The 72,089-nt window shown below is 44.6% G+C and overlaps 1 long non-coding RNA gene and 1 pseudogene across 1 annotated transcript; one reads left to right on the forward strand and one right to left on the reverse strand.

Annotated features, from left to right (window-relative positions):
* Positions 1–17,192: 17,192 nt before the first annotated feature.
* Positions 17,193–47,623, forward strand: LOC128893375 (uncharacterized; annotated as a pseudogene).
* Positions 39,372–42,781, reverse strand: LOC128893376 (uncharacterized). The gene is made up of 3 exons (XR_008461314.1): positions 42,243–42,781; positions 41,831–41,942; positions 39,372–41,431 (listed from the first exon to the last, which is right to left on the reverse strand). It is a non-coding gene; the product is annotated as an uncharacterized LOC128893376 (long non-coding RNA).
* Positions 47,624–72,089: the final 24,466 nt, after the last annotated feature.

Below are 72,089 nucleotides of genomic sequence, written 5' to 3' on the forward strand. Positions count from 1 at the left end.
GTCGCGCGGGACCGTGGAAATGTAAAACATAACGTGTTCGAGCCTAAAACAGAGGAACCGAGGCGGACGGCCGTAAAACGCGATAAAGAATCCAATGTTATCTCGCGGATTGCCGTTGTCCGTGCTTTTTACAGACTGGTTACGTCGTGGGGGCGACTTTAAACGCGAATCCTGCGCTTGAGCGAACGGATCCCTGGCGAAAAGAAGTTTTAAAAATACTCTCGCAAACCTTCCAGACATAATACGTCTATAATTGCGGTTTCTGTTAGGCGCGAAACCGAAGGGAAAAAGAATATTTTCACCGCGTTGGAAATCCCCGTAAAATTTCGTAACTCGCCTTTGTCGCGCGCGATTACCTCGTAAACGTCAGCGAAGCTCTGGTGGGATATGTCGGTACTTGTTAGGCGTCGCTTTTACGAGCTTCTCTAGAACGCTTTTTTGAAAACCGGATCACCCTGCTTGATGGTGCTTGACGGTCGTGAAAAGAATTTTGTTTGCATCGTAGACCTTTGACGAAGAGTTTTTATTATAGTATACGTCTGAGAATGATAAGGATCCTTATAGAGACCAGAGAATTAAGAATGTACCATAGAAGAGAATTATTTTCAATTAACATTGATCATTAAGGTAGACACGTCCATACGCGTTGCCGGTATAATTAACAATTCTGTTTGATTATACGAGTATACGTGCATCAGATGGAAAATATGGAAACCTCTCGCTGGATTTCTACAAAGCTGATGTAATTATTAACGACTTTGTACGGTAAAAGATCCACGGAGAAAGTAAGATTAAGCCCACAAATCACCTTTCCCTTGCCGGCTCATCCACCAATAAAAATGAATAAGAAGTTGAATTTGTAAGTAACGTTTAGCGGTAATCATGCTATTAGAGTCTCATCAGTCGGATTAAAACTAATGACGTTGCAACAGCATCTTGATAATGAGATTTGTTACAGCGGTGTACACGTTAGCATTTCCGCACTTTCCTCGATTAATATGGTATTATACACTGCGCGCATGGAGGAAGCGATGCCTGAACATTTTTATCGCAAGCAAACCTTTGTATTATCTCGTAATGACACCATCTGTGTATGTACGGTATAGTCTTCATTGTTCGTGTTAGTAAGGAGAAGAAGTACATCGTATAAAGTACGAAAGAAATAGAAAAAAAAAGTGGAAATAATTATTATCGAAAGTATTTTATTGTTACGGGGCCAGATTCACACTTATGGACTTTATTTTGACAAAGTTCCAAATTGACCGAAGTATAGCACTTGCCGTAGACGTCTAGCGAATCGGAAACGCAATACAGAGTTAAGTAGAAAATTAATTTCTCAATTTCGAGATTTTGTGCGACAGAGCAGAATCATTACTTCTCGCAACGACATTCGGAAAACCTCTTGCCGCGCGTGGAAATATTATAAAATGTAGGAGCATGGGCGGAGGGGGTCGCGAAAAGAAAATTGACTGAAGAAAAGCGGCGCTCGGAAGGCAGTCAGCCCCGAGACTCGTGCGTAAACTTTTCTGAATTTCTTCAGGTAAATATTGGCTCGCCGCGGCGCGCAGGGGCGTAAAAGTCGGTGGTTCTTAGGGGAACCTTTAGGTCGAGGAAAATGAGATTTTTCTCCGAAAGCCGGGGCTTCGTCGCACGACTTCGTCAGAAGGAACGAATTTGAAATTAACTCGCATCTCTCGTCCCAGACGATGCTATAAGATAAGGGGTTAATTTATATTGATAAGGAATGATGCAACAGTTTCCTTAGATAAATGTACAAATAAAAAGATGTCGAAATTTTTAGATTCCCCATGACATAATCGCTCCCCAAGTTTCAAGCAGAGTTCTCTAATCCCCAGCGACTGCGTCCAAAGGTATTCTTTCATTATTGAAGGTCAACATAGCGAAGATACTTGGACAATAATCCGTAGGCGAATTTCTGCGGACCCCGAGGGGTAGGGAGGTCTAGATGACAGACAGGGAATAGCGTAGCGGTCGTGGTGGCTCCCGTGGGTGAGGGTTGTTGGTAGCTCGCCGTCAGAGTGGAGGGAACGGCAATCATCCCTACTTGATGAGTTTTTCTTATTTTCCCGACGGAGTTTTAAAAATGGCCGTTTGGCATGCAAGCCCGCACTCACCCTGGTCTCTTGGATTTATTTCGATTACTTTTTTCTAACCCCTGTCACTTCTCCCTCGCCGAGGGCCCGATCGAGAATGAAAGTCTTCTGTCCGATCGGTCGAGGATCTATCTATTCTTTCGCAGTTCAATCTCCCTGTGTGTATGTGTATCCCTGTGTGTATGTGTGTGTGTTTGTGTGTGTGTGACAATAAGTGAGCTTTAGCATTTCAATTTTTTCCCAATTCTAAAATCGAGGTCAAAGATTGACTGTGTCATGATATGTCGATAGAAACTCTTGCCTACTGGTAATATTAATCGACATTTCTTGATCCAGACGTTAAAATATTTCACTGTATTCATCATAAGCTCAAATCATATTTAAATTACCAGAGAACGATACTGCTCGCGTTGATATCAGCAAAACAAAGATCTTAACAGGCAAAATTCAATCGAACCGCGCATGCCATAGAAGGGGTTGATAAGTGATTCCATGGCACCTGTGCAAACATAAAAAGACGGTTCATCGATCATACATCCAGCGTCGAAGAGCAGTGCCCACGGGCGGTGGTCCTGTCTGGCAATCATCGAGCATTGAACGAAAAATTACATTAGTAATAAGGCATTGATATTTCATAGGGTTGGATCGTGGTAACGCGGCCCACATGTACGTACCACCGTCTCACCGAACCTGCTCCCAGGAGATCTCAATCAAGGCGAAAAATAATTTTTATCCCAACCCACGTGAGGCAGCCTAATAATCTTCAGTGGGTCTGATCGAATTTCGTTGCGCGTTCAATGAAGCTTTACCGCCTGTTCGGAGAGGATATTTTATTCCCTTTTCTTTTTTTCTCGCTCCAAGACGCTTTATTTACAGCAACCGACCTCTCACGCACGATATCCGTGCCGCTGTAAACATCTTCATCTCGAAAGCATCGAGAGCCAACAAAGATGGAGAAATTTCACCGAGAAAAGAAGTAACTCTTGTCAAATTTTATTCAATGACTCTATTTTATAATACACGTATTTAACAAAAAATCAACGAGACCACTCGCTTTTATCTATAATATTGTTGATAATTTAATCAACGTTCGGCTTCCAGGAGATATAGTTCCCACGATAACACCTATCTAGGTCTATTTCAGGTGATGGGTGACGTTCTTGAAGTGGTATTCGATACTCTGGAGTGTACTTCTAATATCAAAGTCTATAAAATCCAGGCAAATAGATCGAGCAATAAACTGGATTTTTTCTTTCCGTTATTTGAAGTTAATATGAGCAGCTATTGCTGCGAACGATGAGTTGGAGATATTTTATGTAATCGTGACTCCATTTCTCGAATATACGTCTCGGAAGCCTCTTTCATATTCTCGAACTTTGACGATTCTGCCAGGCCCTGTTCTATTCAATCAAGCACGTCGCGAGGCTACGAAATTAGTCGAAGGAAAAAGGATCTGGGGCCCCGGAGAGGAAACAAAAATTCGCAGGAACAAAAAAAGAGCGAATTTTTGAAGGAGCATTCTGCGTAGCGTCGGAAAAAGTGAGATACGCCAGAAGAAGGCGGACGGTTCCGATGAGCCCTCTTCCTCCGTTCCCTCTTCAGGCTTTCGTCACACCTCCACACCTCCTTTGTTTTAGCCGCTTCGCTTCGGTTTCGGCGTGGTTTTTCATCCGGCTTTTTGTCCGCGCGTTTCGCCACTTAACTCCGGTAGTGTCACGTCATCGCCGTGGCTGTCCAACAGCTACTAAGGACTCTGTGTGGAGATATTAAAGGTATGCGGACAGCGGCTGCTCCATCTCCTCCTCGAATTCATCCTGTCTTCCCTTCTTCATCTTCTTTCTCCCCGCCTCCACCCCCGACCCCCTCGGCGACCCACTCGAACGATCCTAATTCCACAAAACAATGCCGATCCCCGACTCGTCCCTGCCGATTAAACGCGATCGAGGAGTCCTTCGTCCTCCTTTCCGCTCCACGGATTGAACGCATTCGTCGAACAGTTGGGAGAAGCTTTAATTTGACTACGAAACGATGGGCGATTGGGTCCGGGGAACTTTTTGCTCGGCTCTGGTCGGTTTCCTACGCGTTCTTGGACTCGTTCGGGGTTAATTTATCGGAGACACGGAGTTTTAGCGTTTCGTCTTACCATCTTAGCTTATTAATTTTCGTTTATTCAGTCCTGCGGGAATTTCTACCGAAGGTGAGGAGGTGATTAACGAGGTTGTACGAGCATTAAAAGTTTATCGAGAAGTTTGGTTTCGGGTTGAGGACTTTTTGGAGCTGTGAAGGGCTCATTGCTAACCGAGTATCATTCTAATATTGTTTGTATTAGGTTGTCCCGAAAGTTTCTATCGCGAGTTGCACTCAATTATTTGATGTGGTCGTATTTATACAAATAGACAATCTAATTTCATAGATATTCATGTTGTAACAGTAACGGAGCAAAATGAATCGTGCACAATTCAGTAATGTAACATAAAACATAGAATATCGTGCATGTATTACTTATTAATAAAGCGAAAGAAACTTTTGGGACAACCTAATATTAAGTTAGATACGCGATTGTATGACGACTGAACAATGTATCAAATTCAATTAAAAGTTAAAAGTTAACCGAGAGTAGGCACACGCGAGGTACATGTGAATTCGATGTTTATTCTGTTCAAAAAAGAACAAAGGAGTCTCGACTGCATACCAAAAGTTCAGGATAGTTAGCTCAAAGAACTATTGGCCTGATCGAGAAAAGGCTCGTTCGGGCGTCCGTCTGTCTGTTTGTGGGCATGCCTGACAACGTCGAGCATGGCCGTCTGAATGGGCCTTGGAATGTGGCACCCACATCACCGATGTATTCCCTTTATATGCAAACACGTACGTCTAGCCGCTCACCCACGGGTCTTCAGCGATGGATATAAACAAATCTCAACCTAACTTTCATATTTTTCAATTTAATTTATCTGCTAGTAAGCGTTTCACTTTCGATAAAAGGAGAATTAAGTCATCAGACCCAGTAACTCGATAATTGCATAATGAAGGCTCATACGCGTTCGCTGGGTGATTTTCGGAAGAAATCCCATACATTGGCAGCGTAACAACCATAGGATTAATGCGTAGCTCTATCCGACTTGAAAGTATAAATGCAGCAATTTGGGGCTGAACAGACTAACTTGTCATGTGGAAGGATAATTGTCCTTCGCCAAATGACATGCCATCGCATATGGCGATAAACGATCGAAAACAGTTCTGCGAATGGAACTGGACTATTTTTAGACAGAAAAATGCAGAAAATATTGCGAAGTCGTTCGATGGAAATACAACGATGCAATCTATATTAACTCATTGCATTCTGAATTATATTTTATCCTCGCTTTTGTTGTATTTTGTAATTTGCAAGTGTATGATATCTCTTGAAAAATGCCTTCGCAATGCCGTACACAAGGTCAAATTCACGTTTTCGTGAAGGAACTCCAAATCGTAGGACACAAATCCGTGTTAAACTCGGCAGCAAAGCAAAACGGGAACCTATGCAAATAGCAAAGTAGTCACAGTCGATACCGCGAAGCACTGTTCCGCCTCCTTTAGCATACTCCCACTGCGAGAAGAGCAATTTTCCACGCGTACATCCTGGGAAAGAAGGAAACTGCGCTCGTGACGAGCACCAGAACAATTTTAGCAATGATCCTCGACTCACGGGGAATGGTTTCGCATTCATCGACGGAGATCGGCCGTGGTCCGTTCTCGTAAAGCTGGGGAACTACGGAATGCCGGCAGTCCTTTATAATAGGCTCCGGTGGCGCCCTGCGTGCCCAGCAGTCTAGAGTCCTCGTTGCGGCTTACCTTCGGGGTCCAGGAGGAAGCCCACGGGGCCCAACTCGTAACGCAGCAACGGGCACAAGGTTATGGTAGCCGAGCGCTCTTGTTTTATCGTTTTCGGCGCACCGGGCTCGACCTGCGACTCGTTAGACATTTTTTTAGTTTTTGCATTTGAAAAGAAATTCGAGGCGAAAGTAGTTCTAAATGGTAGACATTTTAAGCCAGAGAGAAGAGTGGAGTCCAGTGGAGTGACATAAACATATCGAATTTGCAAAAATACTTTATATAGAGAAGAGGAAAAGCTAGGAAAGAACGAAAGGTAAACATTTTTCGCGAGGCGTTGTTCCGAAGTATCGGAAGATCGCGGCGAGCTCTGTTGAAAATCAGCGTCACAGGATTACGCATTCCTGGTTCCAGAACGTCTGGCCTCTTCCAATTATCCCAAAACTTTTGTCCTTCCACCTCGAAGAGCCCTTGGTCTCGGTCAATACCTTTCCCCGCTCGGTTCCCCGCGAAAGGAGCACAAAGGAGCGGGTTCGTTCACGGTGGACCTACGATGCACTGATTAAAAATTATCACCCAACGGCTACAAAAGGGGCACTTGCTTGCTTTACGCTCGCTCTCCTTCTCGCTCCTCCGTTCGCTCGCCGTCCCTCTTCGCCTACCCCTCTTCCAACTTTCTTCTTTTTTTTCTCACCGTGACTTCTCCTTATTTATATCCGCGTAGTCCCCCGAAAGCTAAACACACTGTAGTCGAGTTAGCCTGCGGAGAAACTTACCGAACGAAGTAAAAGTTACCGCGGTGAACGAGAGCCCTCGAGGAGGGGTTGAAAGCCCGTCGGAGAGGGAGGCCTTGGGTAAATTAATGGGTTCGGCTATCGATGAATCGCGTAGCGCAATCAGGGTTGAGACTGGCGTTTGTACTAATGTATATTAATTAAAGGTAGCCGTTCGGGGAATACAAAAATTCGGAGTGCTTGCTACCGATGGAACAATCTTCTGAAGAATCTTTAGAAATTGAGGATTTTAGATCAAGGATCGAAAGTACCATTTATCAGCAGGGATGGATACACTTTAGGGTCACGAATTAACCCATTGATCCGTTTTCGATATGGAATATGTGAGAATTCAAAAAAAAAAAAAAAAACGTGACAGTGACGAGATGTAAGGTTTCCTCGACGGATCCTCGTTAATAACGAGGTTCTGATTTATTATTCACGCATCGTTCACGCCCCTTTCAATCGCATCCGCGGCAATCGAAGGACAACGGTAAGCTCCGAGACTTCAATGTTGGGACGGGAAAGTGTAACGTGATTCAGAACTTTTACGGGCCCCTCTTTGAATGCAGCGTCGCGTAAGTTCGTGCGCGAGTGGTTTAAGCAGACGGTAACAGGGATTGCCGAAGGCGGGACCGTAACATTGTAATCATCTCTCGGTGAGCGTAAAAGTCAGACGGTCGAGAGCGTACTTTGAAATTTCGAATCACGTCGCGGAAGGTAGTCGTGTGCGTTCGCGAATCGAGCGGTCAACCGTTCACGTAACAACGCGTTGGGAAAATACCGACGTAACTTGCGCGTGCAATTTAAATATTCCTTGTTTCAAACGTTGCAATTAACTCGAGTGAAAGTAAGGAGGGGGCTTAGCAGTTCTTAGCAAAGGGTTCGAGCTTTGATTTCGGTTTCGTTGCAACAGTTGTGGATGAATTTATATAAATCTATGGAAGTTTAAAGTTTGACAATCCAACAGTGTATTTTACGTAACCCCAGCCTTACCTCTGACGATGTGATCGATGTCTCCATCGAAACCGTGCGATCAAAATTTCGTCGAGGATCGTTTCCCTGGAATCCCCCGATCGGAGTTCGCCTGAAAACGAGCCGTAACCGTCTGTTAATCAATAAGAGAGGGGGGATTCGCTACCACTGCCTCCGTACGGACACTCGAGTCGATCTTTTCAAGATCGATTCTTCCTTTCGGACGTATACACGAATACGCCCATCGGCATTCACGAGCGCCGGTCACGAAAGGGGCCGTGACTCGCGACGTGATTCGCACGTATCGTTGCCCTCACGATAATCCCAATGCCAGTGAACTTTCAATCCCGAAGGAGCTTCGGGCTAATCTACGCTGAATTCTCGCGTCCCGGCCGATAGGTTCCCCTGTATGCCTCCTAAGTGGTATGATCCTCACGGCTGGCTCGGATAGGCACGATTGAATCGCGAGGATTATTCAAAGTGACCGTCCGCTTTGATTCCGCTAGCCAATTTTAAACTTTCATCTCCGTCATTCTTCGCCGGGACGTGGCGTTTCGTGTCGAGGAAGAGGACGCTTGGATCGACTTTGTCAATCGTATGGTGTACCTCGATTATCGTAGACACCGAGGGCCGAAAATTCCTGCAATAATCGAGGTAACGCCACTTAACTCCCTGTTGTATAACGCGTCAGTTTGAGAACTCGATGGAGATCATTCTCGCGGAGTTCATTGAGGATTCCTGCAGGATTCCCCGCGCGATACCCTATTTTAAAATACAATCAAATTCCTGTATCAAAAGGTTAAACAAACAAGCAATCTCTAAGGATATCTCCCAAAGACTATCCCAAATGATTTCCACGTGATATTTTCTTACGCATAGATACCTCCGCTGGAATAATTCCTCCTTCCTCGAAAGATAAAATAAGACCCAAGAACCCAAAGAGTCAACTTACATCCGATCCTCCAATTATAATTAAAAGCAGCACGTCCACTCGCCAATTACCAGAAATTAGGTAACCAGAGACCGAACATTCCCAACGTAGATTAAACAAATGCCTCCTCCCCGCGAAGCTTAATCCTGTGGAAGGTTCGCGAGGAGCGTTATTCATTTCGTCGAATAAGATTGGGGAAGTTGGCAGCCGAGAGATTTATTTTAAGAATCTCTGGCTGGTGACGCGGAAGGACTCACTGACCGTCGGAATGTCTTCGGCGTGGAATTATCCTCCGGGATTGAAATGAGTTCTGGGAATCGGGGTACGAGAGTTGGCTGGCTACGGTACCGTTGTAGAGCCTAGAAAATTGATGGCTTCTATAGTACTCCGGCACTATTGTTCAACCTGCTAATTTTAGACGAACGATTTGCTAGCAACATTTTTTTCACGATCAGAGCGTCCCTTGCCTCGCGGGCCACGGGATTCCATGAGACGCGGATTATTTTTCGACGGAAAATATGGAAAAATGCATTCCAACGCTGGACGATTAGGGTTGCTTTTTATAAAGAGAAGGGTTCAAGAGAAAAAGTTCTTTAAGAACAGAAGATTTCTTTATGGAGTTAAAATATAAAAGGCTCGTAGGACATTGTTTATATCAGATACGTATAGAAGACGAAATTCAATCGGGTTTCCGGCATTTTTAAACTCGAAGAACCTGTACACGGAAAGGAGGGATCAAATTTTCACTCGTAACAAACTTCCTCGGTGTTAATAACAGCAAAGAAAGTAAAATCCTGAGATGGAGAACCTTAACGCGATTTGGCAATGCACGAGTCCGCCGCCACCTGGTCGCACTATAAAAATCTTATCGGAGATCTTCGTAGCGGCTCGGGTGGGGACGTTTAATATTAATGTCTCCTCTCGCGCGGTGGTATCCTCGCATCCTTGCACACCGGGTGTCTGGAAAACGCCTTAAATATCGAGACGAGCTGAAACAAATGGAACGAAAATGAACGTTATGAAACTTACACAGTCTTCTTTTTTATCGTCGATTTGGAGAGGACCTACAACGAAATATATATTAAAATAGTCAATGCACCAGTAGAAATACAATTTTACGATAACATACCATTAAGCTTATGAATTAGACTAATTTTGTTCGTCAAAATTCATCGACCACGTCCATCGAACCCTCTTCGTACATGTATCGAGTTGTCCAGAATGACAATGGCATTTGTGGCAATTTTTAAAAAAAATTCAAAGGTCCATTTGAATTTTGATATATCAGCTGTTGTATTTGAAAATTGAATAAGTCCACGTAACCAACAGGATCTAGGCCTGCCGCGATCATTTATTGCTTCACGAGTGCTAGCGATATGGGAAACAGAGCGAAATCATTATCGATCCCCCGTAGCTTCGCTCCTCGAACTCCTCGCTCTGTCCGTTTAGTCCGCATGACTTTTGCCTATAATTGCGAGTCATCTCGTCCAGGGAGTTTTCACAAGAGGGATCGTTGCACGCAAAGGTCGCCGTGCAATTTGCGAAGGAGGAAACATTCCTTCCAACCGGGATAATGAACTGGAAGTGACGCATGAGACACGTATCGGGGACGCGAGGAATCGACGCTAGAGCTGCGATCTATGAGAAATTTAGAGGTCTAGTTTCGCACCCTTAATTCGGAAAGTATTATGTACGGGAAGACCAATTTTCTAAAATTCAAAACTCCTATGATTAATAAAAAAATTAATGCGTCCAAGTATGTTACGTTTTGATACAATTAACAGTGAAGATAGTTTGAATTTGTACAAATAAAAAAAAAAACAAAAAGTGACATTGCACGCAAGAAATGAGTGTATCGTTTAAAAATGAAGTTTGTTATTGGTCATGAACGAGACCTAAGCCAGCCTTCGGACACCCGTTAGAAAATGTTAAAGACGCTCATGTAGGAGATCCGTGCACCAGGTACCAACGTCCCACATCCCCCAAGTATAAAGTATGAACACCACGAACTCGAGGTGGTATAGGAGTTTAATTGGTGGTAATATGAATCCGCGTAATATAAACCGCCATCAGTCTCTCGCCGGGAGAGTAAGCGAGCGAGAGACCCGGCGGAGGCGAAAAGAAATGACGGAGATGAGAAATGACGGGGATCGAGGACGGAAACGATGTCTCCACCTTCGTAATACCGACGACTCTTTTTGTCACCGTCGCGAAACACGGTGCCCTTTGAGCGGCCCCGAGTGCCGGGGGACCCCTCGAAAAGCGAAAGTAACGGGGGCAATTTAGATCGAATCGATCGCTTCGGGTCCACTCGAGAATTAGGCGTTCTTGTAGAAACGGGACGCCCGGCTAGAGAGGGGCTAACAAGCTTTTTAAACGATTGCAAATCGATTCGCGAGCGGAATCGGCGAGATCTCTTCAAAGGTAATTCCAGCCTTTCGAGTTCGAGTGTTCCTGAAAGCACTGGTCGAATTGTTTCGTTGATGAATTCCATTTGCACTTCTAGATTGGTAAATACTGTTTCGAACCGATCGGCGACTCGAACCAATTTTATCCTCTATATCATCGGAGAAAATTAGAATCTTCATTATTTGCATTTCATTCATTCGTTTCTTAATTCATTTTCTTTTTTATCGCGAATAAAACTTGAATTTATCGGGCTAAAACAGTTCTACTTTGGCTGCTAACATCGCTTAGCACGACTTGTATTTAACAAATATTCAGTTCTCCTCTCGTGCCTCGCCCTGTATACTCTCCTCTAGTAAACCATGTCGTACAAGCTATTTTAATTAAATATAAGATAAATGAATAACTACAAAGCACCGAATCGAATCAATCTCAGGCGAACTCCACTCTGTGTGTGCTCGAAAGTTGGCCGACATCCCTCAGCCGTGGCTTCCGCGATCGCAAGATAAATACCTTGAACAGAAAAAGATTCGAGAAGCGTTTTCCTAAGGGAACCGATCCTCCCATCTCTCAAAGTCCATCTTTCCGCCCCCTTACATCCAGGAGCCACCCCTCTTCGCATTTTCTCTAATGTATTCACAAATCTTCGTTCTAGCGCGACGTTATCAGTCTCCAGGCAGCCCCGAGCGTCGTTTCGTGGACGGCGATGTATCCGTGCATACGTGTGCGCGATAGAACGTAGGCGCGAGTGTACGCGAGAGGGTGCCTCCTTTCTCCTCCCTTACGGGGAAGGGTGGAATTCATTTCGCGGCCCAACGCCCTCGTCGCCAGCCAGCATCGTCGTTCGATTGCTTCGATTATCCTTACCTTATTCCACGAAGCTCACGGCCCAAGGACCCCCTCCACCTTCCACCTAACTGCCATCAACCACCTTGACCCGACAATCCTCTTTTTCCTCCTCGATCCTCGATTCTCCATTCTCGTTTCCAGAACGCCGACGAGCGACTCTATCGCTCGCGACTCCTCGCCGTGGCAGCCAACCCTCCCTCCAGGCCTCCCCCCTTCACCGCCGAAACCCTCTTAGAAATCTATTCTTCGGGGGTGCAGGTACCCCAAAACCCTGGATGGCTCTCACCTACGTCGACGGACTGATTCTCGGGCTCGTGAATGCCGCGCAGACGGCGCGATACGGAATGGGGTTGAAATAGAAATCGAGGAACGAGCGGCGTTCGATATAGGGAAGCAGAAATTAGGGTGCTCGCGTCGATTGAGACTCCGGAATGGATGCTGGAATGCCTTTGGAATTCCTCGTAATCTCTAAATTGGAAGGGCTGGGTTGTTCGTTATTTTCTTGCGATGCTTTATCGTAATTGAGAGGGTTGCGTAAATTTGGGTTTGTAAATTGTAACGTTTCTAGGAAACAAATCGGAAATGTTTGTATTTTGATTATTCTGAATAGGTTACTGAATTCACTTCGCTACCGAATTTCGGTCAAACTTATGTGCTACATTAATATCGTACGGCATCGTCGAGGGTGGTTAAAGTAAATTGGCGCAAACGATCGACAACGAAATGCTCGGAAGGACATTACGGTTTAATAGCTATCGAGAGATATCCTCGCAGCTATTTTAACCGACCATGCCTCACTCGTCGACGTTTATTGGCTGCTTTGCAAATGCGGGATACATTTAAATGCAATCTTGGTCATTTGTTGTCTCGCACGAAAGCGGTACGTTACGAGAACGTTTCTGCAATTGGGACGGAGATGATGATAATTTCATTTGAATTTTTGCTGTTTCGCGTTTTACTTTGAAATGGTTGGCTTCGTACCATGGCCGTCCGCCGTGACAAATATGCCAGCGAAGTATCGCTGCGGGGAAAGGAGTTTCTTTGGATGATCTATCGCGCACCGATTGTTTGAAATTGTAGAAAAACGGTGATTTGCTGGCAATTTTCTTTCCACGCTTTAACGACTACGGTTGGTGTATCGGGAACGAGGAAAGAAACGAATACTTTCAATTCTTAAAGAGAAGTACAGGTTCGCTTCCCTTGAAAAACTGCCTTCGAACTTAACAATCGGAGCTCATTTGCTAGAAACTGGAAGTCGGTAGTTCCCTCTGTATTATTCTTCTACGCGAAGGTGTGTTTATTCAAATATTTCAACTTGTATTTATTGTTTCGTATTAGTTTGTAGTGGATACTCTAGAAATTCAAGTAGAAATCATAAAGAGTGACTATTACAAAGAAGGAAAAATAAATTTAAGCAGATAACAAGTAATAATACCTTGAATTTAATTTTCTTTCCAAATTGATAGATCTTTCGATCCTTTCGAACATTGTACAAGGTTAACAACAAGAGATACGCGGACATCTATTACGATGAATCTTCAAATTTCCACGTGTCGTTCGAGTCCGAGAAACGGGGTTGAAATTTATTCATAATCAACTGGCGAACATCGTCTGGATCCCCGAATATTTCGACGTTGGAAAGAATATCCCTCGTAAGAGTGGCGAGGGAAAGGTCGAGGGGTGGAAGTCGCGTCGTCATTCCAGAATATGAGATTTTCAGGAGCCTTACCAGGGGATGGTTGTAGGTAAAAGCTCGGGGTGGAGGACGAAGGGAGACGATTCTAGCGACAATTCGCGAGTATATGTATCTGTTCTATGCCAGAGGTGGGCAGAATTTTATTCGAGTAATAGACGGCGAACAAAAACTCTGTACAGCAATTTGTTTCCAAGCTATGGAGGATAATTCGACCAACTCTTAGTCTGCCCAGTTTTAGTCTGTACGACGCAGAGGTGGGTGAGACAGAGCACCGAGGGAGTAAGGGTTCTTTTGCACACATGTGGACGAATTCGGTGACTCGTGCAGGAGAAAAATCGCGTACTTGTACGAAGAAAGCCGCTCGGGGACATTATTGGATTCTGAGCATTCCCTGAGTTATTAAAATTCGAAGCGAACCGCGAGGCAAAGGACGGGGATACGTTGCCAGAACGAAAAATCCCTCGTTGGGAAGAGGGGTGGAGGCGTCTGTCGAAGAATATTAAAGTCTCGATACCCTACCCGACGTCCTTCCAGGAAAAGACGATGGTTTTCCTGTAAACCTTACCCCGCTGCTTTCCTTGCGCGGTTTGTTAGCCACGAGGAGGGAGGCACGAAGAAATTTTTCTGCTTCGAAAATTTCCATCAGAGGGGACGGTGGTGGTGTGGTGTCCATGTTTCGGTAAAAATTCTCGTCTGGATAAAAAACCTCGAATAACGAATGAAAGGTAAACAACTGGAATTTTAATGACGAGTCGTTAGTCTTATTTTCTTCACAAAAATCGCTTCCAATACAAAAAGGATGAACTTTGGTATCTACTTTGGCTAAGAAACTCTTCTCTCGACACACTGTATATCAAGTAGAAACTTACAGTGTGCTAATTTCTCGAGGTGCGCCCGTAAATATCGCAATCTCTTTATCGGCCGTCTCCGCCTATCCTTTGTCGATGCTATCGGGCTCTATTATCAAATCAAAATGATCAATCATCAGGGTCAATAACAAATACACAGGGAAAAGTGGCTTTTTCGCCGATGCGGCAAACACAAAAGGCGGCAGCCAGTTTTCAAGAGGGTCCGGTGAAAGGCGATAGAAGTCACCGGGGGTGGATTTAGAGAGGGAAAGGTGGTGGGCTTGTTCTCAAACTCGGCCAGGGGTGCCGGTCGTACGTGAGCAAATACAGGGATCGACTGCGTAATCTGTATAATCGTTCGACGACCATCGATCACATCTCAACAATAAACTTAATATGATTTTACGTCAAACTCCCTCGAAAGGTGAACGCACCCGAACGCGAACGGTCGAGGCGGTCCCTTGTTACGCGCGTGACTGTTGCAAAGAAACAGACAATTGTGGGAATTTTCATTTTCAGTTCGAATAAAGAGACGACCCGTGACGGAACTAGATGCTTAGTTTATTCAATGACAAGAGTAAATACAAGTAATACAAGAGTTGATAGTACCATTAAATTTATAATAGCGTATTTCTCGTACATTTTATATTTACTAAAAAATAATTCTCCTCTGAAAAATGACGCCAGGCCCATTACCGTTAAATCGCACAAAAAGTCAATATCGTTCTCGTCCCTACCGAACGGAGCGCGCCAGAAATCAAATAGCCGGTTTCCCGCGCTAACGAACAAATAAGAAAAATCTATTCCGCGTGTTACGTTTTCCGGCGCATTGGTCGCGCACAATACTTCTGGAAAAGGTAGCTCGCTAATGGCGCGCTGCCGTAACGAGGCCCAAGAAAAAAGGCAAACAATTTTCCCTGGCGCGGCGGAACATAAATAAATTAAACGCGAGCCGCGTTTGCTCGCAAACAGGAGGCTGGCTCGCAAATAAAACGTACGGATTAAAGACGCAGGGGGGGGGGGGGGCGGGGCGGAACCGGGGTGTTCGCGCTGGGAAACAAGGAACACGTGGCAGGGGAGGGGAATGGAAAAAAAAGATAGCAGGTCTCTCGATTCTGTTTGATTTTTGGTTTGCATTGCTGCTCGTCGGCCCGGAAGGAAAGCCTTTAGAGAGTTTTTCCAGCTGGGAAAGCTGGTCGAATATTACGCGTCCTCGAGCTGGGAGGGCGACTCTATTCAATCCTGCTCTTTCATTTCCGTGATTGCTGTTTTAAATAATTGCATCTCTATACCACCCACACCCTCCCCGTCACCGTGTTTCCAGACTCGACTCGTTTGCGCAAAATATTTCAAATCGGCCACGCCCTTCCCCCCCCCCCCCCCCCCGCCCCCTCCTCTGTTCGACCCTCTGCGGATACCCCGGTAGCGATGTTTTTCATCGAACACGGATGGACTTCGGGAACTCGCGATTTTTAATTAAATGCTACCACGGCATGGCCGTATCGATGGAAGAGAAAATTTTGGCATCGCGTCTCGCGCCACGACACGTTGCCAAACGGGGGGCGACGGGGAGTTGGATATTCATAAAATTGGCTATCGGCCTGACGTGTGCACGCGAATAAGGAAAAAGTCAGAAATGGTTAGTCAGATTTTTTGGCGAATTAAAGTTGGTGTCTAATGTAAGACGAAATGGGTTTTAGAGAGGATAACAAATAACCTTATAGATCCTAGCTTATGTAACATAAAGAGCTGATGAAGTTATGGAGCGTAGGTTAAAAGGGGTGTATGGGGTCATCGATAAAGGTATCGAGAGTTAAAACGACTGCTAGATGAAAGTTGGACGAAGACTCGGCAACCCTGGGAAGTTAGGCGCTTTGGAGGGACCTTTCGGGTTTGAGGGCGTCGAGCCCTCGTCATTGGATATTTTTTAACAAGCTACTACGGGGGGAAAATATCATATTTCTGTAAAGGCTCCCCTCCTTCGTTAATTCCCCTTGAATTTCAGTCACCATCTCGGGGTAGTAAACGATCGATCGCCTTGGTACCGTCTCCCTTCTATTGTCTTCGCCACCCCGAGGATAAAGTGGCCGAAAACTGTTGGAAAAACTTGCATGCCTCCTTAGTGAGATTCGAGCATACTCATCTGACATAAAACAAGTCGCAACCGCCGAATAACATTGCGACATGGTTGTCGGAGTCCGAAATAGCAGTCTGGGATGCAAATCGACGTCGTAGGCGTCGTTCTTTACCAAATCTTCGCCAGCAACCGTGTCCCCGTGTTACGGTACAGATTACGACCAGTCACGGTGTTACAAACGATAAGGGAGAAGCACAGCGGCGCCGAAGCGAGAGCCAATCCCTGTTCGATTTTCTGTTAAAATCACCAACCACTCCTGGTGTCTCCCGAAACGCGATCGACGTTACGGAACCTTTCTGGTATCGATTTAGAACCTACTCAGTCGGTTGGGGAATAAATTAACTAGATTCTATATATGACTCCAAAGTTGAATTTTAAATGTAGCGTAGGACGATGCATAAAAGCTCGACATTAACCTCAAAAGGCCGCACGTGGTTTGTTGCTGGTATTGGAATTGCAGGAAACGTAAGGTCAACAAAGTCGCGTTGATTATCTGCTAGTGATCGATAACACAGAAACTATTGCAGTAATTTATAAGTTTTTCGCACCAGGTACAAAATGGACTTGGTGTACATATATAATTTATTCAATATTTACAACTCCTATCTCATTCAAGATCTCGAACGCAGCGAATCGTACTTGCAACCATGTTGGAGACACTTTCGCTCGGTCGATTTCATCCCTTCACCTGGCCGAGGAAAACCTAATGAAAAGCGGGTCTTTCGCGAAAGAGGGTCTCGATCTCGCGAGGGGTGGACGTCGAGAAGCTCACTAAAACGCGAAAATCACCCTCGTTGAGGGTGGTTGGTGTTCGATGAGGAGAAGGGATCGGCTCGTCATGTATCACGCAGTGGCGGCTGTCGTGTTTCGTGCGAACCGACCCTTATGATTCGAAATCGTTTGGTGGAAGCGGCGACGAGAGACAACGGCTAACGCGAAAAGAAGAAAAGGAGAAAGACGGAGATGAAGGAGAAAAGCGAGAAAGGGGGGCAATGGAAAGAGGAGAGAACCAAAGGGGTTGGGGAACAGAGAAGGGGGTTTCAGAAAGAGAGAGAAAGGAAAAGAAGCCTGGAGTGCTAAGCCCGATGCGAGAGTGGCCAGGCTAAGCCCAAGGCAGAAAGAAAGGTTTTATCTGCTCGCAGTTATTTATCGCTTTCCGTTGTAGCGCTGTCGTCGGGGCACGACCAATCAGAAGTCAGTATCCCCGGGTACCAGTCCGCGCCATCCGCATACATTATCGTGCGGAGCCTCGGCCATTGTCTTTCCACCGTTGTAAATCACATTTTATTCCCTCGCTTACGGTTTCGTTTTATTTATTTGTCGGAGAAACGTATCGCTACCGTACTCGTGGCCGAGGGGGCGCTCTCTCTCTCGCGCGCGCGCGCGCGGTCTCGCGTTCCCCGCTTGTGAACGCTATAAACGCGCGCACACACGGGCCTGGTTCTTTCCGCGCGGAGAACATCACGCGTGCGTGAGTGTAGATGCGCCAATATACACATATGGTCCCGTGAAATCCGTGCAGGAGGGAACACATACGCGAACGAAAGAGGGTTACACCGTCACGGGGCTCTTCGGTTCGCCTTCTCTCGGCCGCAGAACGTGTGAGAGGGGTTGGGGGCAGCAACGAACGACTTCGATTTTTATTAAGCACCCGGACCGACCGACGACGAGGACGAGGACGTCGGGGGACGACGACGACTGTTTAACTAAATTCCATCGCGGGATCACCCTGCTGCTTCGTGATCTCTCCAGACCCCCGCTTACTTTTTTCGTCTCCCCCCCCCCTCCCCACTCCCCCTTCCCCCACCCCCTCCCGCCTGCTTCCCTCCTTTCTTTCGAACCTTTTTCTGCACGCTTCGGGGAATAAAAGTGAAAGGACGGCTCGCATGATTTACGGAAACGACGCTGATGAAACTGCTTTTAGATTCGTTTTCTTCTGTTTTTTTTTTTTCTTCTTTTTTTATTTTGATATCGAGGGCGGACTCCGAGGGGAGGGGGGCAGATCGTTGCTCGACGCGCGGGTAATTTCGCGGCGTCGTTGCGCCGATCGGTAGGTGAGTCCCCTATTGTTTGCGCTTGGACGGGATTGACGGTATGGAAAACGCGAAATTGAATCGCGTTACGTTACGAACAGGTTCAACTTCATGTTTAAGCGGATACACGACGATATCTACAACTTCTACTATTTGTAACGTGGAAATTGCTGATGCGCACTTTATCTTCTCGTTAGCAAATCTGATAAATGGTGTATATCAACCAATTACAATGTCAAGGAGAAATTGACAATTTGATTTCCCGAAACCTTGTTCTTATTATTTGGAATGACTTTGCAATGAGGGAACACTTGGATTTTGGTTTTCTTTTTTAATTTCACTTGTTCTGTTCATTCACTTTTCTTTTAACAAACTTGACTTGTTCACTAATTGCTCGCTAAATTTCACTGGAATCACCGAACTGGCACAGAACTGCATGACTTCTGAGAGGACCGACGTCTTCCAATGAAACGCTGAGATTTTGCTCGAAACGATACAAGCGTAGAACACTTTACTTAACATCCTTTATCGACCAGCGATTTTATATGCGCACTCTACGTTGCATGTTAATTATGGGTTACGTTGTACCTTACGCCGATACTTAAACACAGCGTTGCCATTCGACCAAGGTGGAACACTTTGCTCGTGGAGAGTTCAGGTTCGCGAAATGTTCAACGAGAAAACTGAGGTTTGAATTTCGAAAAGAAGACTACTGTCAACTTAGAACCTTATTTACCTTGGCAAATATTTATCATTAAAATTAGAAGATACTATCGACGAACAAAAATTATTATCGACGTGCCAAAACAATGGCGTAGTATCAGAGATGGCCAAAATTGTCTCGTTGAAGGATAGTTGGATCGAACAAACATTGCCAATCGATTGGTGTACCGTGTCTTTATTCGAATAAAATTTTATCTATCTCTGTATGACACGTGGTTATCGCGCACGGACGGGATCAACACATAAACCACTCGAATTCCAAACTGTGGCATAAATTTCGCTTCAATTGCTGAATGTTTAACAAACTACACCTACGTACCGCTATCGACGCGTTTATTACGTACTCCCTTACCATCGAAATACGTATAAATCACGTAACACGAAAGTCGTCCGCGTTCGCAATAAACTGTGCCCTGCGTGCCAAGAATGAAACAACAATCGACCATAATATGAAAACCACGAGTAGAATTATCGATCCGTACTACTTGAACGATTCAGCGTTCGATGTTTATCGTCGGAGCGACACGTCGATGCGCGCCAAAAGCGCGACTTTAAGTTTCGTATCGAACGGAATGAAACGGCTGTAAAAAGAAATTCAACACGTTGACAACGGAGGCGTCGGTTCGAGGCAGGAGAGAGTCTGGCCTGCTCTGTAGTTTCTCCAAATCGGTTGAAAACAGAAATATGTATGTACATATTATTATTTCGCGAGCCTGTACCGTAACGGGTTTCCCGAACAACTTTTTTTCATTAGAGTCCCTCAGCCTTAGCAGTTACGCGCTTTCGTAGACGTTGACCACCACTGCTCTTCTTTGTTCGGTATTTTTTTGTGTGTGAACAATCGAGTAATATTAAAGAAAGAAAGAGAAAAAAAAAAGATTAATAAAAATAATAAACTTCTATCACGACCGAATAAAATACCAAATGCTTGTGATAGTTTCAGCGGTGCAAGTAGACCATGCAGGCCAGGTTCTCTCCCAGCCTCAGTCGCGTCCTGGCCATCAACAGGTCAGTAACAACGATGAATATTATTGCAATTTGTACGTAGAGTCCCGTAGAGCTACGCTGAAATGTGTTAGTTAGGCTGCATTTTCGTATCTGCTGCTTCTCGATGTGCTACTAACGCATTACGGATAAGATAGTTGATGTCGATGATAATTAAGTTCATTTACAGATTCCAGAGATGGGCAAAATTGCATTTTATGGACTAGAGGATAAAAAGGTGTTCGTTTGTCGTTGGTTTACTTGAGAGTATTATCTAAATAAAAATTTTACCCATCTCTTGCATGCCACACGTATCCATTCATTTAAGTAGTATCAGGCCATTGTCATTCTCACAGTGGTATTAGCATTTCTACGTAAACTCTCCGAGCTAAATTCAATAAAATATGCATTGAATCAGTTACCAAAAACTTGCTAAATACAGCTTCTACTTGTTAATACTTTTTCCAAATTTCTCCCGTACTCGATCTCGTTAAGTAATTAATCGCAGTTGAAATCACTGGGCTTAGCTCGCGTTAAAAAAATTCAGAGATCAACCGCAATGCGTTAAAATTGATAGGATCGTGCAGGAATCTCGTAATCACGTTTCGCAAGCGCGATAGAAAATCGCGACGAGCAATTACAATTGCGCGAGCGCAATTGTTTATTTAATCGGTGCCAGTAAAAGAGAAAGTTGGAGAACACGTTCGTGCCAGTTCTGATGCGTTACGTGTCGTGGCTTTATCGGATATCCCCCTGTAAAATAGTCTCTCGCTGTTTAGTTGCTTTAACTTTGTTTCACGGAATGTCGCGCGTTTCACGCGGAAACGTCTAGTGACCGGTGAAGAACTCGATAACAAAGAAAACATTTAATCGTTGAGCGGCGAAGGAAACTTCGGAAAGTACGCCGCAACTTTGTACAAACCAACTTACCACCCGATGTGTGCGCTCGGACGGGGAGCATATTTAAAACTTGGACGAGTTTACTTATGCGCTAAATTCGATGGAAAGGGAAGAAAGGGTGGAAACGAGAGTTAAGGGTGGTTGGAAAATACAGAGTTGTTCGAAATTATTAAAAGTTTGAGATATTTGAATCATCGTTAGTAGCAATGAAGTTTGCCTCTGAATAAACCTGTAGAAATATACAATTTTTAATACACACTCTCTGTGGGCTAATGCTTTCGAACACCCCGGTAGACGTATCTTTAATTCACTGTGCGTAATTCATTTTCACGGACGTCCACGTGACCCCCTATGCAAAAACATCCGTTACAATTACTTCTTAACCCCCGCACACGCAACTACCGCATTTTTTCCCCCGCTCGATCTCGACCTGCGACATTTTTTATCGCGTGCAAAATTAGTCCAACCTCAAATTAGCTCCCCGCCTACCTTCGAGTTCTCCCTTGGGTCCTCCCTTTTTTTTTTTTAACGAAACTCGAAACCTGTACGGTAAGTTTGTTTTGAATTGCGTCGCGCGACCAGAAGTTTTTTTCCTTCGCCTCCCTTCGAGCGATGCTCGAGGGTTGCTCCGTTCTCCATGCAAATGAGCGTATCGCGGAGCTTCCGCGCCCCGTGCCAAGGGCGTGTTCGTACACGGGCCTCGTTTAGAAGGGAAATTGTACTCGAGGCGAACAGTCGAAACGTCTCTCTTTGGGGGCTTGTTGATGTCTGTCGCGTGCCACCAGAGCTGGCCACTTTTCATATGGCGTTGCTTCGAATATTAGCTTGGGACTCTTTATTAATATAACAGGGTACATTCGTACGTTGTCGGTTGGTTTGTATAAGGAGGTCCGCTAGATTTATTTGCGTATTGATTTACGTATACTAAATGTCACTAAAACCAAGCGCCCCGAAACAATTCGTGTTAGTTTCACGAACAGAGTTTAAATCGAATTAATATAAAAAAGTGAAAAGTGAAAATTATTGTTAAAAATAACCTTCTGTTCCATACTGTTTCCCTTTCTTGCCTCGAGCCATGGCGTTGCAACGAAGAAAAAAAGGATTAAACGCATTAGAATAAACGCAACGTGAGGTCTGGGTGAGATTCGCAACTTCGCTCGCGTGAAAATCGTCTCGAGCGTCACCTCGACCCTTAACACGACCCAAAAACCGTCAAGTCTCTTCGTTGTCATGTAAATTCGTAATCTTCCGCATTGTGCCAAACAATGCCGGTATCGAGACCCGAGAATAGCGTGAATGCTTATTAAAGTCACGCTGGCATTCACCGCGTTTAGCCTCTGCCGAAACCTTTGCTCGCAATCGACAAAAAATAAAGAACGCATTAACGAAAACAGTCCAATTGCCTGCAGCGTTAGTATCGCAGAACAACTAACCGTTTGGTGAATTTATTAATCGGCATTCGACTGAATTTCTTCCATCTGTTGTGTGCACATGTCGATTGCTAAGATTTTTTTGCGGAAATATTTTCGCGCTAGTACGAATACCGCGAAGCCAAGCGAATGATACGTACGATTATTTTGTCGCTCGGAGAAGATAAACTATCTGATCGATATCTATAACCCCTTAGTGCCTGTGAATGCAGCAACAATGCTGCACTGCTCGACTACTCAATGATTTATAACCCCACTTATGAACCAAATCGATTTCCCTCGAAGGCACTATATAGTCTGATCCCTATACGCTCTCTCGACACGTATACATTCAAATATCCTGATTTTTCCGGTTATTTTCTACCTCCGTTGTCTGCGGAACACGTGACTTCAATCCTAATCAATTAAGAAACAGGATACAATTAAGAAACTCGCGGGATAATAATTTTGCAGGGTCGAGCAAGCTGTTTGTTATAGAATCATCTTCCGGAGCCTAAAATCTTTGCAACTGAATTTTCTAAATTAATACGTAAGAAGAAGAATAAAATTCCGTGAATACGGACCTCAATTATAGTGAGTACCTCATGACGAACCTACGACTCTCCCGATAAACCTTTCGCGAACGATTCAAAGATTGGAGGTTTACCCAATCGTCGCCTAGTCGCGACATTCGATCGGGCTGAAGTCGCAAAAATAAATTCCGTTACGGAACTAGGGGTTGGAGGACGTCGCGGGAGGGTTGGTAGTGTCAAGAAAGCGGAAAGTCCAATAATAAGACGTCCTCGCTTTGAACCTCGAGACGATTGTTGCTGTCGACGTTCGATCCGCGAGAAATGAGGCGCCGCGCCCGATGAAGAAGGGGAATAAAAAGAATGGAGCGAAAGTGGCGGAGGGTAAAGATACTGTCCGTTAGGCGTTGGGAATTATTCTTTCTGGAAAATCTCGTGCTCCCCAAAGCCCCGGGTACACGGGGATCGTACTGACATATCGACTAAACAGCGAATCACGTACGAGAATAAACGGGTCAGAGCGTGAAAACGACTTTCCGATCGAAACACTTCCATCTTCCTCCTCCGGCAAATGGTCTCCTCGCAATAGTTCCTCGGGGGTGGGTATCTCGTGACTGCTGAAACCGTGTCTAGGTGGGCCAATTCCGACTCGTATCAAAATGTCACGGCAAGACACGACGGGTCGTCGTCCGGATTTAAAACGTCTTAAACGGAAACGATAGTAATTGCTCGCAACCAAGCCCCCAGCCTTCGAGCAATTTTTGCGGAACGATACATCATTGTCGATGAAACGAACCTCTCGCAGGGCTGCCCCGTGCACGTAGACGAGTTGCGCTGTTTCAAAACCGATTTATCGATTATATCAATAGAAAATAATATCATGGATGCTCTGGAAATGAATGTCTTATAAACGACGTATCACGCATATTAAAAATCAAAGTGAAACAACTGATATTTACACCAAATAAACAAAGATTTATTAAAATTAATTTCATTTTATCTAGCAAGTTACGTGTACGTATTAGGTGGACTGGAAAGTAATGCAGTTTTTGCCATCTTAAATACTTGCTTAAAAGGCTGCTGACAATGAAGGCGATTATATTAGGTTGTCCCAAAAGTTTCTTTCGCTTGATTAATAAGTAATACATGCACAATATTTTACGTTTTATGTTACACTACTGAATTGTGCACGATTCATTTTGCTCCATTACTGTTACAACATGAATATCTATGAAATTAGATTGTCTATTTATAGAAACACGACCACCTAATATAACGAGATAGAAATTTATTGGAAAGTTTGAATTTAATGCAAAAGAAACGACATTACTTTTCGGTCTACCTAATATTTTACAAGAGCTTTGAAATCTACCTTGCAAGCGTTTGCAACTCACCGATCTCTCTGATGAATCATGAGAGTCCTCTGACGTCAAACGGTAGCTGGAAGAATACATGCATGATTATTTTATTCCGTAATGGTCGGTACCTGCAACATGCGCGATATTCAGGGAATAGGTGCGTTTGCGTGTCTTGTTCAAGGTCGTTCCTGACCCTTCTTTAAAAAAAAAGTTGCTAATGATCGTTCGTGACATGAAGCTATTTTTTTTTCGACGCCTCCCACCATAAGGACCCGCGACAAACGTATCCTCGCGACGCAGGAAAGTATAAAGGAGACGTATAATCGGAATACATTTGTAAGAATCACTGGGGTGAATACGCATTCCCCTACGTTACATTTTCAATAACGGAGGGCATGCGTCGGGGCACTAATTTACCTCCTGTATAAACGGGTAACCAGTTGAAACGGATTAATATATATCACGTATCTTTAAGGGGACGCGACGAATTCTTTATTGCGCGGAGCCCTTGTTATTCGCGTAGCTAGGGAACTTTCTCGTAGGGAACTATGTATCAAATGACAGAAAAAGTATTTTCAAGCACGAGAAATACCGGTGAACGGTAAATTTCGTATTATTGTAACAGCTTTTTTTCAATTCATGGGGAGGTAACGTCGCTGATGAACAAAAAGTGATTGATATTGTTGCGCCGGGGGGTTGAAGCACGAGAATTCATTTGAATTGAATATAAAGTTTATTAACAAACTATAACTTTTAAACAATTTAACGATAATACAACGATAATCTTGGAGACTTGTAACGAAACGTCTTTTCTCTTTGAGTTCTCGAATCGCTCTCTACTATTTTAAAAGTTTGCCGCTTCCTGGCAACCGGAAGCGCGAGAACTCGTTTCCGCAACTTCACATCGTCGCAACATCTTCACACCGTTGCGACGATGTAACTCGGAACTGTAGAGCGGCATCTTCGTACCGTCGCAACAATATATTTGTTTGTACTTTGAATTTAATTTCGTAGGTTAACAAACTCCTGTTATTAGTCGATATTTTCTTATTTTGTTGATATTTATGCGCATCCTCACGTTTCTGTAGCAACCGCTATACCTGAGAAGACAATCGATAACAGTTAACTTGTAGAGGCATGAATAATCGAAGACGAAACGAAACATACTGATTTTGAAATATAAAATATTATCTACTTGCGAAAAAAAAAAGTAGCGCTGAACTTTTTTCACTGTTATTCTAAGCCCCTTTCTCGAGGGTATGCGACCTATCATTGACCTACCCTTGCCAGTACGGTAGCAACCCCTAGCTGTACCTCGTCATTACACCTAACTGGCTTAAGTTTATTCGTGCATGACATTGAGTAGGAGAAAATATTTCGTTTCTGCAAAGATAGTCCCTGGTGAATTAGTACCCTTCCTACGGTCGCATATGTTTTGTTGGTGCACGTAAAATATCGTTCCTTTCTTCTCGTGCCATTACTCACGATCAACTGACATCATCGTTCGAACTTACAATAACAACTTAATCTCGTTCCGTTATTTTCACAAATATATTAAGCTGGTTAGAAATAACGAGAATTCTTAAATTAAACGATCAATTCGATGTTCCTAAATAAATGTTTCATTGGAAATATGTATATGCATTAACTTGTCACGTATATGTGACTGTACATAGATAATAGATACTCGATATTTCTTAAATTTAACTGTAATACGTTTAGATTTGAAAGACAATCGAAAGCCGAATAGAATAATAACGTTAAATGTTAACCCCCGTTAAATTGAAAGTGTCGATGGTTATCGTCGGAACTAATGCTCCAGAATAATATTTATTCCTTATTATAAGAAACCGCTCTTTCGAGTCCTGGAGCCGCGGGGTTCGCGACAAAGTCTTCGAATGCACGACGCGGAGAATAATCGAATGGCGTCAAGTCTGGTGAACGTAATGGCCATAGAAATACTCCGTGGCGATCAATCCAACGGTTATAGAACTGTCTAGAGAGACAGTTGTTACTCTTGACTGTCGTGCATAATGCGCAAGGCAACCGTCGTGTTGGTACCACATCACTACACGGTTATTTACAACAGCGGCGCGTAGTCCCCGGCAAAACTGGCAATGGCTGCACCAGGAAAATTGAGCACTTTCAGCCTGTCAAATGTTCATAAATAAAATGCGCTTCAATTATTTGATTACCGAGTGTACTCCACCGTGTACCATATGCACCTAAACACTCTGTTGCCGTGGACGTTCAATTTCTCGAAACCAACGAGGACACACTTGGCGTCCGACAGCGCATGCTATTTGAATTAACTTGCCGTGGTTAATAAATCGATTGCATCATCGGTACGTAAAGCGCAGCGATGATATTTGCTTGTTTTTCGAATAATAAATAAGAGAACGAACAACCAAATCGACCGTAGTTTATTCTAGGTTAAATCCTTGGTACTGCTGTCTGATTTAAATGCCACGGATAAATTAGTATGTCTTCCGAAGTCCGCGTACCTCCTGATGAAACGATACGTGATAAGGATGAAGTTTCTCTACCCGTAGAATTCGAACCACAGTTCGTTGACTAATAACGGAATTCGATGCAATTTCCAGTCCAGTTATATGCAGACGTTGTATTACCATTGCTAAAACGTCAACAATGTTGTTTTCATTCCCGACACGTTTCGAACGTTCCCGTAAAACCATCAGTTTCGTGGAATATTTCAGTCATTGCATTCTTATCGTACGCCCCGTAAATAAAGAGCATGCTCGTCTTTACAATTTCTTCATACTTTCTAGTTCGATAATTGCTTGCAAATAATAGATAGTGAGAATAATAAATTAACATTTTTTTACGTTGAGTTGAGCATGATTTTACGTAGCTTATTTCTAAGATACTTTCTGGATTGTTATTTTAAGAATAAATTACATGAGAGACACGGCAGATTCTAAAAAAATAGTACCACCCTGTGCAGTCTGTGGACAGACCCTCGAAATAGGTTTTTTTATCCCACGAAGTATCCTCGCCCACCCCATAATTCGACTCTTCTCGCTCTGCGTGACTATCGCGTATGGTTATTACCAAAAAAAAAAAGGGAGATGGGCATTAGTGCCACCCTCCCTCCCCTTCTCGACGCCATAAATATAAAAATATCCCTTACCCCTGGGATAAGTTCCTATTATACGTGCGGGAAACTGGGCCGCGTGGAAAATACGATTCGAAACCCACATATGGAACTTCCTTTGCTCACTTCTGCGGAAAAAATTATCAAACTGTTCCTTTCAAAATTCAAACAACGTTTAACGAAATTTGTGTTCAGGAAAATTTTCATTTTTTTTTTCTTTTAATTACTTTTGGTAGATAGTTTACACTCTACCTATGTGACTTAATCGCATAAAGTTCTGTAATATTGATATTAACATTAACTGTAATGCAAATAAATCTCTCTTTTGAGATTTGAAATCTTCAATAAAAAAAAAAAAAAAAGGAATCGTATAAATTTCTAATTACGGGCCCCAACGTAGTTTTATTAAATAACAAAACTTTGAAGTTCCCCTGTAAATCAGTTCAAAGGCCTTGAGATAGTCGATATCCGACTGTCCCTTTCCGTACCCTGTAATGGGGTCTGGCGAAGGGTGAGGAAACCACCCTTTTCACGTGTTTCTATGTGCTGCCAGAGGCGATAGTAAAAAATAACCAAGATATACCGCATAGCCAGCAGTGCCTCCGGGAGCATAACTCCGCTAATGTATCCCACTGAAACTTATTGTATGCCACCACTCTTTCCCTCTCGTCTCGCTCTTCCCCTTTTGTCCGACTCTCCGCAACCCCTGAATCCACCTCTCGGTTAACGCACGAGAGAACCCCCTGTATTACGATATACGGTCATTAAGATACAAAGTCTGTAAATTTTCTGACTAGAATTTTTATTGTCGTGCCTGGAATAGCTTTGACACCAAGTGCGAGGTAACTAGAGCGAGCATTACTGTCTGTCTTAATTACTCACTCCCCCAGAATGTGATTTCTCTGTCTATGATGTTTCTAGTAGGACATTGGTACATACAAATAAATACTACTAGCTTCCTGCCTCCTAAGGATCGCACGATACATAAATCACAAACCCAAGAGTCTCGACGACCTTATCGGACGAACTCTCGAATTAGCCGTCGCAATCGCGCGCAACATCAAATATGAAACGTCGGATATTGTCGCGAAACCGCAAACGATCCCAGGCGAATGTTTCCCCAGCGATTTGGGCATTAATTGCCGCGGTGTAACGGGTGCGCGAAAAGAAAAAGGGGCGACGGTCTGACAAAGGCTGCTGGGAAGAAGCGGCCGCCACGGAGTCATAAACGTGAGTTATGTTAGCCGTTAGATAGTTGAATCTCAGTATTCTGTGGCACGCTTTCCGTCCGTTAATATCTTCATTACTAAATCATCCCCGCCTTCGGCGAGCGTTCACGGTTCCTCGTGCAGAAGCTGAGATAGACAATCACGTGGACGGGGAATTTCTGGATTCTACCCCAAGTACGGCCATTTCCATCCACGGCACATCTCCCGCTTATACTCCAGCCACATCCGATGGCGGAAAACCGTGATCCTTCCTACCAAATTTCGCGAGAACGACCAAAGAACGAAAAGCTTGGCCAGCTTCGACGTGAAACGTTAACACGCCGGAGCGGCAGCTGAACTATCAATGGAGAATAGAATCAGATTAGCGTTGTTTGAACGTTTCGAGTATTTCATTTAAAGCTTTGGTTTCTAAGGAAGGCCACTTTGTACAAGAAACGCACATTACATTATAGTAATTTACGCGTTCTCTTACTTCTATATTATATTTCTCCTATTTTACTAGATCTCTGTACAGCAAAAATACAAAATATCATCTGGAACACCCTTCGAGATCTGTTAAAACAGAAGCTCTCTCGGCGTCGATCCGAAGAGGTTTGATACACCTGTCACGAGCTCGTCTCAATCTGTCGCCCTGTCGCCGTCACGTCGTAAGAAATAGCAGAAATCCGCTTGTTCATTCTCCGCGTCGAGGGGGATTATTACACAGTAAATTCTGCTTGCGTATGCGCGCATTTGTCCTAGGGAGACACGCGGAAAAGAATCTCCGTAGCCGTTTTACTGTCCCCGCGTGGAACAAACGGCTGAGTTTAAAGTGGTCTCGATCGAGCAGTATACTGAAAAATCGTGCGAAAAGTACGTGTCCGGCCGACGAACGAGTCGAAAGTAACGGAGCATTCGTGTCCAGAAAAGCATTCTTCCTATTTTCCCCGTGCCCCTGCGTCCGAGCTACTCCTCGCGAGCGCGCTTTCTACCAGGAATAAAACTGCCGACCTTAAATTAAACCGTTCATACGAACCGTAAAGCCTGACACTCGCGATAATTCACGTCGTCCTGCCCTGACAGCGCCACCGTGTCGCATACAAATGGCGAAAATTGGTATAGTCGTGACCTCCCCGTGAATTGGAGAAAAAACGTTCGCCGAGGATCAGCGGATAGACGAGGCGAGAAACGCTTCCTGTTCGCGATAGTTTCGATTTCATGAGAATGAGTTAAACTGCATGCCGAATAGTAAAATAGTACAAATTTCATGTGAAATAGAGAAACTCAAGTACAATAGAAACAAAGATTCTAGTTTAATCGAAACACATCACAAGTATCGTATAAATAAATCGGTATTGAAATTAGAGGCACTTGCCATTTGTCAGAATAACCGTCCCGCCAACGGAGCACGTGATAACGGACGGGCAAGAAGCGACCGGGCGGATGCCAGCGAGCGTTTGAAGCTCATTAAAAACCAGAGTACTTTCGCCGACCGGATAAAAGGGCAGAAAAGATCGCGTTAACGACGTGCTCGACAATTAACCGCGGCGGAAGGGAGAAAGAGGTCTTCCTGTCGGGACGACAGCCAGGCTGGGACAATTAATTAACGCCAGTTTGGGGGCGCAAAACGAGTTGAATCCTGGCTTAACCGAGAGCAGCCTATACAAACGTCTCCTGTTGCAACCTGTTGCTAGGGAACACGAGAGAGGTGGCAGAAGTCGAGTAAAAGGACGGGGTTAGGTTGATGACCGTGGTGGCCTGTGATAGGGTGGCAGTGATGCTGCGACCCGGCAATTAAGCCATCAACCCTTAATGAATGAACTCCGTTCACAGACACCGACTCCCGGGTAAACCCATTAGCTAACTAACCCCGGAGTTATTTGCATATCTGTCGGCGAGGGTGAGTCGCTCAGATTCACCGAGACAATTACCAGTGACTTTATGGTCAGGTGCTTAAAGGCTTAAAGCTGAGGCACCCTTAAAGAACCCATTGGCATTCGCGGCTGGAATGCCCATGAATCGGTGGGATAATGAATCGAACGCCAACGAAACCCTTCGGCCATAATTAATTCGCTGTCGATGCTCTTTGAAAGCACAGCTATCTCTGCGCATTGATTTTGTTATCTGTATTCAACGAATGTACTCGATTACGATTAACACACTCGCGACAGCTGACGTGAATTCGAATTCTACTTCTGGTTATGGAAACATTATGAAAATCTTTTTATTTTATACACTACGTATCTACAACAGCGATATTTTAAAACATATCTTGTAATTATTATTTTCGCCCTAACGTATACAAATTTGCGATGTCTTGCTTCAGAATTTCATTACTTTCGTCAGTACTCGAAAATATCTGACGGTCGCGAATGCGCTAGGCCGATCGCACACGGGCGCAACCGATCAGTTTCGAACCACTCTGAAACTAGTTGGATGCGACCGTAGATCTAGGTAAAAGAAAGATAGTGAGGTAGATAAAAGAAAGAGCGCAAACGGTTTGCAACACTAATTTCAAATCGGTTGCGCCGTGTGCGATCGGCCTTAACATTTGAACTTGACGTTTTGTACCGTCATATATGTAGAACGTCAACAAAAAATAGAACGAAACAAACAGAAACAGATAAATAAATTCCAAAGACAATGCAATAAAATAAATTTCGCGTGATCATATAAAATTCTTCGATTTCCAAAAAATTAATTGAAAAGTAAACCAGCGGTAATATAATTGCAACGATCCTTCTGCATTCTGATACAGAGTAAGCAATGATCAAATGTAAACCAGACTTTCATTATACGCGCGCATCAGCCCGTATTACAGCATGGGTGGCAAAAGTGATGAACTACCTTCTTCCGGTCGGAGTTAAGGAGCAGTTAATTGGTACAAGTTAACACACTCCTCTATCGGCCTGCTCAATTTCACACGCAAAGGTACCCCTTACGGGCACGGAATGAAAGATTCTGTCTTGGGGCGTGAAAAACACGATGAGATAGTTCGGCTCTTTTACCACGTGGGTCGGTTTATCTTCGAGGATGATCGCAGGACACAGTTCCAGCAAATTCTTTTCACGAGGGTTCCCTCGCGAGGGTAAGAAATCGTCTTCGCGTGTGTGTACAGTTCTGCGCCATTAACTTTTATTTCCACTTTTTTCGCGACATTGTATAACTTTCGTTAGATGAAATATATTGATTACGTCATCTTTCATCCAGATTCGGCTTTCGACGATTTTTGGATATGCTTGTGAACTTGACATTCATCGATAGACCGAGGATTTTATACAATTACTCCAATATAGAAGACTTACAAAAAATATACATAATGTATGCCGAATATATTCTACAATTAATAATATTATTATTGCATTTTGTATACGTGCACACGCCACTTGTGTATGTTCAGTTTCTATGTATCATAATTACACATACATATCATATATCATATTTATTAAAGAACTCACAGACCTTTAATTTGTAAATATGATAAAAGTGGAGATAGGAGAAACCTACGTGTCACATTTGATTTTTTCAATTAGTTCGACGTCCATTAAGTCGTTCCAATCATTTTTGCCGAACGCTACGAATCCTTTTACTCGGAATTCCCGCTAGCAACGATACTCGCGAGGATAAAAAGTATAAATCGAGCAGGACGGTGTCGGATTGATCGAGAGGGGGATCACCGAGGGATGAGTGTGCATCGTATCTGCATCATTCCTGGGCATCGCGTGTCGAGACGCACTTTGTCCCGCTAACTCCCTATACCTTATCCAGTCCTTAGCGCGGGAACGCTAATTCGTTGATTATCCTAATGACTGTCAGGGAGCCAGCAGGAAAGAGGAAAACCACGTACCGTGACCCCTTTCCTTAATTTATTCCGAGTAGCCCCTTTGAACTCGCCGATAACGTTTGCATATTCTGCGGATTTCGAGACCCCCGCTGCGTCTCCCCCTTCTTTCGTCGATATGACTACGCTGCCCCAGGTTTTTTTTGTTTAATTCTCAGTTAATTAGCCGTCGAATCAATATCGACGTGGCGAGCGCTGCACTTTACCCTGGAAATCTTCATTCCTTATTACGGCATCGTGGCATCTAATAGTTACATGCGCGCAGTCTTGATCACGATAGGGCTTCTTAATCTTTCCAGACAAATCTGACGTCCTAGTTTCTTACTTCCTGTCGTCTACTCTTTATTCCGTTGCGCGTCATACGCGAGAAATTACGAGGTGTAAATTATCTTGATCCCCCGATGCCTCGAATACGCGTTCCTCGACCATAGGGGGACTTCTGGGGTCTCCGTTGACCCCAAGTATTTTTCCTATTATCGATACATTGCGTCGCGTTAAAGAACACGTAGTATTCCAGAGCACCAACAGTTCGGATTAAATGACAGAAAAGTACGTAATAAATTTCATTACCGATACAAATGGTATTCAAAGGGCGCGAACGTGCGATTATAAAATATTAAACGGTTTGAAGAGATTGAAGAACTTATTCATATCCTGCGGGAGAGCCAATCACGCGTGGCGACTCGATGGAAATACGTGAAAGTTGTTCGAGAACCCTTAATTCGTGTCCAGCCGTTGAGAGCACGGTGTATAAATGCGAATTTAAATTATACGGGTACCGGTCGCCATCTCGATAGGGTTTCTTAATCCCCTCTGGAAAACACTAACGCCCTATTTCTACATAGTCTCTCCATCCATCCCCCGACTTAATTACTTTAATCACGTGTCGGTGTCGCGGGAATCGACCAATCGGCGGACAGATTTAATGCTCGGTTACGACGGAATTTTTTTTAAAGCGAACTCGAAAGGAGGAAGACCCTGGTATGCGCGAGGGCAAACTCCGTTTCTCGTGTAAGTACCATCGTTCATCCAATTAACGCCTCGAAGCACTTTGATTACGGAACGTAACTGCCGTTTTATTTCTTAATTTCGGTTCAGAAATTCATCCCTCTCGAGTTAACGCGATCGAGTATTAAATGAAACTCTCAGCCCTAAGAGATGAAGGAATGAAACTATATATTTGTATCATGGTTTCCCTGAAATTCTATTCTTCCAATGCTTCGACATTTACTCGTGGCGTTAATACGTATTTACAAGCGATATTACTTACAAGCTTGAATACTCGTACGTAAAATTGCTGTTATGGTACCCGACCACGTCTAACCTCGGTTAAACAGTTACAAATACGAAAAGAAATTTTCCTCGAGGAGTACGTTGCGTGTTTTTCATACTAAATCGTCGAATGCTAATTTCCCTCGTGCTCCGCGACAGCCAACTCTTCCACTTTGCATCCGCGTGTCTATTCGTATCTAGATTTTTATGGGGAGTCTATTTACGTCTAACGCGACTACGAAAGCAAATATGTATGTAATTACAGCTCGAGTTCCTGTTGCATACGTATATTTGTCGTAAAATTACGTTTATCTTATTTTACACCGTGCCTGGTAATTAAAGTCCGCGTATCGATTACACGCTCAACAAGTTCCGCGAGACTTCCTTATTGATGCATAATTTAAAGTTCGTTAGGAGGTACAAGAGAACGGGTACTCCGCGACGGAAACTTAAAGAATATTCTCACATGTGTCAGAGAAAGGAATTAATTATTAATATATACTGTAATAATTTGTATCGTATTCATATATAATATAATGCTTAATAGTTTGCCGCTCTGAACATTCATTCATATAACGATCAAATTTCGTCGCAGTCTTGACTTGTTCGAGCAAAACAAACAACGTAATTTTTAAATCGATGTTATACCAAGGAAGAACTCGAAGGATGGTTTTATTGAAACGTCCAAGTTTTATACGCCGAGAAACTTTTAACGAATAGTCGCTAATTGCGGATTGTTTTCTTGCTCTAAATGACCGTAAATTACGGGATCGGAATTCCTCCAGCCGTCGCTGGTTGTTTTCCTTTGCGACGGTAATAAGGGAGTGATAATAACGGTTCGGAGCCTTGGATATTAAAATCTTTCTCCTCGGGAGGCTTCGAGTGTCTCCCGAAGACGAGGAAGCGCTGCTTCTAGTATTGTTTGCGGGGCAGACTCGAATCCTCCTAATTAGAAAATTCTCGTAGCGACCCCGTCTTCGCGTGCGTCTTCTTCCATCCGCGAACCTTTCTTATTATACGGGGGCGTAACAAGGGCCGAGGGGTGCCTCGGTAATTATTATTCAAATATTTTTCTTTGCCCGAGCTCGCCGCATTAATATTTACAATGCTACCCCTAGCAATCGTCCCTTCGCCGCGAGGGGTTTACGCAACCAACCCACCGCGAAGACGATCGCGTTTCTTTTCCGTTCTGAATCTCGTCGAACGTGTCAAATTTTTATCTGACGTCTCTTCGTACTGATTCTCTGTAAGCTTGGGAATTGTTTTATTTTAGCTAATCGAATTAAAAACGATCGAAAAACGTATAAACTCGCGAGGTCGTTTGACTATCGCGGCATTAAAGGGTTACGTCACCTGACCGGTGCTCTTATAAGGTTTAGTTTAGGCAGATTTATACCAGATGGACTATACGGTATGGTTTTTTCCCACTAATCGTGAAGTACTAGGTTAAGTTCGTTTTTATTAATTTTCTCACTGTTCAGACTACGAATACTCTAATAAAAATCTTCGGCCTGCAAGTCCGAAGGCAATTCCAGTTCTAATTTTGTATAGAATTTTAGAGGCTTCTATAAACGTATCTGAAAATAAAAAGTACACTAGACAGACGTGAATACAAACAACGGGGGTGTTCCTTCGCTGAAAATTCAATTCCAAGCGCGTCCGATCTGCGTAACAAGCGATGCGTGCCCGTTAGTCGAACCGAGCCTCGGGAATCCACCTTCCAATGCCTTCACCCTCCCTCGACCGAAAAAAAAAAAAAGAAAAGAGACGCGCACCCCCTTTCCAGGCTAACGATGTGCTAACAAAATACGGACCGCGGATAAAGAGCCGCTCGAGGAGGAACGTAAGCAGATTGACGAGACGGAGACCGTTGTGCGCGAAGATTGAATAAAAAAGAAGGGAACGAAAGACGAAGACAAATATAAGAGGCTCGGAGAGTTAGGTCTAAGAAGCAGACTCGTGGAAATCGTTCTCCTTCGCCGGAGTAAGGTATATCCTCTCGGAAGGGGTGGAAGCCACCCCTTAATTATCCGACTGACAATTATTTTTAACGACTCCGCGATATCCTAACGAGACCTAATCGGCCGACGTGGCGTCTGTTAAAAAAGCGACCTCTCCGTGGAATGGTAAACGAGATGTCGCAAAAGGGTGACCCTTCTTATCGCGTCGCTTTAATTCCTCGTTCCCGAAATCTCCACTCATTCTCGCGTCGCGATCCTCTCCCCTTTCGACGATAGATCGTTTTAGATTTAATTATGGAAATATTTTCATCGAGACGATTTCGTTCGCGTGTTAACAGCGTGAACGTCTGAGAGATTTAAAATTAATAACAGGAATATCTCCCGACAACGTTGTCGGCTCGTATCCATTACATTTAACTCAAGAAGAGCGATCGACATTTACCTACTTAGTTGTTGGGAGTAATAATAGCCGATGTCGCTCGGGAACACGTGCACACGTGTCATTAGATGAATCGCTGAACACTGCAATCGCTTTAGCACCTCCGATGCCTGGGAAATGCGTGTTTAGAGCCGATACATTTCTATCGAAAATTGTTTAATGGACATAAGGGTTACCGTCGAGCTCGTTCGTTTTTGTTCCCACGTTGCCAACCGGCGTCAGCCATCGTTGCGATTTCGTAAAACGATCTCGTTGTCGCGTACTCGAACGCAAAGTGGCGTAGCGATCAACAACGCCACGATCACATGGCGGTAGTCCACTCCTGTTCTCGATCCCTATTACAACACAATAATTACCGCACGATAGACGACTTCCCACGTCCGGCACGCCTCGCTCATTAAATCCCAGCTTAATGATAGTTACGATCGTTCTACACCCGTTATGGGCACGGTGACGTACGCGGTCGTAACAATCGCGTATAGTTAATCTTATTTCATTAATTATCGATCGAGCGAGCAACATTTACCGTCTAATGCCTAGCAATACTGTTGCACGATTTATCCAGGCTTCCGTTACTTGCAGCAGCTCGTTGCGATAGTTTCCTGAAGAGATATACTTCGGAACATTTATATTAGGGGGGCCGAAGTGTAATCAAAATGTCTTCGATTTCTGGATGACAATTAGTTCGCGAAACGAGTCGAAATAAAACAGCCCACTCGAGAAAGGCCATACGAGGCTGAGCTTCGATCCATACCTTAATCGACTGTTTAAAGTGCAGATGTTCCCGAAAACATTCCATTTCGCGGGCAAGAAAGAAGCTCCATTATCGTCATCGCGGCGTAAAAGGCTCTCTGGCAAAGTCGAAACGACATGCTTCGAAAGGAGTTAAACACGAGTCCCCGGTCGAAGGTAGAATAACGAGAGAAATCTGCATGAACGAGGTCCGCCCCTGACTTTGGAAGCTCCGTGTTGCTCTGCATTTAAATAATTAAAGATCCGACGGGACGGATGGACGCATGGACCCGTCGTATTAATGGGATAATCGAGCGTTCAACATCGAGCGAGAAGCGACACGAGAGGAGGAGAGGGAAGGTTGGTGGTTGGTGACGGTGGTGGTGGACGGGTGATAATGATTTTATAGTCAGCTGAACTGCCCGGGGGAGGAGGGTGAGAGACAATTGACTCGATAATACGGGTCTTCCTGCCTGGCACCCGTTGATACCGACGGCGAATCAAGTGCGAACACCCGACCAAGAGAAAGAGAAGAAGCGACAAAAGAGGGACAAGGATAAATGTTCCGTTCGCTAATGACCCTGGTGCCTCTTTAGGGACTGCTTCTCGACTTAGGCTACCGGTCGAAGACCTCTACCTCTTCGTTACGGGCCGAGGTATCAGAGTACCTGACAGCAAACTCCACCTTCTTCGCTTCTGCGGCACCCTCGCGTCATCCGGGCTCAATACGGGTACAACTTTCGGTGAATCACGCCGAGGATCGCGTGGAGGACGGATAAAAGTGTCTTCGACGATGTTGATCGTAGAAAATCCTTGGCGAAGTAATCGCTTGGTGAACATTTGAATCTATCTTTGAACGAATAGCACATCGAAGGACGATGAAGATGGCGTTGCAATTGGAACTGGAGTTGAAACTGTGACGTCCAAGTTGTGCTCGCGAAACACCGAATTACCATACCGATAGGGACAGTAGACTCGCAAGTAGCCTCTTGGTGAGGCTAGAAATACGATTCTACTATTAGCAAAAGGAAACAGTGTTACAGTTGGAGTGGAGTGGCAGGACAACGTGATAAACATAGTTTCAGATTACCATAATAAAATTCTTGTGGGAACGTCTGTTCTAACCCTCGCAAAATCAGCTATTAATTATCCAGGGTGTGAACCAATTAACGAACGCGCGAAAACCCCACAAATAATTTCCTGTTTGGAAGGATAAAATAAAATGTCTCACTCCTTGCACCTAAGTTACATCGGAGCACTAAAAAGACAGCAGAAATTTATACGGCAACCCGGCACAATGAGGTCTGCCACTGTTATCTACGCGACAGGCTCTAAATCACTCGACCACCGTTCGGAGATATCAATCAGTTGTTAAGCAGGAATTCGTTAATGAGTGACACGGGCGTACAGGTGGCGAGGTGTTCTTAAATTTCAGGACAACAGGCGTGCACACGCTTGACAACCAGTTCTTTTTGTAGTCGAGCTATGCAACGGGGCGTAATTCAACGATAAGGCGTCCGACCATCCATACACGAATTAATATTGCCTCGCGTAAAACATTTAACGAATGGGACACTCGCGTATCCTTCGCTGCTCGTAAAAAATGTTCGCTTAATCCCACCCCTCCTCCGTGTCCTCTGCGACATGGCGTATACAGATGTCGAAGACAACACCTGCCTGGAAATCGCTCGCGACTCGATACATTTGCACACAACAATATCCGAGATTCAATTCCACGAGGCGATCGAATGGTCGCTTTCCATTAACGGTATCCATTGCGTTACACTTGTAAAGGTTAAGACGAACTTTCACGCCGCGATTACGTCTAATGAATGGGCCGACCGCGTCTCCCAAACGCGTAAAAGCATGTCCTTTCAAAAATGTGAGAAACGGACCACTTTTAATAAAAGTCGAACGATAAATCGTTCGGTGGAACGCATCGATAAGGTTTATGTATTTGGTACACTATAATCGCATTGTGCAACGTTTCCTGAAACAAAAATTCCTCGACCTAAAATGAATAATAAGAAAAAAAGCATCTGCAATTATCCTACATTTTTATAGATTACAAGTATTCTTTTCTCGTCCTCCTTGTATCGTAAGACACGTGTACTGAGACACTGCTTCTAGGTGTTGTCCCCTACTACAGAAAACACTGGATTAAATCATAACTGCAACAATAAATACTTTCAAGTGCGATGATCTATGGTCTTCTGTCACCGTTCTGAAAGCAATTGCATTTCGCTCGCAATACCACGCTGGTTCTCCGGATGCAAAAACTTTGCCCATCCACTTTTGACGTCGTCATCATTGTTAAATCACCACCATTACACGACAGACGCGATAGACGGACCGAGGGAGTCCTCGATGAATTATAGTTTCGGTTATTGAGTTTCAATAATGGCATCAGGACCGCGAGTCTGTAAAGTAAATTAGGAAATTAATTTAAAAAAAAAAAAAAAAAAAAAAAAAAATTGAAAGGAATACAAGTTACAGGTACTTTCCCAATTAGCACAAAAATAGGGTGTTGGAATTGCCGCTACGATTACGATTGCGGTTAAAGTTAAAGTACGCCAGTTGTAAAAGAATCCACTCGATATAGATTGTAAAAATATCCTTCCTGGAATAATTTTGATTGTATCTGGGGATGGCTTAAAGTAGGTCGATTCGCGCGTATAAATGTGGACCGAAATAGATAAAAGATCACCATATCGAATTATTCGCGCCGCCCACCGAGGAGAAAAACACGATTCGGTTCGAATGAGAATCGAATAAAAGAAGAAAGATAGGAAGAAAAGGACCCGTCTGCCTTCGCATGCGGCGGACGCGAAAATAGCCCCGGGACACGTCAATAATTAATTAACGGAATTTATCGATACGCCCCGCCGGCGTCGTTATCTTGTCTGATACGCGTACGAAACGATTTTGTAGCCGTGCAGGGGGATAAGCCATCGTCAATTCATTCGGCTTGCCTCGTTCTCGTAGAAATTACGACTTCCTCGTGATCCTCGACATCCAACATGTCCTGAGGGATGCGCGGAGAGCCCTTACAACGAACGTCGTTCACGGTATCGACGTCAAATTGGTGGGCAGGTGACTCTCGAACCATCCAACCCAAATTTGTGACCCTACGAACGTCGCCCGTCTAGCGACACAAATAACTATTCCGGAATTTACGCGTAATCTCGTGAAACGCTTATTCCCCGTTCCAATAAAAACGGTTCGAGTGGCAAATTGTAACGTTTGCTCCTAGGCAAGGTAACACGTGGTTGCGATCAGGTTAAGGGTCATTCACGGCGCAACACCTCGCGCGTTGCGAACGAAAATCGTATAATTTGATCCAGCCGGTGATCCGCGGAGACGGTATTAATTTTCGCGCAATCTTCGAATCGCCGATCGGCCGGCCGGAGGATCGCCGTTGCGGCTGTGAAGTCAATGCCACGGCCGGGGATCGATGCATTCGCGCATCCATAACTATGGTACGCGAAGTATGCAACAACTGTGCATTCCACATATGCTCGCCAGGCGTGTTCTCACGTGGTGACCACCGACACACCGACGTAGGAAAACACGGTGCGAACGTGGGCGTGCATTCCTGCCTTCGCATTATCTTCTCTTCACTCTCTTTCATTATTCCTCTCTCTCTCCGGATCGTTCGGGACCCGGTGTTCCCGTCCTCGTCTCGTCTTTCCCTCTCTTACCACCGGATCGCCTTCCTACGAGAGAAACCCTTCCACCTCCTTTTTATTCCACATCCTGGCCCGTTATCGTGGATACCACGGTCCAGAACGGCTGTTTCACACCTCCGCTCCCGCGAGAATTAGGAAATAAATTAGCGACCGGGCTAATTTCGTTATCTCGCCCGATGCGAGACCCTCCCGCTTGAGACGTCAAGGGACCGATGTCCAAGTCTTCGAACTGCTGCCCGGACACGATTTCAGCCGTGTCCCAACCCGCCAGGATCAATGGCTCCTCGCCTCGTTCCAACGGCTGTTCGTCGCCTTCCCTCCACGCTCTTCTTTTCGCTGAACGTATCTCCGGATCAGCGAATGGTACTTCGTTAGAAACGGTCCGGTTCTGATTGAGATGGCAGCAGATGGGCCCGTGGAATGGTCGCCTCGCGGGAACAACAAAAAAATACACCTCTCTGGCCCACGATTGCCCACCTGTACGCGCACTTTTCCCGTCGTTGCTTCAGCGAAAACCGCGGCTCATGCGACAGCTTTGCGATCGATTAAGCTCGTCGATCGCGATCCCGCTGGCTCGTTGTTCGGTGAGAAATTAGTTGAAGCGGCATACAGATCTTCTAGATATTTTTTATTGGCGAAACCTTGAGGTTGTCGTCTTGTTATTTAAATTTGTGTCTTGTTTCCTCGTGGCTGGAAAACTAATCGATATAGTTAAGTCTAAAACTTGAACTAATTTAAAGGCTAGGTTACTTTTTTTGGTATAGTTCGATCAGTTTGACAACATTATTTAACTGAATATCAAAACTGAAATGTATTAAAGTAAGTTTATATTGACTGCGAATATTCAAGTCAAGGTCCCAAGTCGCACCTGTATAAAATTCTAGAATCCAATAAGATAAAATTATTGCGACCTCTTGCCTATCGAAGGTAGGGTTCCTCTCCCACTATATTTTCGACAGACAAGTTATCGCGTAACTTTATCTTATTGGATTCTCGATTCGGATCCTTGATCCTGACCTGGATATTCGCAGTCATCGTAAATTTTCGTACGAAGTGATCCTAAGCTATGATCTTGTCGTTTCGTTTGTTATTCCTACCGTGTTCCTGCGAATCCGAGTCCAATTTTTCGAGTCCAATGATTAAAAGTAAATCATACGCGATCTGCGATTCCACATCCGGTTTTCGAAATAATTAAATTCCCATCAAGTTCTGTAAAAAAAAAAAAAATCTATAAATTCATACTAACGACGACTGACTCAGCGACGTTAATTACACTCCCGTGAAACCTATTAAAATTGCATTTAAAAACCAGGTTAATCGATGAACACGATTCGATCGTCGGCTTAGCAAACCAGAATTCAATTTGACAAACTCCGGCTTATCGTTACGCTCCTCCAGGACATCCATTAAAATTCCTGAAGGCGCTAACGACATTCCCGATTATTTTGTTCGACGCCCTTCGAATGCGAGTTTATAGCTGTCAGGATATACAGACATATACCTACTTACCAGCGGAGCCCACGGTATTGCGTCTGACACGGAAACTCGCTCGTAAATTCCCGCCGAACAAATTTCCAGCATGTGTCGCGGCTATCTTAGGCTCAGTGCTCCTCAACCCGTAAAACCTAATGATTTATTTAGGCTCGTTAAAACTCGGCTGACCGGTGACATCACTAAGCCGAACAATCTCGCGAAACCTGGACGATAACTATTCGCCCTCCGATTTCGTGACTCGTAGAGAGATGACATTTCGTACCACAAGTTAAGACCAACAGTGTTTTTCTTCTTGGAATCATAGTTTCCCATTAAGTATATGTTTTTTAATATTTCGTAAAAGTGTCGAACGAACCAATGTCCTCGCTCTTACTGTAACGAAACAACCCAACCTTATCAGAACTCGTTATTGCTTTATAGATTACGCCAATTTTAATATAATTTAACGCAAAATGTTTCAATGTTAATTCAACTTGAAAATGTACGACCAAATGGTGTGCACGGGTTAAATGTCGATGGTCAGCGTCGAGTTTGAGAGCCCCTGGAAAGTTGGGAGCGGCCGGGCAATCAGAATCTCGTACATAGTCACACATTTAAACAAAAACACACATCGAGGTGGTACCGAAGCACTACTATCTCAATCCGTACGCAAATGAGCTCCTCTGCCCTCTAAGAAGACGAGGCAAGAGCGATGCGCGTGTAGAAGTGGCCGAACGTTTGCGCGTGTACGCGCGCATCGGAGGAACGTGTGTTTTACGCGCATAAATTGAACACACGTGAGCACGATACGCACACAATACAGATGAACGCGATGTTGATCGCGCCCGTAGAGCCGTGGAGGAGCCGGGAGATTGGGCAGAAGGGAGGACAAATCAAAGCCACTCAAAGAAATAACCAGTGCTCATTAAGAGTAATAACCCTCTCTTCGGTCCGACCGATTGTTTCAAGGGTGTCACACGGATCGGGCAGCTGCGATACTGCGCTGTTACTTAACCGTCTTCCTTATTATATTATTTGATTCGGGGTTGCAATGGGGTCCAATGGCCTTGGCAAAGAGAAGGAGTCCGTTTAACCGACCGATCTTAACGTCCAGTGATTCTTACTTCCACGTGGTGCACTCAGGAAGTATCCACGAACAAGTAGATTAAATTTGACTTTGGTTTTGATTTGATCGGTCCTTGTTGGATATTTGTCCAATTGTCGTGGTTTATTTCAGTGGCGTGACCCAGAAAGTAATGTGTACCAGGCATAGATTTAATTAGAAAGTAGCGTGTCACTTTTGGTACGAACCGATGACATACATTTTTTAGTTGAACAAATATTTCCTTTCGATATAAAATATGCCCAAACCAATTGAAGATTCTATTTTGGGGTGAAGTAAAAGAACCATCCTCTATTAAAATTGATAACCTACTCGTTAATAGAATATTTATGGTGAATTTTATCAATCGAATTCTGTAAAAGGCGAGGTGTAGAGGTCAAAAACAAACTCATCGTAAATACTAGTTTTCGTCGAGACAGAGGATTCGACGCGTGTTACGCAAAGTCTCGTCGTTCTGCTCGAAAATCGTTTCCCGGAAGATCGTTTCGAGATGAAACGTTACAAGCGTGAGCGGAGCCGCAGATTGAAGTGCTTGTCGCGTGAGGTGAACGCGATCATTGCGTTCCACGAAACTATTGCGCTTAATTCGCAGAGGAGAAATGCTCGTCGACGACGGCTCGCCTTCGTCTTCCTGATTAACCAATTACTGCTCGTGTGTCTCCTTTGAATACGCGATAGAATATCAATTCTTTAATAACATCCATCCACGGATCATTAGTCAGACGATTATAGAAAGCAGAAAAACTGAATCGCCTTCGTATCTCTCGCGAACAAAGTCCAGGGTTTCCAGCGAGTTTCTAATCGCGGAGCGTTTTGCATACCCGTGACTGTGTTTGTAAATTACTCACACTTCTCCGGAGGGTATAGTCTCTAAAATGAAAAGATAAGTAAACTATATTAGATATTATTGTAGGAATAAGATAGGAACGATATCTGTACCTTTGAACCACCGCGAACAAAAATTCCTTATTTAAGATACCTTAAGAAAATTCCGAATCAAAGACCCATTTTACTTACTCGAGTGCATCTACCACCCTCGAACGATCGTACCACGCGACGAACCGCGTTTGTCGACTGAACCAACAGAAATTAGATTTAAAAACGCGTTTCTTCCTCGCCGTGGAGTACAACACGTTCATTGTGCAGATCTAAAGTATACACTTGGTCAAAATCAATAAGGATATCGATAAATGCGCTAATCGCGCCGCGCGCACTGGTTATCTTCCACCGAAGCGCGGACAGTGGCGTCACTGAGCCGTGGGAGAAATTAAAAATCTCCCTTTCGCTTATCGACTTCCCCCCGTACGTTCGCCACATTCTCGCGAAACGCCACGGGGCTGCGAGGATCGGAAGAGCCTAGCAGAACTATGCCGTGGCCAGTGTCGTTTCGCTAATCCCGCCGTTTATCCGTAACACTTTTCACCTTTCTTTACTACATAGCCTCACCTTCGCCTCGCGAAAAAAAAAAAAAGAAGGTGGCTTCGATGCCGAGACATAAAAACGCGGATTATTTGCTCTTACGATCGTGGCAGACCATAATCCAGGCGGCCGCCAGGTACCAGAAAGAAGTGTTAGTCAAACAGAGCATCCGTGCGTGCCAGGGGTTCTCATTACCGTGCACAGATTTATTTAGGCTCGTTAAACTCGTCTACTCGTTAGTACGTGTCACGATTCTTCGGCAAACACGATGGACGATAATTATTTTTTCGAAATCGCTACTTTTGTTACAAATGGCGAAACAGTCTCTTTATAATTGTACGTATAAATACATATTGTACATACGAATATTCTTCAAGAAATCAATTAGACAAAACCTTATACTTGTTAACACAATGTTGGCCGGTCACGAGTAAACTCGTATTTGCGCTTGCATTATTCTATGTACGAAACCCAGGGCGATATAGGATATTCTAAAGCTTTGGCCATCGTGTTTAGTTCAGTAGTTGAAAAATTACGAAATAACAGCCGATGACACGTAGTCGCTTCTGTGTAAAATTGCCGGTCACGCGACAGCACGTCGAGCAATCCCACGACACCAGGACACTCTGCTTGCTCGTCTTCGATTTTCCGATGAAAACTGCGCCAAAGATTGATCGCTGGTTTAATTAGAGTCTTCGGATCCGACAGCTATCAATTCCATTGTTGTCGTTGAATAGACGGATCGAGGTGGAGCGACGAAGATAATTTCCTGCCTGGTTTTCTGCTCTCGTCCAGGCTACCCGCGACCCACCGAGCTTGATAATTACAGGCGAGCGGCCAGCGAATGAGCAGGGGTATCATTAACACTTCCTGCCTCGTAACGACTCCTCGTCTGATACACGATACTCGATATAACCACGCGCGTCACTGCGTAAACCTGTGAACCCGTTTAATCGTCGTCGAATGACACGTCCTCTCTCCTTCTCGCGTCCACGGACGTCCTAAAAGAACCCGTAAAAATGTTTACTGCTCTCGCAATCGCCTACCAATCACGCCAATCGTAGCGGTCGTCCTAAACGATCGAACCCCGTTGACAATAATTGATATATCCCGATCTGTCCAGAAATTATATTCCGTCGATACTCGTCGTCCCACGACCGGGTTAGTAACGACTGATTTAGAGGCGAGGCGAATGGTTTTCTTCGTAAATTCCATCTGGTTACGTCGGTAACGGTATTATGACGACTACGTCGGCTCGAACTAATTAGCTCGGTCCGCTTATTATTGGTAAGCGACCACTAGATTCCGGGGACCATTTCGTAAAGATCATCTCTGAATTAATGTTAGGAATAATTGTAACGATGTGTATGCGGTGCGTTGCTGTACCTGGTAGTTGCACGTTTCGTTGTATAGACCTGTAGAGTAGTAGTTGTCTTGATTTACGCGTGTTGTATTTTCAACAATAATGTCCCTGAGTTTTATCAAATAATTTCCTAACAGCGTCGATCCGTCGTTTGGTTTCAGTAGCGGCTCCAGGTTTAAGCGGCGGCATGCACGGGAACGGTCTGATGTCCTTGCACGTGGAAGGTGGTACGCAGGTCCAGGTGCCGCGGTCTCTGATGCAGGCCTTCCTGCAACAGGACCCGAATCATCCTGGATTGGAGACGGTGCGTTTGCCGACGCCTCCTCACGCCAACGATGAGAACGGTCCGCCGCAGCACTGTCGCGAGGTGGAAACCGAATTGTGTCTTGTATGTCGCCGATGCGGCCGAGCTTATCCTCAAGAGTCGACGCTGCTCGCTCACCAGCGTTCCTGTTACCTGGGCAATCAACAGCGTCGCGGCGCGCTGCGTCTCGTGCAATCACGTTACGGATGTTCCTTGTGCGACGGAAACACCCCCGCTCGTACCTACGCGACCATCGGCGAATGGCGACGTCACGCCGAAACGTTGCAGCATCGGGCACGCCTAGAGGCCAGCCATCAACAACAGCAACAGCAACAGCCGCAACACCAGCAGCATCAACAGTTCGGCAATATTGGCGCAGACTCTGGGGCACAGTGCGGCGAGGAGGTGCATCCTCTCACGGACGAGATGGAGGACGTCGTCAATCAGATCACCTTGCTGGCTGCTCGTGCGGCCGCTGAGAGCACGACCGGCCAATCCCAGGGTAACGAGAGGGTGAACCCGGATAACAACAACGCTCCGGACGTGAAGAGACAGAAGCTGGTCCAGGAGGTGGCCGCTTTAACCGGGGCACGTTAAACGCGCGCGACGGCATGGAAACGAGGAGGACAAGGGTAGGAGCTTCTCGCTGAGGGATGGCGATAGGATGCGCGATTGAAACTTGTGGATACCACGTCCCGTCCCGAACGCGATCCCTTCGCGAAGCAGGCGGCGAAGAAAGAAGAAAATGGACCGAGAGTGTTCGATGGGTGCTCTTTGAGAGAGGTACTCGATAACGAAGAATAACAAAACCAAAAAAAAAAAAAAAAAAAGAAAAATTAACGTTCCTAACCGGCTAGACAACGGGCAGGGGGGTTCCAAACCTGGGAACCGTCGGCGGGGAGGAGGGGGCAGAGCGTCCTCTTCCCGATCCCAAGGTACTCGCGCGTGGACGGTGTGGACCAATCGCGACGAGAGCGCATAGCGAACCTCTCTTGTTTCCTTTCGGTTTAATCTTTATGTTCCGTTTTTTTGCGCACTGCCACTGTCGCGCAACACCCCCAAGTTCAACTGATTAGTTTTTATCGCGTCGACTGTAATAGCGCGCCAACGAGCGGCGCGCGCTCACCAAAGTTCCTTCGATTGAAAGAAATAATGAAGAGGATGAAAAACTCCGAGAGAGAAAACTCGAGTAAACGAATAGACGTTTGTTTTCGCACGGATCGGGGGGGGAGAGCTTTCTTCGGCGGAGCGCCGATAAACTGATGATGATATCCGAATCCATCGTCCGTGAAAGTATGGTTATTCGCTCCCGCGGTGTTTGGTGGAGGAGGAGGAGGAGGAGGGGGGAGGGGGGGTGAGGGTAAGAACGGACTCGATCGAACACGATCGAAAACCGTGTCGACGAGGAGGAATAAATCGGGGTTCGGGGATTAGGGTACGGGTGGGGTGGGGGGAGGGGAAGGGGGTAAGAGAACCTAAATCCCTTGACGACGCTGGATGACGCGTCGAGGTGGGCTGACTCAAACGTTCCTATGTAAAGTAATAATAAAAATTTAATGAAAGAAAAAAAGAGTTACTAAGAAAAAGAGCAGACATTAAGGCGCGCGTTTAAAGGCGATTTGTAGGGTAGACGGCGCGACGTACGCGCGACTAGAGGCGCCGCGATCATTACGAATAACGTACGTACATATTCATCTGAATCTTCACTCCTCTCTATCTCTCTCTTTCTTTTTTTACGTGCGTGTGTATGGGTGGTTTCAAACGCGTAATCGGTACGTTCGGAGGGACGCGACGAGCAACAAACCAACCGTGTCGGTCTTTGACGACGAGAAATAATGACCACGTGAGAAGAAAAAATAATTGAAAAAAAAGAAAAACGCCTTTGCTAAAAGCGCACTGGTTTCCGAAAGTGTACGCCACGGTTCGTTTCCGACTCGATGGCGACGTGAACGATCCGATGCGAACGATACGAGTGGCGGACCTGCAACCCTCGAAAGAAAGATCGGTGACAAGAGGAATCTTCGAGAGCCCACGCGCACATGTGCACACTAGCACTCGACATGTACACAAACCTGCGGAAATGGGCAAACGCTAGTCATACGGATGCAAATGTTGAATAACGAACCATTTAAACCGTTAAAGTTTGATTAAGGAACGCGATGATTATCGTTGCCTCGAACGAGTACTAGTTTCGGCGAACAAACGTTGAGAAAGAAAAATTCGTTGTCGTTCGTATGAAAGGGATCGTTGCCCGTCTCCGCACACGTGCATACACGCGTTCGCAAGCATAGTATACATATTATACGTGTGTGTACTGTTAAAGACACACAGGGCACGGTAACCCCGTAAGCTGGGTGGGGTTTAGGTACGATATCTCGCTAACGAGGCGCGAGTTTTAACGTATTCTCCTTTCTTTTTCCCCTTTCTCTGGGCGAAGGACGATCGCGATCGACGCTCGAGACGACGATGTGCTTTTGTTTTCTGTTTTTGTGTGTTTTTTTTTCTTCTTTTTTTAAACAAGCAAAAAGAAACGATTCTTCGACGCGGAAACGATTTTCCGTCGACGGAATTGGAAACGCGAGCACGGTTCGCGTTCACGAACGAGCGAGACCCAGTAACATGGTTCCTATATTTAATAAATTATATTTAATAACGCTAGAAAAAAAAAAAACGATTAATAATAACGTTAACGATAATAATAAACATAGTAATAATAATGATAGTAATAAAGAGAAGGAAAAACAATAGTTATAGCTGTCGATAGCTGTAATAATCATTTGCTAGTTGAACGGTCGACGATCGGGCGTTATCACAACGATCGAGGTCGGGTGCCGAGGTCGATAAGGGACGAGAAACATTTTTTTTTCCCGTTCTTCCTCTTTCCTCTTCCCGTCGAACGGAGATCTCGCGCGATCGAGGCACGGCGATTGTAAAAGAGAAACGGACGCGAGATTCGACGAGGGGGAAAAAAAACAGCACTAGATACGGAAGCATTAGATGGGTAAGGGGGAGGGGGATGGTCGCCTCTTCGATCGACGGATAAAGGGTTTTGTAAAGGTCTGTTACGGGAACGACGAGGAATTCACTATTAGTTCGTAAGTTACGATTAATTACCAACTAAAAAAATGTAGCGTTTAAGGGATGGAGGTTTGGGGGCGGGGGGAAGCGTATGCATTGGTAACGACACACGGACATACACACATGCATAAGTATATATATATACATATAAATAAATGAGATAAAACGATCGAGTAAAGTAAATATATATATATATATTTAAGTAGATAAATATATATATGTATGATATATGTATATTGTACATGTATGTATATGTATCATATATATATATATATATATATATCATATATATATGTGATGTTGTAACGTACTAAAATCCTCGCGGGTACTATACGGTGACGATAACGTGTATACACGCGTACGTACGTCGCGCATTCTCTACCGTTTTAAACGATATACCGCGAACCACGAAATTCATGGCAATCGTGCACGAAGTAATCGAACGATCGGGGGACGTGTAAATGGAGGATTGTGCGTGATTGGGCAAAGGTCACATACACATACAGAGAAAGAGAGAGAAAAACAAGCGCCACCGTATCAAGAATCGCGGCTCTGATATCACGAGGTTTATACACACACACAGAGACACAGACGTGTGGATACAAATACGGTCGGATAAAAAAAACGTTCCGGAAAACGTGGAAATGCGAACAACTGACGCGAGCAAAGGCGTAGAGACAGTGCAACGAGTGTAACGATCCGATACGGAAGGTAAATTAGGAAGAGAGAGGGTAAGGGTCGGGGGGAGGGGTTGTGGAGGCGACGAAGGGTGAAAAGCAGGTGCAAAAAAATGAAGAGAAAACGTAATGGTCGTCTGAAAGTCGAAACGAAACACGATGTAATAACTATTTCTAAGGTACTAAGCAACTCGAGGTTCCTGTCTGCAAAAGATGCTTTTTCTAATGTAACGTTGATAACGGTAATTATTAATATTATATTTGAATTATTATTATTATTATTATTATTATTATTATTATTATTATAGATTACGACATTATATTTACATATATGTGGTCATGTATTTATTATCATCTATGTAAAACGTTACAGCGTTGAACTAAACTAAAGAGAATACATACACACATACACGTACATACACAGACACGTATATTATACATAAGGACACGTACACAGCCACACGTGACATGCAAGTGAAATTCCGAACTTGTCGTCGTTGTTCCGCGACGATTCGTTTTACCTGTTCGTTTATTTGAAAATCGTGTTCGGAGCATCGAGTCGAACATTCGTAACCGATACCTCGCAAAATATGGACAATTGTTACTATCTGGTGATCACGGTCTAATCGAACTCTGTAGACTAATCGAATTAGAACGTAGCGTGACCCCCCCCGGAGAAGCTGTAGGTTTCAACTGTGTCTCGTCGATCTTGAGGGCTCTAATCGCTGTCAAGGACATAACTAATATCACTACTGTTATATATATACATATATATAGCACGAGACGCGAACTTTCGTAGAACGATGCGTTTCTTTCTAACGTACATTCTAAGAAGTAAAAAGAAGAAGAAGAAAAAAAAAAAGAACAATGAAATGGTATGGCACTTTGGCGCACAAAGAATCGATATCGTGTTCCTTTTAATTGTACACTATACATTGAACACACTCACACGAACAAATGTATATGTATACACACCCGAAACACTTAATTTTTGTAATTGACGCATCATGCGATCTGCGCGCTAAGATCTATGAGAAATCGACGGACCCGCGCGACTCGATTCTAACACGAAACAAACGGCTGCATACACTTACGTACAAACACAAAACACATACATACACGTACACGTATACACACAAACACACGCGCGGGATAGCCATATCGAACATCGAGAGACAATCTCGAGTCGATATGCGTATCGCATTAGCGCGTTTAATTCTCAAAACGCGGCAACGTACGTGCGCGTGTACGCAAAACTGGGTCGGTTTTGGCGTTTTGAGTTTCGAGTACGGGAGATTGCGTGATAGAGTAACCGAACCTCGCTACTAGCTGTTCCTAAAATCAACAATGAATGAGTGATAAGTGTGTGCGGATAATTTAAGGAGTGACTAAGAGACAGATGCAATTAATTATGCGAAATTATTGATTGTGTTTGCGAAGAATCAACGCGCCCACTGCGTTTCTCTCGTCGATCCAGGCCGAATCGTGTCGTCGTTCCCTTCCGGAGGCAATTCTTTATTCCTATTTATTTATTGTCGTTTCAGGCACTTAACCTTATTCGAGTTCTTCAAAAAATTCGTAACGGATCAAGTTTCAAGTAAAACAGGCTCGACCGATGCGTTATTTTATCAATGAAAATTGCAATTTGGATTGTGGCACATATCTTCAAAAATTAAAATCAGTCCAATGGACATTTACCTTTAGAGTATAATCTTTCCTACTTTTTATTTAATATTTTGACACTATACTTCAGGTTGAGCGTTAATTCGTGAACGTATGACAAACAATTCACGCAATAGAGGATCAAGAGATGGATCTTCGATCGTGTTTACTCATCGAAAATAATGAAACAAAGTGAATCTAGGAACCATTTCGACAAAACGGTTCACAGAATGCATAAAATAACGCGTAAAACGGGAAACAACGATGCCCCGATCAAAGGAGAATTTCGACACGATTTTTCCTCTCCCTCTAACGAAAATCAAAGGGGTCGGGGCGCGACGAGAGGAAGAGCGGCAGACGGCGTGGAAGTTTTTCAATTTTCTAATCTCGTTGAGTTTCTACGAAATGTGTTGATCGCGACTATTTATTATTGACCCGATTGGTTACTTCTGTTACTATTACAATAGATTGCTATTACGATCAATCATTATTATTATTATTAATTATTATTATTGTGACAAAAAGAAAACGACGGGTGTTTATTATTATTATTATTATTATTATTATCATCATCATTATTACATTATGAATATTATTATTATAATTATGAATATTATCATCATTATTGCGAATTGTAAATTTGTTCGAGCGACTTTTCATTGACTATTAATTAATAACAGAATAGTAATTGATAACGATAGCGACTAATTCTTGTGAGAGATTGCCATGTGTATATCTTATATGTACTCACTATGGGACCCGAGGCGATATCGTGGCGGTGATTGGACACCGCGATGGACCCCGGGTACCCAAAACGCCGGCTCAAGAACCCCGACGATGTTGGCGCCGTGCATTCACCCAATCGCACGCCGGAGATGCGGACAATTATTTGAGCGTCGTGTCGCTGGGCGCTCGATGAGACATCTTTTTTATCTCCTCGCGCCTCGCGCCTGGCCCTTTTTTTGTAAAACGCGGAGGCGCGGGGAGTAACCGCGAGACGAGATACGAAACGATAACCGATCGCACCGTTAATTGAAACGCGCGAGAAAAACCGAGCAAAAGGAAAGGCGCCGCGAGCCAATTCTTTTTTTCGAATATGATCACACATCTGAGATGTAAGAAAGACGCGGCGCTCCGCGATTCAACTCATTATTTTCGCTAGTTTCTTCGTTCTCCTTGTTTCTATCGTTTCGTCGCCAGCCACGGGCAAAATGGTCGTCCGGATAAACGTATCCCTAACAACGAATGGAAAGAAATTCTTCGTCCGTTGTCCGTTCAACGAGAACGGTAACTTGCCACGATGGAATTACCGCTCGTCTCGAACGGGGATACGATTTTATCCGAACGACTAATCGTGCGAATCGAATCGATCGTACGAGCGAAATTTTTGCCCGTCTCTGTCGCGCTCCGCTTCGACAACGCTGACGCGTTCCTTTTGCGAAAACGTCTCGAGGCGAATCATCTGTCGCGTAGCTTGGTTATATCGAACGTGCGGCAGACAACGGAACCGTGAATGAAAATTATGCGATGGACGGAGAAATTAAACCAACGAGAGAGATAGAGACATCCTGCGTTCTTTCTTGATCATCTCGTGACCACCTACGCTCGCCCTTGTGTACAAAGTATATATTTATGGTGCCATATGTGTTATGCGCGCGCGAACACGGGGACAACCTCGTGCACTCGCGCGCGCATCTAGATTTTATAATAGAGAAAAAGAAAATCGATGGTTGACAAAAATGAAAAAAAAAAAAAAAGAAAGAAAGAAATAATAACGAGTAAACGAGAAAACGAAAAAGTAAATATGCAAGCGCGAGGAAAACGTATCGACATGTACACACACGGATTGACACACACGCTCACTGACAGTTACACACGCCTAACACGCTTACACGTAACACATCCACGTACATACACGTGCCATGGCAAGATGGCTGTACCTGTATACGTATATAAATATACGCGAGCATACAGTGATGCACATATTTACGTGCGTTATTCCTATAAAGAGTAGTGAAAAAAAAAGAGAGAGAGAAAATAGGAATTTAAGTGTGGCGATAGGGAGTTCTGCAACCGGGCACCAACATCGTGCGGCAAATGGGTGCGGTGCAATCATGTTCCTATTAGGTTTCATATCTAAGCGAGTAATTATACCACTAAATATAAATGATGAAGAAGGATATAATGATATTATATATATATTATTGGATATATATATATACACATATATATGTATATATATATATACATACATTACGATACGATTATATAGATCTAGTTCTATGAAACTAAAAGTAAAAAAAAAAAAGATTCCCCTTACCCCCAGTTCCTTCCTTAAAGAGACAAAAAGTGCAACATATTTTCCCATATACATAAATCCCCCTTTTTCCTCTCGTGTAAACACGTTCTAACGGCGTCGTGCACGCGTATTGAAATTCGCGCGTGAATTTCCTCCGGCAGCGTCGCTGTCACGGGCCGGATACGCTGAATTGTATCGTACCAGCCCGCGACGAGTGCAACCAAGACTCCTCTTTGTCTAGAAATTAAGCAGGGCATCCGAGTTTTTTCACTAGCCGCGTTTAACAAAAATGAGCAAGCAAGTAAAACAAAACAAAAAATAGAAGAAGACGAAAGAAACGAAAATAAGCGTTAGACGAAAAATGAAAAAAAAGAAAGGTTCTCCCTATAGTTTTCTGGCGTTCCGCCAGAGTTGTCGATGTTGTAAAGCGGCCGTCCGCCGAAGCGAGCGTTTAATCTCACGTTGTGCCAGGAAATCGTTAAGATTGGTAAAGCAAAGGTTTAAAGAAAAAAGGAAAAATGGAAAACATAAAAAAGTGGGACGACGTGACAAGGCGACAGAGGGGAGAAGAAACGAAGAATGGGAGGGAAGGAAAAAAAGTAACAAGAAAACGAACGAACGAACGAACGAACGAACTAACGAACTAATTAACAAACGCTAACGTAAAAACGATAAAATTGAGAGAAACATTTGGTTCCTAACGCGTCGTCCATAGGACAATGCCTCCTAGGATAACACCGTGTTCACGTTACTCTAGAAGGCTTTGCCGTAAGAAAGCAAACAAAAGATAACGAAAAAAAACAAAGAATATCTTTCTTTGAAACACATCCGAGTACCTCGTTTTTGTCCTGTTCCCTCACCACCCACGCACACTCATCCACTCGCTGCTTATAATTTCTTCGAGGTTTCGGTAACACTGACTGCCTCGAGTACTATTCTCCAGCAATCGGTGAAATGCGCTTCGATTTAAACTAAACGCTTCGCGCTTTTTTCTTCTTTTTTTTTTTTTTGTTCCCCCCAAGTCAATGAAAAAAGTCGTTCTGTCTGCGCCAACCGTTTCGTTCGATTTTCTTCTACTTTTAAGGCGACGGAGACTTTGATAAGGAATTTTTACGTAACACGGATGGAAAATGTCTTGAGAAAAATAAAAGTTTCCTTCGGTAAGAAATATAACATATCACTTATTATTCGACGATGGTCATTTACATCGGTTACCCGCTGGATTAAGATCACGCAGACCTCTGGACTATGGGAGTACTATTAAGAGAAAACATTAAAGAAACGTACAGCTACAGTAGTCGCTGATCATAATTTTACAGATATTTTTTACAGAGAATGAAATAAATCTCTTTCCTTTTGAGAAGATAGTCCGAGAGTGTGATAATATCAATGAAATTTGAAAAGCTGGCAGAAAACTGAACGTAATTTCCCGATCAAATTGAAAGTATCACAAGTAGCCAGAGGATCAGCCTTATTTCGGCCCTGGGGTACTCACCGCACTCGACTTGTCGCAAACTTTGTTTCTTTGTGGTGGAGGACGTTTTAGATCTTAATGAACAACCTGTAGCGAAGTTCGTCCAAACAGTCAACCATGTTTTGCTGTAAAGGAGACTACGCTTTGGAGGAGTAGCTCGCGAAGGTGCGTCAGTCTAATCTTGGGAGGTGAGCGACGCAACCGCGAGAAAGCCAGAAAGGGGGTGACCGAAGGAAGCAAACGCAACGAGGTCCGGGAGCTGAAAATTTTGGAAAATTCGATGGGCAATATATTATCGCGGTTGAACGAGTCGTCGGGAGCCGAGATATCCATTCTATTATGCCGCATTTCATTTTATTTCCGGTCCGCGGAGCGGATTCCATTTCCTAGTTCCAATATTAGCTCACCTGCCAATTTGCATAGAGACGCGAAACACGACCGCTTAGGCGACCAATGCCGCGTTATCACGCGACACGGGTAACGCCCCGTACCACGATGACGCTCGGTGCAATTTTTCAATGACGCCATTATGAATTTCCAACGGAATATCTCGAATTAATCGCGGTGACAGTCTCCAGTCGTGGTCGATACCGTCGGACCCATCGATCCCCCGCGACCATCGTGCCACGATATCGGGAATAAAACGCGTTCCTCGTGTCGTCCCTCACCTTCCACGATTCGTGAAAAAAAGAAAAAGAAAACAACAAGTTGCAATTATCGGAACCCTGTTTCCCTAGAAACAGTATCATTCACCTTCCTTCCTGTCCCTCACACCCTGTCCCGCTCCTTTCTACCCCTGCGTCCCGAATTGTTGATGCTCGTTTCGTTTTCTCAGTCTCAACAAGAAAAACTAAAGTGTAACTAAACTTCGACGTATTCTATTAAACGCTAGTTTATCAGAAAATCGATACTCATGTGTCTCTTCATTGATTTCCTTGGTAAAGACTCGTGCCACGACTTCCGTTACTCATTCGTTCCTCGAGCATTCTGTCGCGGCCGATCGTCGTTGTTCCGTCGTCGAAATCTCTGCGGATGGAGCCGTCTCGGGGACAGGATCGATGTAAGTATGAATTTTAAATATTTTCACTGGGAAAATTATATTTGAACGCTTTGACATAAATAAAAAGAAAGGATAGTAATCTTTTAAACGAGGAGAATAACAAGCTTATTGTCTCGATGGGTCGACGAAGACTCGGAACGAGATGACTGTTAAGGAGGAGTATGAGAAAAGGTCTCAAATGAAACGCAACTTCGTTTTAGGGGGGGATCGAACCCCCTGACGTATCGAAATAAAGACGGCACGTTAAATATATGCGACCCACCCTAGTCGTTCGCAACCTTTGGCAAGATGGGAAAGTATCCTTCACCTCCTTCGCCTCCATCTCCATTTCCCTGCCGGAGAAACCCCCAAAGCGCCTTTACGACAACGCGTCGTCTCGAATGCTAACTTCTGCGAAATTGCCAGGCTCCGAAGGTGGCACTCTCTTGGATCTAAATACAATTTCGTTTTTAGAGCGACAGCGGAACGGACTATCAGCATACGACGCAATCGAACCTTTATGATCGCAATTCTGCAGATGAGATTTATCGAGTTAAAAATATTGTACGAGTTTCGATTAATTACCTAACCAAAATTTTCAGAGACTTGGTACAAATATATCTTTTACTTAATAAAATAATTTTTACTATACCAGATTTACCCGATTTTGATTTCATATTAAAAAGTATTGGTTCGAGTTAATTTTGGATTAGCTTTACCAATTTGTGACGTATTTATCATCATTTCTATCGCCATAGGAATAAAAAGAAAATAGTTATACGTAAGTATAGATCCTTAAGATATTCAGGTAAGCTCGGTGCTCGATCGATAACGGTGTGACCCTATATAAACCTAAGCATTCTTACAAAGTAAGACGTGTATTGTTTAAAACTTTAAACAGCTACAATGCATTCTTACTAAAACACAACCCTTTCATTATGAATAACATATTGCCTTATATTTTCTGTCCTCGTGTTCTCTTTCTCGCTACGGTGCACGGTAGAGCTTCGGCTATCTGCATATTTTATTGAAATCAATTGGTGATTAACTTCGTTTGGCTCGATGTATCTACATTGTCTGAATCGATAAAATATATTTACGATTACTAATTCATACAATTATAATTCATTAGGCAATTACATACGTCAGAATGTCGTTCGTTACACTCGAGGCTCTCGCTCGCGTTGGTCACATATCACAGAATAAACATGAAGTTAGATAAGAATAAGAGAAATAAAAATACCGACATATTCAAAAATAGAATTGCGATAGTTAGAGAAACGCAACTTACACGTAAAAGGAACGTTACGTAATAAGTACGTTAACGTAAAATCAAACAAAACTTAATGAAAATGATAATGAAAATATGTTACGTAAATCTGTAATTGATAGAGAAATAATTTTCTAAAACATGCATCAATCGATCGATGGAATTAATTTTCGATTGACCTCTCCAGTAGAACTTTTGCAGATTACGTCATGTATAATACTACGAGGTCTAAGCTCCACGTTGCACCGCGGTAGAATGGATATTACAAATACACTTAAAATGCATTCATCGAAAGACTGCGCGTGGTTACATTAGAGAACAGCCCGCGGAACCGAGGGAAACGGTGGAAAGCTTTACCGAAGATACCTTGGGACAGAAACGCATCCACCTACACAGTTTTCCTCTTATCCTTTCAATTTCCACTCAATCGTATCGAGTACTTCTTTGCCATTACGTACCTCTGTATCTAGTTACTAGGACAGCGGACTCTCACGTTTGAGACAATTTCCGCCGAGACGTATACTCGCCTCCGCTCTCCTTTTTTTCGTTTCACGTTCCCGTAATAAGATCGAAATTAAACTGGAAACTCGTTTAAGAGTACATTGGATAGCCCTCGAATTACATAACGTTTTCGAAGCAACGGAAGATTTCGTAGACACTGATGAACGATAACGAGTGCACGGAATTAAGTTTGCACTCGAGTAAGATCCTGCTGAGCAACGTGACACTGACGTCTGACTTGGTCGACTGAATCTACTGAAATCATCGTTAAAGACGTCTTGTCCAGCGTTGCTAAACAGGAGTATTGAAATCTTCCTCATCATATTTCGCATCAATGAACATTGCAGAAATTGTAGGAAATTGTCTGAGGGAAATGATGATGCGTCCAGTTTGCTCCACGCAAGTTGAAAGCAGAAAAGTGTAATAAATATTGACAACGTCAGAGGTACTTCCCGTAACGTTATTAAAGAGAAACATGTACCGAAGTATATATTTTCGTTGTTTGTAAGGTAAGGAACGATTAATAAAGATTTCGCGCCTACACATTTAACCAGTCAATTGATTTATAAACAAAGACACGGAACGAGAAGAACAGGTTTCGTATTGTCCTAAATAACACGGAGGACCGTCATTTGCAGAAAGAGAAGAAACACAGCTGATTCCCTCGCCTTAGCAACATTCTCGGAACGAGCAGCAAGTGTACAGGGTGATTCTAGGAACTGGGCCAGGCTATAGCTTTGGTGTAACTAAAAATAACAAGAAATCGTAGAAATACGTGTCGCACAGGTGAACGACCTGTATCGCTCTATGATCTCTAAGTGTATCGGTGCATTTTCAAGGTGGAACAGTCTATTCTTTTAATTGAAATCATCTGATTTCCTTGCAAATCACTACCTCTTCTTTATTTCGTTAGAGGTCGAATAAAATGAATTTTTTACAGGTGTCCAATTCCAAAGCGTATCGGATCACATAAAATTTTCCTTGGGAATTACGTTTAAATTTCGCCAAACGCGAAGCTGTGACACGACCCATTCTCTAGAATCACCCTGTACAAGAAACGTACGTCTTCAGGTGTTGTGGCATATAAGACTGTTATACCTATACATATATACGTTTACCAGCAGGTCGTATCTTCTCGTTAGCCGTGCGATGAAGCTACCCGCGCGGTAGAGTCACGTTTTTAATTTCTACCAGGCTGGCCTTAGTTCATTTTCACACCCCCTCGGTGGGCGCCGCGTTCGCCAGGCGTCTAATAAGTAAATAATAACTCGTTCCGCCACATAACTCCTATCGCTGGCCTCCCCTTCGCAGGCCAGCTACACACCGCACGCTCTTCACACGCAATTAATACAAATTCCACAGCGACATGTCGCGACGAAACGATGTTTATTCGCGATTGCCCGTCTGCCTGAAAATCCGATAACTAACAAATCTCGGGACTTACGCAAGGCTCGCGAGCAATTTCCAAACGTGTGGTAAAGCGTGCGCGAATCAGGCCTATGCACACTTGAAATACTGTAACATGTTATTCTATTACATAATTATTATTGATTGAATACAATATAAAAGAAGAAGAAGAAAAAGCTGGGATACGATTTCCTATAGATTCCTCATTTTGTAAATACAATATCCTTTATCTGAAAGATTAAAAAATACCTATATATTATATTATTAAGGAAGTGTAGTACCACCGCAAGTGGAAGCAACATCGTTTCGTTTCGACGTAATATTGAAATTTTCTGGCCTCCGGAGAACAATTCTCCATCATCGAACGTAGCCATACGCGCACGTTAGATAGCCCGATACTGTGTGTGTGTGTGTGTGTGTGTGTGCGTGTGTAGAAGAAAGCGCGACAGGATGGGGATTGGCAAAAGTACCTCCTGGCTCGCATGAAAACGTAGATGTATGTCGCAGGGACCAAAAAACGAAGTAAAGAAGGAGGATGCTGGCGGGGTAGGAGGACGAGGGGGAGGAAGCCCAACCTCCTTAGAATGCATGTGTTTGCCTTTAATACATTTTTCGACGATGTTGACCGAAGCGTATCTTCAACCTGTGTACGTGTGCACGCATATATATGTGAGAACCAACAACGTACAGGGTGCCGCTAAAATATTCACCTTGTCAGAGCCGGGCCGCAAAATGTAGACGGCAATTTCCGCGATACCGAATCCAAAGGGGCGGACGCGGAAGACTGAGAAAGAAAAACCGAGTCTCGTAGAAAAATGTGCTTTATCCGATTCCCACGGAGGGGTAGAGACGCCTTCGACTCTCCTCCAGCAGCGATAATTGCATTCTTTCGAAGAAGAGTAGTTAAAGAATTTACGTAAATCGACTTCGAATGGATTTCCACGGGCATTAAATTGAACCGTTTCAGGGGTGGGAGACTTTCTTATATCGATAAACATTTCGAATATCGAATAAAAGACCAAATGTTCGATTTCAATAAACGTGTTAAACCCTTTTAATAGTTATTTTACGCGATCGCTCGCGTGTTTATTGCGCGGGAGTGTATTTAAAGGGGAAAAAGCCACTCATCGGTTATGCAATCTATTATGAATTATTTCTTCGGAGACACGTGTACCTTGGCGTAATCGATAGTACATCGATCATCGTTATCGATACACCAACGACCCGGACGGCATACAGAAATAACGCGTTATTATCAAAACACACGTGTAAAGCAAACGCTTTTCATCGAATCATTAAGACAAACTGCATTAACATAATCATTGTACGCAAACACAGATAGCAATTTCGGAAATAGCTTCCCTCATGAGTGTTTAGGTTCTGGGCAAAGGCCAACCAGCCTCAAAGCGATTTCACGTGAAATTACTCCGGGCTTGAGCTCCTCCTATAACTGATTTTATCGTGTTACCGTTATTATTAGTATGCGGGGTGCCCCACTCGAAAGAAACCACCTCGTCTCTTCCATTCTAAATATACTACTGCGAATATTACAGTGGCGTTGGTTAATCGTTTAAAGAAACATACGTCAAAACGAATTTACAAGAAATACGAATACTTATGCATAAAAATTGCCATGTATCAACGGTGATTCTACATTTACTTTCGTGACCTAATGTCGAACGAGAAGTGTCATTGTCCTTAAATTAAAAGTCAAATTCAACGATGAATCCAGAAAAAGAATAGTTTCCTTATATTATGTGTCTTCCTAAAACGCGACATTGGAAATACGCATCCCGTCCTTCCGAAATTCCTCTACCCTTTGGACGAAAGCAATTTGGAAAATAGCATTTCCAGCGTTCACCTCGACCGCAGCCTATCTTTGAGACGATTTCACGTGGTGTTGCCCTCGACCGTGCTTTCGTCACTGGCCGGAGATCCAAAGGGGTGGTTCAAAGACCCCACGGCGCTATTTCCCGCTAAAATCATTCGCGAGGGATCTCCTCGTCTTACTATGCACGGGAAAAAGAAAGGAGTAGACAGAAATTGACAATTCCTCTGGCCTCCGCGGTGACTTCCCGTGAAAGGTTGCGAGCAACGCAAAGGATGGGACGAGGATGGCTCGCGACAAATCTTTTTCCCTGTCGCGCGGGGAACGACGAAAGATGGATGTAGATGGGCGGCGGGGAGGCGAGTGAGGAGGAGAAGGAGGAAGAAGCAGGAACAGTACTCGCGAAAGCTATGTCAGGACGAATGCTGGAGGAACGACGCCTCGCGGAAAGGTAAGAAACGAAGAGAGAAAGGAAACGCGACTCGCGCAGTGTTTGTCCAGAAGGATTCGCAGAAGTAGTGGAGTGTGTTCGTGGGAGGCCAGGCAGAGGGTGAAAGGGTGGCCATCCCTCTCACGGCTACCCACATAGGTGGTGGCTGTTGCAGGAGAGGTCGGAGGGGAGGGTGGGTTGGGGTGGCTCCGAGGCAGTCCTCTCTTAGAGCATTTCAATATATGGCAAGGGCCTTTGAGGTTGCGGGGGTTGGGTGCTCGAGGGCAAGAGGAGGCACCCACCTTCGTGGAAGCGAGGGGGGTGCGACGATGGTGTGGGGTGAGAGGCGCTATTGATTCTTCTTTTAATCTCGTCGCGACCCATCCCTCCGGTCGACGTGAGGTTGGGGTAGAAAACGGGGGTGGGCGAAGAAAACGAAAGAAGAAGGACCTTACGGCCGAGGGGTGGCAACGCAAGGTCCCAGGGTTGGGTGACACGAAGAGCGGGGGCCTCGAGGGGCGAAAGGATGGTCTTACTTATTTGAATGTGTCGCCGCTGCGAGACAAAAACGACGCCCGTGAATCCATGGAATCGATGCGCCGCGGCATCGCCACCCCCGAGGCCACCTCTAGCGTCGTCACTTAACGGAATCGTGGATAGTTCGACCAGGGCTACGTCCACGCACGTCAACATCCCGCGAGATGATATTTATGTACCTATTGATTGACTACCGCAGCACCCGCCGCCGGCTACACCGGGCAATTTCGTTTCATGTGAAATCGACCTTGACGGGAGGTCTGTTTTCCGTGGTATGTTGCTCGGCCAACTGTATCTTCGAATCGGTATGGCACGAATGGTACAAAAGAATCTCCAAACGAACGTGTTCAGGCCGTGGACGAAAGCGAAGATCATATTTCTTTTTTATTATTTGATGGTGAATCATTTTGTTTGGAAACATTTTATACGCAATTCCTAATTTAAAATCCATTTAAGCTCGTCAAGCGTGGAAGAACACCCTGTCCACCCTCTCGCGTAAGCCAAAGTTAGTCGACCTCCTCCGACAAAAGCGTACTCGATATATTTTTCAGGGCAATTGAAAGACAAGAACGTAAGTATACCGATCCGGGCGCACCGTTTTGCTCTTTAAAGTAGCTCCACATCTCTATTCGCGATAGATATCGAAGTTGCGAGATCGTGGCACGTGCCAGCCAGGTATTAAAAGTCCATAAGTATGGGCCGCATGCGGCGTATAAAAATTCAGGAAACGCAATAAGCGCAACGAAATAAAGTCGTGCAGTTTCTTCCGTTATCCGCCGCGCCGCCATCCCCCTTACACCACTTCCGAACTCTATATCTGCGTACACTCGGTGCCTCCTGTTCCTCGTCTCTTTTTCTCCTCTGCTGTCCCTCTCTGTTCATCCTTGCCACGATCCGACAGAAGCCCACCCCGATGCGAAACAGATAAAGGGAGACGGAGGCACGGCGAGGGCGAAAAAATCTGCTCCGCGGCCGAAACAACCAGGGAGCAACGACTGAAAGACGCGGGGATGGATTGTGGGATGAGAATCGGTAGTGGAAATGACGAGAAGACGGGGGAGTCACCCTATTTTTTTCTGCCCTCGCCCGGGCTAGGGTAAGATATTGATTTTTTTTATTTTATAATTAGGGGCTCGCACCCCTTGGCTGCCAGAAAAACATGTCACCCCGCGAGAGCCTCGACGCTTCGCCAGCCCCATAAACCCGTATTGTCGAACACGATATCGGCCGACTAAAACCAACCCTGTCGCGCGAAATTATTCCTTTCGGCAGCTGTCCCTCGGTCAATTTCGACCTGTGCTCTTTTCCGGTACAATTAAAACAACGCTGCGTTGCTCTTCTTGCCTTTGTTGTACGAATGAATCTACGTTTCAACTAAATACAATGAATAAGATTCATACGTAGTTTCACATACGTTAGCAGTATCGCGATGCTTAAAAATTGCCGATATATACATTTTTGTTCGGAATCATGCATTCTCGTATAAAATTGTCATGGAATTTCTCGGACATGTATGAAAATGTCCTCTGCCACTCGAAGAGTGAATCAACACGTTATCCTCGTTCCAACGCTTAGAAAATATCTGATAAATATCGATCCACATCGAACTTCTGGTCTTTGATTCGTTTAATTTTTTTTTACGCTATACCAAGGACCCCTAAACATCGATCTCCTACATCCCCGAGAGGCCTTGTCTATAATTATTCGCACCAGCGTACCTCGGTGGGACACGGCGTCATCGATCCCGTGGTGCCGGCGAGGACACCCCGCGTCCTTTAAATTGAAATCATGTCCGCGAACGTCGGCTCCGAAACCCCCATCCTCCTCGTTCGGCCCCCCACGTAACCGTCACTTCCGATTCCTTTCGAAAAATCAAAGCCACCCCCGGGGAATCTTGCCGCGGTTCCCGGCAGGAAGGAGAACGGTAAAAATCACAGCGCGTCGGGTTTCTGTCGCTCTCGTTTCTCCATATAAGATACCAAGATTCGTAGAATTTCCAGCTTTAGGGGGGTTGGATGTGAGGGGGTGGCCAAGGGGGTGGAAGATTCTCCAGGATGGGGTGAGTTCACTCGCGAGGTGGAGGCAGCCGTGGGGTATGGGAGATTGCAGCAACCCTGCAAAGTACAAAGAACCGGCATAGCCGCGCACCCCCATCCCTCCGCCGCCGCCCCCATCGCGTTTCTCCTCTTCCTTCCTCTGCACCCTACGTTTTCCCTCTCATTTCGACCATCTCTCTCGCTCTCTCCGCTTCCTACCCTGGCTCCAGTCCCGTCGGAGGTGACAATTCCTCATCTGCCTCTGCTCACACCTCCGCCCGATTCCTTTGCAACCCCTCCACGATCGCAGACGAACGAACCTACACATAGAAACGCGTGGTTTCCCGTTCGCTTAAACGCACCGACGCGGACGAACACGCACGCACTTACTCGACACGGGAGTCTGGTATACCTTCGCACACACACATAGGCATATATATATATATACATATATATACACATACACACACATCTGCAAGGAGCATACATAACGAGTCGGCTTGTCACACACAGAGTATAATATGCAAAGACCCGCCCCCTGGTTGCTATGGAGACTCAGGAGCTATCGTGAGAGGTGCCCGGTGCAGGGTGGAGGTCGGGTGGAGGGCTAAGGAAAAGAAGATTCTGGCGGAACGAGGGAAACGAAGAGAGGAGACAGGCACCCTTGGAAATTTGTATAACTACCCCCCAAGAGCGACGAGAGCAGCAGGAGAAAGAGGAGACCGCGTGACTCTCCGCGGAAGGCGGGGGCACACACATCGATCCGGGGAACCACCCCGCGCCCAAGGCTCCTTCGTCATCTCTCAGAGCTACCACCAGAGCTGCCATCCATCCACCCCCTAACCCACCACCCTTACGCCCTCCTTCAAGCTACACCCGTGCAGGGAACTGCTGCATGCCTGCAATGCCCGCTAGTCTGAATGTTTGCGCCTACATTAAAACCGCTCTTTCTTTTCTCCAGCTTCCGTTGCCACCCACAACTATCTCTCGCGGAACGGTGGACCAGCCGCCGAATCTGACCGACCAAAAATCAATTTTGTTAAAAGAAAAGAAAAGAACACGTGTTGTTTTGGTACGTTACGATTGAAATGCTGCAATGTAATTTATTGGATATTTGGGAACTATGGATTTGAAAATTAAACATTTGAAGACAAAGCGACGTTTTTTTAAAACAATTCTTTTCATTCTTTTGAAGTATCATAAATACCCTAGAGTACCTTCTAGGTCTCTCAAATACCCTACAGTGAAAATCAACCAATATTTTTTACGAATTTATCCCATAAAACCCTTTGACCCTAAACTCGCGTACGTGGAGAGGAGAACGGAGCATCGCGGATTAGAACAAAACGCGTGAATCGAAGAAAGCCATCGGCATCAGAGAGTCCGATAAAGCGAAGCACGACCTCGAGGTAGGAGATTAGACGAGCGAGGCCCTCATAATCCGAACGTAAAACAGTTCTGTGATGGAGAGTCGCTCACGGCGAATCCTGACCACGGATATACACGAGGGCGATTCTAATCGAATTAACTGAACTTTCACCCGGTTCCATAGTCACCTAACGACCAGTCCGCTGCAATTACCAGGCCCTCGTGTTCCGATTCGCGTTACTTTTCTATCGCCGCAAGCTTTCTTTTCGCGGTTGCACGTTTGTCGGGCCGCGTGTCTGCTTTTCCCGCGTCCGTGGCATCGTCGCCTTTCTCTTCCTTTTGCTCTCTTTCACGGAGCACGTGCACGCTTCGAATTGATACACGTTGCAACTCGAGGGAAATTAGGGATAGTTCGAGTCATCGCTTCGCTGTTTTCGAAATTGTTTCAAAGAATTTGTGTAAATTAAATTATAGATTTGATCTTACCAATTAAATGTTTCATTATAAACACGAGTAAACTTTACACATGTATCTATTTATAATGAAATATTTATTTGAAAACATAAAACCTGTCGTCTAATTTCGATAAATTTCTTCTATCGACATAAAGGGCGCGAATCCTTATGAGACTGACTGTATGTAAAATAGTATTCGAAATCATTCTTCCCTGAACTCTACTCGGCTCGAACTATGCTCCTTGCGTTAACGCTAGCAACGAGTTCCTGGAAAAGTTGGAGCAACGGCTACTCCGAGGCCGTAATAACTTTTCTTCATCCGTGAAGACAGCAAGAAAGATACTCCGCGGAGGGAAACGCCACGCGACGATACTCCAGCGAATTCCATTGGTTCCAGCGAAGCGCCGTCATAATCATCATAACGATAATTATGTAGGTAAATGCATGTACGACAAGGAGAGGGGGAGCAGGAGACGAGGTTGGGTCGTGATTCCTCCGCTGGCCAGCTGCCTCATTCGATCCTTCGCTAATTATCCTCGTAAGCATCGAGTTAATTGCTACACTGGCTCACGGTTCGATCAGTTCTGCATTTTCATCCCCCTTCTCAGCCACGATCTTCCTCTGGCTCCGTTTGCTGTGGCCTCTATCTTATTCGACTCTCCGCGGACCTCTCACCAAGTAGGAAGTAGCAAAACTGTAACGTGGGATCTCGCCGTTCGAACAGGGAGACTTTCTTCGCAACCGACGATGCTGATTTTTCGATACGCTGCAACGACGATCGCTGCGGCTCCCGATTCCTTTCATTCGTCGTTAAGCGGAAAAAAAAGGACAGATAATTCGATCGATCAGGGGCGAGAAAAGGACGAGATAAATTGCATGAATATTCGAATCAATAAAACATACTCACGATGATTAAATGTCCACGTGTATTTCGGACAGTCATTAATGTATTAACCTCGCTGGCTGTTTTCAATGCGTCACCAGCGGTAACAAGACAAGCATTCATTCAAGAATTCGACTCCGGCAAGGATGATTCGGCGGATTCGTAATCAAGATCGCTGAGATGCGACTTCGAGCGTGTTAAAAAGATTGGTTCTTGTGCGTTACGAAAGCGCGCAACTCGAAATCAAAAGCTGCTGCTGGGAGCTCATATTTGATAGACAAATTTATTATTTTGAATGTCGTTTTTGCAATTTTAAACACTTGTTTATCAGCTCATCGATTTTTATCGATCTGACATTGAAAATTTGCACGCTATATAGCAAAAAGATGTAATCAATTAAAAATTTATTTGAATTCGATATAAAATAAAGGACATTGCCATCCAGTGAACCTGCTGAAAACTGGCCTGTTAAAAAAAAACGAATGAATACGTTTCTCTACAGATTCAAATGTAAATCTGTCGCCCTACGATTTCGTAACGACGTTATCAAGATAACCATATACATTTCAACTCGTATTCAACTGATACCCCAACGTGAAATTGCCCAGCGCCGTTAATACGACGAGGCTTCCCATTAGAAAATCGAATCGAGACGAAGGGCTGCGCTAACCACGCTCGAACCTCGAATCTCGCAGTCCTAGATAGCTGAACCTCGAAGAAATGATGCGGCACCTTCGTGATCCCTAATACTAGTTCGCAGGGGCGCGAATTCAAATGAGCCGAAACGACCACGGCACGGTTACAGCGCAAAAATGCACGGTACGTGGATGATTACAATGTTACCGCACGGTAGAACGTAGAATTGCAGAATTGAAGGACGGAAAAGGAGGGACAGCCGTCCAGAGGAGCAGCGCCGGGCAAGGGCGGGAAGGAGACGGCGCGCGTGGAATTCCTAAGCGAGAGAAGGACGGGAGACCTAGATGCGCCGAGCGGTGTGTGCGTGGCGTGGGTGGAGACTGCCCCACGAAGCCCTACGGGCAGAATTATCATACCCACACACAGACGCGAGGCCTGATCTAATCACACTCCCATATACATAAAATAACTGCTCTACGGGGCCCTATGGGGCACACCGTGTACGATCCAGGGGGAGAGAGATCCGCGAAGGAACGAGGGAGATCAAGCGAGAAAGGTGGATTGTTTTCAGCTGGGACTCAAGTATAAATTGGCCAATTATTCGGAAATAAGGTAATTATATAAGAAGGGAGTGATCTCCGATCGCGCGGACTCGAGTAGAAGGAAATGAAGGGCGAGGTACGGCCGGGCTCGAGCAGGGTGGAGGAGGGGGTAGCACGAATCGAAGAGAGAAATCAAAGGCGATTATCTGCCTATGAGGTAGGAATCGTCGGCTGGCGTCGGACCGTTCTCTCTAAGAATTATTCGCCGTGGGCCCCGTCGTTGCTCGCGGTGCAAAAGGGCTCGTTCGAAAGCGGCAGATGTTTTTTCTAAATGGAGACGAATTAGTCGATAAATAACGATCGACCCGGTGCCCCGCGACATTTTATGACGTCTGGGTGATGCCTCCTGCAATAATAACGTAATTTTTTGACGTCGGAGAATAACATTGCATCCATCGAGGCCAAAAATCTACAAGGAGAAAATAAAACTAAAAATAATAGAGGAAAATTGGGTAGTTCGACACCTCCAGAATCATTGATTCTTTCACCCTAAGTGGACCTCTCATAGAACATCGCATAAAACTTAGCGAAAGAAACTCACATCATTACGATACTATTTCACGCAATCACTGTCACTCCTGGCTCCCGTTGAGGATCAATTCCAAGGATCCAAAGCGAGTGACGTCTAATACGCTTCCCGAAGGTCCAAGAGCGCGGCGATGCGCTCGGCATGAAGCGCGTATAACCCCCGAAGGTAATCGAAGACGGCCACTTAAACTCCCTCACTTAAATACGATAAAAAGCCCCCGAATACCTGGAAAATAAGTAATAGGAGAGTCAACGCATTATCCCAATTACACGTACGGGCGCTAATCGTCGACATGAGTTCGTAAGGGCGCCTCTACCAGGACATTAACATTCCGAAAAACCGGTGATTCTCGCCGACGGTACCATCGACTCCGAAGACCTCTATAACTACGAGATATACACTCTTCGTCCCTGTCTGTATATACGAGCGCTAGTTGCCGGCATAAGAGCTGCTCAGCTGGCTATTAAGGGCTGCGTGGTGGCCCGAGGCCGGAATTAGCATACCCTCGAACCGAACTCCACCTCCGCACCGATATCTCGGCTGCACGAGGAGGAATATAACTTAAGTTCAAGCGGATATTATGCCACCATTCTTCCCTCCGTCCGTGATCCGCCCTCCCCCGGTCCTCCCTTAACCATATAGGTGGGTGCATCGACTGGACCGTAAGAGGCGATAGAAAGGGAGGATGCCGAGGCCGCGGAGGAAGGTGGACGGAGGTCCTCTTCCTTATCGACACCGATCTCTTTTAATTGTAATTATATGCGGCGTCGTACCAGATAAGAATCGAACGAGAGGAGTCGAGGCCTCGATAAGTTCTGGGACCCAGTCCCACCCAAGCGCGTGCCGTTAACGCCCAGGAATCGAAAGGGTTAGACCCTGGCTTGCGATCGTGTACGAGGTTACTTTCGTCCATCTATTCGACACGCTCGACAATTTCATCACTGTCGGTGTTTATCAACCTTTTGGAATAAATTAACCGGTCACTCGGTCGGACCGCGTCGAAACGCGCTGCGAGAGAGAGTGGAGTACATACCGAGGATGCTGGTAGAGATGTACGTGACGTCATCTATCCACTTGGAGGGAAAATTTATACGCTTCTAATGCTTACAATATCGACAACACGAGGAACACGTTAAGTGAACGCTGGATCTAATAGAATCGGTTCTATACTTCGTTATCCCACAGCCACTTATTCCTAGCCGTTTCCTACGCGTCTATAGTTTCGCTAAAATTGAAACAAAACGTATATTTTGCGAACAAAGTGTTCCAACGCTGGTTGCTAGCGTTGAAAAGTTTAAGGAACGTACAATCATATCCCAAGCCCGGGGCGACGAATTTCCGTAACGCCAGGATTCGGGAATATTAAATCATGGCTGCTTAAAGAGGTATCGCATCGTCCCCTTTATTTAATTTTCATAACTCCGATTCCGCCACGCTGCTCGAAACTCTGTTTTCGTTGTAATCATCGTGCTAAGCGGGTTATTATTGCGGGGCAGCGATCGCGTAGCAGACGTTGTAATAAAGCACGACCCACGTAGAGTATTTAAAAGCGTTTCCCGCTGTTGGTATTTCGTCTGCCAGGCAGTGGCATATTATCTCCTCATGGAACATAATGGCTCTATCTTTATAAACAAATGAACACGAATTTCTTAAATTAACGTTACGCACGAAGGAGCATTATTATGGAAAACTTTGTTTCCTAAATTCCGACCCCACGTAAGGCTCTGTATTTTTTATTTAAAATAATTTGATCAAGATAACAAAATAACACTGATTCCGAGAACGCTACAAGCACCAATACGAAAAAAAAAGAAAAATAATAAACGCGTTGCAACGCAAACATTTGATCACCCGAGCGTCTCTTTCTACGGCGAAAAATTCGACGTGGCTTTTTCCGTTAGATAGAAAACCGGACACGATTAATCGAAGCCCAGCGGGCTTCGATGATATTATGGCTGATAATTGGTCGTTCAGGTATCTCGGACATACAAGGGGAAGAAAGAGGAAGAAAGATGGCCACGGCGGGGAGGTAACCAGCGAGATAACACGGCGCAACTCGCGCCGGCCAACCCATAACTAAGGTGCGCCTTATTTAAGGCATTATAAGGGCCCTAATTAATACAATGTGGGGGTAGGCGAGATTTTTTTACGAGGCCGCAAGGTTTTATCGCCAATTAAGTGGTGCGCCGCAGAGCAACACGAGAGAGGAGCTCAACGAGGATAAGAGGGATCGGTGGAATAAGAATGAAGAAGAGGAAAAATTAAGAAGGGAGAAGGGAGGACGGAACATCGCGCCACCTTGGAATTTCTACCTCCGACACCTCGAAACATTTAAAAGACGTAATGCAGACTTATTCCTCTTTGAACGCGCTTATATCTCCGGCCTCGTTATGCTTCCATGAAAAGAAAGTGTAAGAAAAATTTATTTATTTTATTCCACGCAATTTCTTACATTACGTTCGTGCCAGTTTCTTGAAAGTATTCGCGAGAAGATCATTCGATGGAGTCGTTCACTACGCTATCGATTAGTTACTCAGATATCTTCTTTGAGTCGCGACGTGGAACAATGTACGTAACGTTCAAACAAATTCACCGGGACACTTGCAAATTTAACAAAATCTTCTATATACACGTACAAATAAACGTACCGAATTTCAGAAGTTTACATCGATTACTTCAACTGCAAAAAGATCGCGAGAATTTCCTCGAAACTGACAGAATTAACGGAGTACCTCAAGGAGATTCCTTAAATTGCACGATAATTCGACACAGTGGCGATAGCTTCATCTGGAAGGAGACCACGTCGAATGGATACTACCGTAAAAGGAAACATCCGCTAGAATTTAATCCACTTCCCGTTGCATTTCTCGTTTCAGCTTCGGTTCTAATCGAAGCCCCGCCGATTCCATCGTGGAATTGATTTCCGTCTCATCTGAATATAATTTTCTTTGGACGATCACGGC

Source organism: Hylaeus anthracinus, unplaced genomic scaffold (genome assembly GCF_026225885.1).
Source record: "Hylaeus anthracinus isolate JK02 unplaced genomic scaffold, UHH_iyHylAnth1.0_haploid 27395, whole genome shotgun sequence".
In the NCBI taxonomy this organism is placed as follows: domain Eukaryota; kingdom Metazoa; phylum Arthropoda; class Insecta; order Hymenoptera; family Colletidae; genus Hylaeus; species Hylaeus anthracinus.